General features: G+C 38.9%; 4 protein-coding genes across 5 annotated transcripts; 1 reads left to right on the top strand and 3 right to left on the bottom strand.

Annotated features, from left to right (window-relative positions):
• Positions 1-11,422: 11,422 nt before the first annotated feature.
• LOC105045878 (probable methyltransferase PMT23) lies at positions 11,423-29,045 on the bottom strand. The gene is made up of 8 exons (XM_010924305.4): positions 28,395-29,045; positions 17,620-17,769; positions 15,781-16,051; positions 15,559-15,669; positions 14,854-15,025; positions 14,501-14,761; positions 12,518-12,712; positions 11,423-12,429 (listed from the first exon to the last, which is right to left on the bottom strand). The coding sequence occupies exons 1-8, from the start codon at positions 28,884-28,886 to the stop codon at positions 12,225-12,227; spliced, it is 1,857 nt and encodes a 618-aa protein (XP_010922607.1). The 5' UTR covers positions 28,887-29,045; the 3' UTR covers positions 11,423-12,224.
• A 420-nt stretch (positions 29,046-29,465) lies between these two features.
• Positions 29,466-35,071, bottom strand: LOC105045879 (gamma-interferon-responsive lysosomal thiol protein). The gene is made up of 6 exons (XM_019850389.3): positions 34,690-35,071; positions 34,174-34,239; positions 33,410-33,550; positions 31,911-32,003; positions 30,630-30,746; positions 29,466-30,472 (listed from the first exon to the last, which is right to left on the bottom strand). The coding sequence occupies exons 1-6, from the start codon at positions 34,936-34,938 to the stop codon at positions 30,311-30,313; spliced, it is 828 nt and encodes a 275-aa protein (XP_019705948.2). The 5' UTR covers positions 34,939-35,071; the 3' UTR covers positions 29,466-30,310.
• A 5,636-nt stretch (positions 35,072-40,707) lies between these two features.
• On the top strand, positions 40,708-60,461 carry LOC105045882 (protein TIC 56, chloroplastic). 2 transcript variants are annotated; one of them, XM_010924310.4, is made up of 6 exons: positions 40,708-41,526; positions 55,523-55,729; positions 55,969-56,251; positions 58,482-58,644; positions 59,286-59,506; positions 60,023-60,461. In XM_010924310.4, the coding sequence occupies exons 1-5, from the start codon at positions 40,833-40,835 to the stop codon at positions 59,490-59,492; spliced, it is 1,554 nt and encodes a 517-aa protein (XP_010922612.1). In that variant the 5' UTR covers positions 40,708-40,832; the 3' UTR covers positions 59,493-59,506; positions 60,023-60,461. The 2 variants fall into 2 exon arrangements, with proteins under 2 accessions (XP_010922612.1, XP_010922611.1); XM_010924309.4 differs by having other exon boundaries at positions 40,710-41,526; positions 59,286-59,494.
• A 1,671-nt stretch (positions 60,462-62,132) lies between these two features.
• Positions 62,133-66,358, bottom strand: LOC105045880 (phenylacetaldehyde reductase). Its single transcript, XM_010924308.3, has 6 exons — positions 66,025-66,358; positions 65,737-65,909; positions 65,454-65,639; positions 65,209-65,371; positions 62,666-62,852; positions 62,133-62,502 (listed from the first exon to the last, which is right to left on the bottom strand). The coding sequence occupies exons 1-6, from the start codon at positions 66,341-66,343 to the stop codon at positions 62,325-62,327; spliced, it is 1,206 nt and encodes a 401-aa protein (XP_010922610.2). The 5' UTR covers positions 66,344-66,358; the 3' UTR covers positions 62,133-62,324.
• Positions 66,359-71,874: the final 5,516 nt, after the last annotated feature.

Here is a 71,874-nt window from a genome sequence, read left to right as displayed (position 1 = left end):
GCTTAATTTAGAAAACGTTAAGATGGATTAATTGGTGCGCTTTTTTAGGTGTCCAGTGCACAAAAATTTAAGGAATAAATGGTGGGGTCATGCTACGAGCATGTTAACTTTCTTCAGATGATGGGATGCCATGTTAATGTATACGGATGCTTTGTCTCAACTCAAGAAAGTTTATTAAAGTGTTAAGTTTTCTTCCTTGTCAGGAATTATATATTTAATTTATCATGGAAGGTTACTGATCCTAAGTGGATGCCCGTTATATTAAACATGCATGTTGAAGTAGGTAAAAGTCATTAGATTATATTAAGGTAGGAGCATCCGAAGTGAGCATTAAAAAAATCCAATTTAAGATGCCCTTTTCTAGAATATTGTGCACAGAAACATCTAACTATTGCTAATGCAATTCGTGTTCCTAATGTGATGACTAGAGAAATTAATTAATTCGAGGATCTATTAAGGGAACTAGAGATTTACTTAAAATGAGTACAACTGGCTTGGATCGGAAGAGAGACGGAAACTAATAGATAGATATTTGAGGTGATGATATGAGGAAAGGAATGTATTACTGAAATAGGCTCTGGCCAATTCAATCCCTTGCCTTTAAAAAATATCAACTACCATCGCTGAAGTATATATAACATCTCCAATATCATTTCACTAGTTCATCACGTATATGGTGTTATGGGTCATGCTTTATTTCAGTTGTCTCACAATGGCTGCTGCAAACAAAGCCTATTTGGAGCTCATTATAGGTACCACCGGAAGGTATAGATATGACTTACTCCATGACAAGGCCAGAGGAAGGCAGAATTACAGCTGAAATAATGATTGTGCATGATATACGGATTGCTAATTTTATGGAGTAGCTTCATTTCTTTAAAAAATTATTCAAGGATTTCTTTTCTCAGGAAAAATCAAGGAATTCACAGCTTACTAGCGCGCACAATGTTATAAATGATTAGTGGTGATCCAGCCATTTTCCGGTAAAGTTTGGGTTTAACCGAGAATTAAATATTTATTTGGCTCATGAAAAGAATTTTTTTTTAGAAAGTAATTTCATAAAAAAAAATTTTTTTGAAAAATTACTTCTTAAAAAGATGATTTTGGTATATTTGATTGATCATACAAATGTGGTCTATTATAGAATGATTTATGTTTGATTGAGTATCTATTTTTTTAAAAAAATTATATAAACTATCTATTATACTCTTAATAGATATAAGATCATATCTTGTTACTCTCAAATTTTATATAAATAATAATATTATATTTATATTAATATAAATATAATATTATATTAATATCTATATTAATATATTAATATAAATAATATATTAATATCACTATTCAGTATTTCATTCTAACCATCTATAGATATTTTATAAAATTTCAGTCACAGATTTTAAAAAGATATTTTTGGAAAAAAAAAAGAATCATCACTTTGACCCATAAAAAATCACAAAATCATCTTCTCTATGGATTTTTACTTCCCATGAAATATGAGAAGTATTTTCTCATAGAAAGAAATTTTTTATTTTTTTTAAAAAAATTTCAATCAAACAAAAGGACTCCTCTCCTCTTTCTAAGAATTGTCTCTTTCCCTCTCTATTTTTCATGAACTAAACAAGTTCTAATCCCGTGTTTGGTTGAAGTCATGAGAGGGTGGATGGATGGGATTGAAATGATGGATGGTCTCCATCTACCATTGCTTCAAAAAATTATAAAAAAGATGGATGAAAAAGAAAGGGATTGTCCATCTATCCTGATCCACCAATTTATATCTTTCCAAATTGAGAGAATGAATAAAGGACAGATGGAACAGTGAAAGATAAACTTTTGTATTGGCAAAATTATCCTTCATTAATTTTTTTAAAAAAATTATAATATTTTTTTACTTTTTCATTCATATTATTTATATATATTTTTATATATACTATTAATTATATACTATAAAATTTTATTAATATTATTTTAATTTTAATATATAATTTTCATAATTATAATTAAATAATTAGATTATCTTCTATTTCTCTATTTATATTTATTTTTTAATACTATTTATATAATATTAATTAACTATTTAAACTAAATTATAAATTAATTAGTTATTTATATAATTAATTTATTAGTAATTAATTTATAAAATTATATATTAAATTAAATATTTATATAATTTTTTATGTAATTATAGATTATAAAGATTATATGTTTATATATTATTTATTTTTTTAGTATTAATAAGTATTATAAATTAATAATTATAATATTTTTATTAAAAAATAATTTAATAAAAATATTATAAAAATATCATCTATTCTTTCTCTTATTTTTTTTATATCAAATAGAAAGTAAATATTTGAAGTCTTAGAAAACCAGCACAAGATGGCTTCATCTTAATATTTTGGCGATAGAAGCAACTTTATCTTAATGAGCAGGATCGTATTTTCTCATGGTGTATATTAGAAAGGAGGCTTGGGAACAGAAAGGCTGGGCAACAGGTTAACTTTGGGGGTCTTATCAATTCTTAAGCATTCGTAAAGATATAAGATAAAATGGAAAAGTCTTACCCCAAAAACAAGGAAGAATACTATTTTCATAACAATTTTACATTTTTTTTCCAAAAAATTATGATCTCGGATGGCTATTTTAGCTTGGTCTCCAAGAGGAATGTCCCCATGTCTATTAATAGGTATTGTACATGTGGTCTAAAACATCAACATGTTGCATCTGATAAATGGCAGTAAAGATCCACCTGACGAACTAGATAATTGTAAGAACCCAGTGGATATGGTATTAGCATTGAACATTTCCCAAGAAAGTCTTTTTGAAAGGCTTTCTTCTCAACAAGAAAAGGTAGGGCATTTCTCAAGACCTTTTGAGAGCCATGTACAACCAACAGCTGTAATGCAAACTACAAGGAACTATCAAAAGCTTGGCCTGCAAAAACTGCAACAGTAATTCTTACCCCAAAAAAAAAAAATGCAACAGTAATGAAGAAAAACATTTTTTTTTCAAGAAGAAGAACGAGAGGAAGAAGTCAAATGCAAAAGGATTTCAGTGATAGTATTCTATCACTGGTGTACAACAAAATCTCCTTTTGCAAGAATAGCATGTGATGTGCTCTCGCCCTCCTTTCAAAATTAGGAAGAGAGCAAGCAAGAAATTAATAGTAGTACAAAGGCACACTGCAACATGCTCTCCATAGGTAAGTTTCTTAACTTTCACCTAAAAAGAAAGTTTCATAACGTATGTTTTGTCGTGATCACTCTTTTCCAGGTGACGACACTTGGCCCAGAGTTCCCTTTTTTTTCTAAAGAGCCTGACACATGTTAACTTGAGCAACTGTGTGATAGACGTTGGAATTTTTACGTACATGATACCAACAAGGCCTAATTATTTTCCTTAAAAAATTGTAAAACATTTTGAAAGTTAACTTCCAGCGGTAATACCTTTTTTTTTTTTTTTGTTGATGAACCCTTGGTAACACATTACTCCTGAAAAAAAAGGAAAAACATATGGTCAAACAGTTTTTTTGAGAAATAATTTAGATTTCAGAGATATTTTGAAAATAGCACTTTGTCTTTTCTAGAACTTTCTGTCTCTTAAAATTCTTTTGTCATCTTTTCTCAAAACAAGAAAACAGAAAAGAAAAAAAAAATCAAAGCATGAGATGATGTCTCATGACTAAATGTGGCCAAGTAATGGTAGATTGATATTTTGGTGGAACTAATTGTATGGTATGTTGACAATTTTGGAGTTTCTAATTTTACCATATGAGTATCGGAGTGGGATGAAAAATATTTTGAAAATTCAGTCGAATTAATTAGAAAAAATTGATATTGCCCCCCTTAACATGAAAGAATAGTGATACCTGTATAACTGTTGATAAGCAAAAGTTGTTAGGATTTTGAAGGAAAGGAAACACAAAACGTTGCTGGAAAAGTGATAAATATAGGAGAGAATTCCTATGTACTTGGAAATAGATGAAGGTGATGTGAAAATGATCTAGGAAAAAAAGAATTGCTTTCTGTTAAATATTTTGAAAATGAATTAGAAAGCTTAATTTGTTACAGATAGAAGATATTTAGTGTGGAATTGAAGGTTGTCATTTTTAGAGGACAGCTTGATAGTGTTAATTTTTCCTGTTGAAGTGAACAATCTCTCTCTCTCCCTCTCCGTGTGTGTGTGTGTTTCTCTCACGGAAGGGGTAAGACGGTTGTAAAGAAAAGCAATCATTTCATTTGTGTTGAAAGAATTTGCAAAAGTAAAAAAAGGAACACAAGTAGCAATTGATGATCTAACCTTATCTTGTGAAGTGGTTGGAGAAATTTTTGTCTCAAGAAAAAATTGAATAATTGAATGAGAATTATACAGGCAACACTAGTAATTTGCCACAAACCCTCACAAGGAATCCTACTTGCATTAGTAAAAATCAAGAAATTCAAATAACAACTTCTTGACTAATGTTTCTGTCATGCTCCAAATTACACCAGTATATATATTTATTTTGGTACTAAATGATTTTGATTTCTCATGACTGATATTTGTTTTGTGATTGTTGGTATAACTATTTATATTTTTCATATCATATATTTATATTAAATATCAATAGTTTTTCAGATAGTTTGGTTTTTGATACTGACTATTAAAAATTTTGAAAAAAAGACATATGATATGGTATTTTTTTCATATGATTGAATTTAATAAATTGATGATCAAGAAAAGAATGTTTGGACTAACCACATTAAATTACAAATAGCGTTATCATGGGCATGAACGTAGCACTGCGAATAGCCCACTATGGATAAGAATATGATATTATGAATAGCCCTCCATAGATAGAAACGTGACACTATAGATAGCCCACTATGAACAGGAACATAGCACTAAGAATAGCCTGTCGGAGACAGAAATATAGTACTAAAAATAGCCCTACCATGGATAGGAACATGGTCCTTAAGTTTGTCAGTCACGAACAAAGATCATGATTAATTCAAGATCCTAAAGATAACTATTGATTAATCCGAATCATTTTAGTGAAATATGGATGATAAGATATGAAATTGTAATTAAGTAATAGAAGTTTTTTCTGATGATATATGTGGTATGTTACTCTGAAATAAAATGGATATTTGATGGAAAATGATGCATATTTTTGCATATATCAGAAATGAGTAGTATTAGATATTTGACATGAGATTTCATGATTTATGTTTTTCTTTTTGATATTATTTATCTATTATTTTCAAATATATTTTTATATTGATGTATGTGGGGATTCGTACTGTGTTGTAAAGCTTATTATTTGAATGTCTTTTTCTTTTCAAAATTGCAAGATACTCATGTTTGATTATGGTTTGGGTTTACGGGTGCAAGAACGAATAGATAGAGTGCCATTGATATTCAGTTAGATGATTGAAGAATGATTAAATTTGTAATCATATATTTTTTGCTAATTGATATGAATTGAGTTCGTTATTATTTATAAGAATTAAGATTGTAACAGATTTTAAGGCCTTATATATTCTTCAAGATCTTACCTTAGGAAGTGCGCAGTCATGTTGTGTGGCCGACTCAAGTGCTAGATTTGGGATGTGATAGTTTTCGGATGAAATCTAGAGTTGTTATAAATGGTATCAGATGCTAGGCCTATAGTTTACATAGACTAAGGGACGTTGCAACAAGGATCTATTAGAACTTATCACATATTGATTATAGAGTTTGTGAATGATTTGATTAAATTTAAATCTTTAGTTTGGAAAGGATGCCAAGGCTTAAATGAGAAGATTATACAGGGATCTATGAGAAATATATACTTAGTCCCTTATCGGATATGTACTGAGTATATGTCAGATACTTATATAAGGTCAAAAAAAAATCAAATAATACCTTCTTGACTAGTCTATTCGGGTGAAATCCTAGATTGTTATAGTAACACATTATGAAAATTTTCTTTTCTTTACTGGATAAAGCTATGTCATCTATCCAAGCCTTTAAGTTGATTCAAATTATTGGGGTCATTAACAAGCATGGTGTTATTTATGATGACAACAGCCCCCCAACCCCAAAAGAAAAACCTCCTAGTGTGAAGTTGCTTTCTTTATTACAGGTGGAGATGGAGATAGGAGAAAGCGGTCCACAAAAAATCTGTTCACACCTTTCTTAAGCTCCTGAAGCATTGTGACTGAACATAAACAAACCACTTTATTTGCAACATAACGTTGCTTTAAAGATAAAAAGCTCCTGAAGCATTGTGACTGAACATAAGCAAACAACTTTATTTGGTTGTCTTTCCTGATAGCACATTTTGAGACGAAGAGGATGGAACTAGCTAGGTGCATGTGACTATAATTATGAGTCAGGTTGCTCTATATTTTCATGAGGGCCCAGAAGGAAAGAAATTTTAGCAGTAGTTCAACTTCATCTAAAGAAATGTTTGGAAAGTGGTAGTCTAGTGGTGGCTATATGATGAGTAACTTTGATACCACATATTACTGAAAACATCAGGAAGAATAATTGTATGCCTCAAGAATTTCAAATCGTTATGGCAACATGAATTTGGAATCCTCATGGAGCTCACTTTTTTTCTTCACTTAACTATTAAGGGAATCTACTTGATCTACTAGTCTTTATTTTTTTTAAAAAAAAAAATTCTTATGGCAAATAATTCTGACACCATATCCTACCACTCCATCCCTCCACTCGGACCGAAACCAAGGTCCCTAAACCAAGCCATTGCTAAGGGAACCATGAAATTAGTCCGGGGTTAAAAAAAAGAGAAGCTATGGCTACCCATAATGAAAACTCCACCTTTTACTTAGGCAGTACCATCTGAACTAAGTTATGTATTAATTTTTAGTTGAAGCAAAAGAAAAGGGAAAGCCAGTGAAGATAGTCGTAGGCATCCCTAGAATTACTATGAACTAGGATGTAATGATGAATGTCCATCGATTAAGAAGCGACAATATATACCAACTAAAATTGTTGTATATTCACTTTAGTGTATAACTTGCTGTTTATGAAAAAGATATTAGTTTTAAAAAAAAATGGAAATGAAAAAAAATTAGTAGATTACTAGAACCAACGAAAAAAAAGAAGATTGTCTTTTTCTAAAACTGAGGAAAAAAACAAAAAATAAATAGTGAACTACCTATAAATTAATTATACATTGTATTTAATATATAGATGAATGTTATCAATCATAGAAGGCTAGAATGTTCCATTAATCTGATACATTGATACTTCCACTTCACGATCACTTTGCTCATAAGAACAGTACCTAGTTGAGTAATGCGAGCATAATGTTGATATGCCACTCAAAAAATTCTCAACCTGTTGGGACTTTCTTAGAGAAGTGATCTTGTGTTCAACTCAAATTGATGATATTATCATCAATATTTGTATTTTTCAAAAGAAAATATAGATTTAAAAAAAAAAAAAAAACATAGATATATCCCACAAAAAATAATAAAAATAATAATATCCAAACTCTTTTTGCTAACTGCCATGACCCCGGCTACTGCAATATCGCTACTTATTCTTTCCAGGGAGTTTCTCCTACAAAGAAATGTTTGGTTAGAGGAGAAGTATGATTATTTGAAAGACTCATTTTGAAAAGTCCACTCTTTCCTTTTGCTTCCTGTGCCACCATAAAATCAATGAAATTAGAAGATATATTATCACTACAAATCGAATATCATTTGGATGCTCTACAAAGCAACAAAATTTCTAACCCTCATTTTTGTTCTTTGTTTTTGTGTTGAACATTATTTTTTTAATTTTTTTTAAAAATCTTTACAATTTTTTGAAGTAAAATTCAACAAAAAGAAAAACAGCATCTTTGAGCAAATGTTATATTCAACAGCAATCTTTATGTGATAATTCACTAATATATATAGAAATAAAAATTTGAAAACCAAAACAATGCCAATATGCTTCATTTCAGGGCCCACCTGTTGTAAACGATGAACTTTGAGGGGAAGAGGGAAGAAAAAAAAAAAAAAAAAAAGAAGGCTGCTTCAGGGTGGGAATTTCATTGCAGCTAACCATAACTCTGAACAGATTTAGCAGGTGGTCGGTTGGAATTTGGAAAGGTCCCTGGATGGCCGTACAGAGACCTGCTTCACCCTGCCTAACCAACCTTTCACCGCGGCCCTTCGTACAAATTTGGCTCCATGACAGCGACGTGCCGAGTGCCGACGTCCTTGGAGCAGCACGAAGCGTAGATTTAGGAAAAGTCGGAGGGCACTTCCCGTCATTTGATCGTACGGCTGGGAGGGATCAACAGTGGAAAGGCGGGGGGAAATCGTAGGGTTGGGTTGGGATTACGAGGGGTGAGGTCAGGCGGGCCCCGATTCCTTTGACTCGGTGCCGACTCGGTCACCGACAGAGACATCTATTTTGACATCTTCTCCCACTTTGGAACGCGGACGCACTCTCGTACCCGGCAGTAACGCGGAGTACCAACCCCACCCACCACCAAATGGGCCCTGTGCCGGAAGCCTATGCCATATAGGAGACGCTATGATTCCCAAAAAGTTTGGGACCCAACCCTCGCAAAGCCTTTTTTGTTTTTTCCTCCCCTCTCTCTTTTTCTCTTTTATAAATTAAATTTATTAAATTAGTTTAGAATAAATATATCCATGGGAATTAAAAAATAAAATAACTGATAATTTAAAAAATAATATCTATTACAGCCATCCATAAAATAGACCCAATATGATTGACTATATATGCTGTATTATTAGTTTTTTTGAAAATATATATTACTTCATAAAATTGTGAAGTAATCCTCACCTTCATAAAATAATTTAGAAAATATAAAAATAAATAAAAAATCATTATGACATATCATGTGGATATTGGTGTCTGGCAATTAGAGCATCGATGTGTAGTGAATTACGCTATTGTTGCATTCCATCCAAGAAAAACTGCAAAAAAAAAGAAGGAAAAAAAAAAGGCACCACTCTATTCCGCGCTCAAATGTTGCATCACTTTTTTTTTTTTTTTTTCACTACTCTCATGTATTATACTAAAACTTAACTGCTTTGTATCATCCAATACCTGGAAATGCGACTCATTTGCGGCTGTATGTTGCAGCAATTGAAACTGTCACACAAGACAATAAATTGAGAAGAAATCTAACTTTACTCATGACAACACAAAGATTGCTGATAGCCACCTAAATGGCCAAAATAATTGATACTTTCCTAAGCAAAAGAAAAAAATGATACTTAATACTATGGCTCCTCGCATGCGGAGAAAGAGAGTCGGTACTTTACACCATATCATATATTCCAGTTATGATTCATAGTATCAACATAAATTGCACCAACCCTTCCATACTATGTAATTGAGAGTTGTGACGAGGAAATATTTGACACCAAGGTTGGCCCTCTAGGGTTACCCTACACTAAATATCCCAGTACTTTAGATGACAGACATACAGAAAAAGAGTGATCGTTTCTTTTTTAAAATGTGTTTGATACTATCAGAAAAGGATATATTCACCTTTTAATTATTTATTTGATATCATTTCCCTACTTTTCCTGATTGGGTACAAATTTTTCATGCTAGGCAAAATACCTGCCAAATTTCATGCTAACTCACCAACCCACAAAGTCAGTCTAGGTTACACAGTTCTAAATGAAATATACACAATTAAAAATAATTAATTTTAGAATAAAGTGAGCATAAGAGAAACACTCGCATGGATTATGGGCCTTTCTGTTTTCTTGACACTCCACTTGTTTATTGTGCACGGACAAATAGCATGAGTTGGTTATTCTATAAACTTATTATTGATGAAATTCATAATATATTTCTACATAATAATATTTTATATAAATTCTATCTAAAACTTGCATAAAAACAAAAAAGGGTATATGTTGCTAAGAGGGTCCATTTTGCTACTAGATTAAGAGTTTAGCATTTCTGACAATGTTTCACTAAAATTTTGCAACTTAGGAGACATAAAGAAAACAGTATCTACCGGATGGTCGTGATGCTATCAATAATTAAAAAATCTAGAACCAAAACAAGATGCGCATTTTTGGTTAACGTAGTTCTCTTTTTTCTATTCTTCAGTAAGTATAGCAACTCTTCCTGTGGCACCAGGATAAAGAAAAGAGAAAAACGGTACTAAATCTAGCGCAAAAGAAAATTGCTCAAAAATTTTCAACAAAAAAAAAAAATTTCAAAAATCCCGCACGGGCACATAAATACATATATATGACTCGGAATGCAACCAGGACGATTTGTTAATTATAGGTATTCCCCACTTGATTTATTGGTAACAGTTTCACACTTAAGAGCCTGTACTTCGAGCAATGCTGAATCATTAGAATCGTTGTACAAGCCTGCGTATCTACCCACACACAAAAAGCCATGGCATCAAACTGTTGCCCGCTTAAGCCAGTTCTCTTGCTGGAATTGCAGAACAGAGAATTAGTCCTCACGCCAAGTCATGGTACGTTATCATTGATTTCTTGCATCACCGTAATCATAATTAATTATCTTGGGCAGTAGGAATCCAATGCTATTATGTCTTAGATCACCCCAATATCGTACATAAACTATGATGACCAACTCTTGAGGTTTGGCTACAAAGAACACCAAGAAGAGCTTTTAAAAGTAACAAAGCGCTCTAAAAGAAGTCATGGTATCCAAGATACACAGGATAAAAGTAGCAGAGTGATTTAAAAGAAATCATGGCATCCAAGATACACAGGATCCTTACGGTTTTTTTCGTAAATTTCGTCAACAAGATAGTGGCTAGCCAAACCCTTTATTTCTTGTTTTCCTTTTTAAAATAAAATTTTAAAATAAAATAAATTTAATGTACAATTATTTTAAAATTATTATTAATATATTAAAATATTAATTTTATATTTTAAAAATAAAAATTTATTTTTTTAATCACTATCATCAACACTACCATCCCATCCACGCTTACCAACATTACTACCACTGACATTACCACAACACCTTACATTATTGGTACCCCACCATCGAAACTATTATCGCAACACTGCCACCTCCACCATCTCCAACACTCCACTGTCAGCATTACCACCATTTCCATCGTACCATTGCCAATACTATCGCTACCTCCGCTACCTCCAATGCGACTATCACCGACATATCTATTTTTTAAAAAATAAATCACATAAAAAATATTTATATTTTATATTTAAAAATAGAAATAAATTCTTTCTCTGTTTCTAAAAATATAAAAAATAAAGGTCATCCAATATAGGGTTACAAAGCTCATCCAATATAGGGTAAAGTTTTGATAGCATATAGTAGAGAACCACCAGCTGTCAACTCAAATGATTTAGATGGAAAGCTAAATTCTTAATTTCATATATAACTTTTCCTGGCAGGACAATCTTAGAACTAAAATTCAAAGCACAAAGACAAATACCATCCAAAAAAGATAAATGTACCAAAACAATAAGAGAATAAAATACCCAAACTCCTGTCTAACCTTGAAATTTACAGACAAAAGAGCCAAACCATCAGCGGCATTGCGTCTGTGCAAGTACTTCACATTCAAAAGATAAGACAAAAAAAAAAAAAAAAAAAGAACTTACCAGCTTATCGTCACAACTAAATGGTTGATCAATCTTCTATAAATTGTTGTTGGAATACAAGAACAGCCATTGAGAATAAGAATGACCAGAACTTCTGTTCCCATGAGACAACGAAATTAACCATTCAGCAACCAGCAAGCTTTCCCATTTTAACCATTCAGCAACCAGCAAGCTTTCACATTTATTTGGGACCAGCTGATTTCACCGATGCAGCCTACTCGCAATTCGCAATGATAAATGGAATGGAAATCACTGCTTTTTCTATGATGAATTTCAACACCTCCTCATCAGGAATGGTGGGTAAACTAGTGATAGAACAATGATCTTGTGAAATATGCCTTGCTTTAACAAAAAATTGATAAGGTGTAAGGCAACACCTAAGATCACGATGCGAATTCTTTATTATCAGAACCCCAAAAATCCTTTTTACCAACAAGAAACAATGATCTTGTGAAATATGCCTTGCTTTGACCAAACATTGGTAAAGTGTAAGGCAACACCTAAGATCATGATGTGGATTCTTTATTATCAGGACCCCAAAAATCCTTTTTACCAACAAGAAACAATGATCTTGTGAAATATGCCTTTGCTTTGACCAAAAATTGATGAAGTGTCAGGCAACACCTAAGATCATGATGTGGATTCTTTATGATCAGGACGCCAAAAATCCTTTTTACCAACAAGAAACCACCGCTTGTAGAGGGTGGTCTCATAGTGGAGCGATTGTAAAATGGGATGCATCTTCCTTATCATTTCTATGGAGTCTTGGATCAAAATCCATTTACCAGGTCTCAATATTCGGTCCATTTCTGCCACCACTTCTATGATGTTACACCTGGAGGAGTGGCAGAGAACAATCTCACAATGCAGAAACTTCTAAGAATAAGCACAAAGTAGAAGAATCAAAATAAAAGCACTTTTACCTTTGCGTAAGAGTCCCGAAAAGAAAAGTGGAATGGAGTAGATCGTATGTTCGGGGATATGTATTAAAAGCTTCACACCAGTCATGATATATGCCAATCAGCCCTCTATTAAAGATAATGGGTAAAGTATCAGGTCCATGGACAGGTACTACATTCATAACCCAGAGAGGCTGATTGATAAGTGCTGCTGCAAACCTGGTCAGATGATTAGACCAATATCAAAATTCCAACAGTAATGAAGTATTGGTTGATGAGAATCAAACTCAAACTCCAGCACAACGTGCACATCATGTTCTGTAACCAAAGTGACTGATCACACACACGAGTGTTCATAATTCTAAATGTTTTAAGTTAATACAAATTTAATGAAATAATATCAACTTAAACGTCGAAAATCACAATAAAAAAAATTGGAGCTAGTAATGGGTGGGACATGTGCTTAAAAAGTGAACACGTTACAAGCTACTCTAAGCAACTGATGTGAAAGCAATAGTATTATAAGCAGACTATATTTGCATGTATTCCCCCGTGTTTTCTTCCAAAATCAGATCCCCAACAACCAGAGAATATGCAAAATGGCTTGACATGGATGCATATCAAATGTACTTGAAAATGACTGGTGATGGTTTCTCATTGCATTGTGTTTTCTTTGGTTAAATAGTGAAAAGTTTTACATCATTTCCCATTCCCACATTATGAAATAATATGAGACCAAGACATTCTTTGGTTTCACAGATCAGTTCATCCGGTCGTTTGAGCAACTGGCAACATGCAATATAGACAACCTGCATGATTGGTTAACTCAAATACAAGTACATTAAATTATCAGGAATCTGGTCTCTGCCATCTCCATTTAAACTCAAGGTTGATCATATACCCAGAGCTTCAGACAGGTGCTAAAATCATGAAACTGGTAAGACTTCATAAAACAAATCCACAAGCTGCTTAATGAAAAAAATATTAGGAAGTGATGAGAGATTCGAAAAGGTAATGATGGCTGCTAAAGTTTTATGACTTTATTAGTTCTGTAACTTCTTTCATTGAATAATTATTCTCTCCAAGTCAGTAAATGTAATGGTGGCAGACGAAATGGCACTGGTCTCAATAAGTTTCATTCACTAACAAAATGAATAATGACATGATCATGACATGTATTAGGCAAGATATGATTGTATAGACAACTTGTTTACAGACTACCAGTACTAGATGAAATATTAGAGTGCAAAATCATCATCAAATGTTGCACATAAAGTTCTGCTGGATTCTCAGATGAACTAGAATTGAAGGCAGGGGTAATTAATTGAAGGTGAATTTCAGTAGAATAACTACACTAGAGAAGAGGCAATCTCTTGAATTAAAAAAATAGAACTGGTGCTTTAAAAAGTACAGAATTCATGGTCAAAAACTCTCTATGGAGTTGGTGTTACAAGCTGCAGAATAGAGGATCCTGAATCAGGTATAAGGATCAAGTTTGATCTTGTAGAGGGCATGAAGATGATTGAAAGGATGTTGAAGACCTGTGTAAGCTTGCATACTGATCTACTGAAAGGTCATGATGAAGAATAGCACTCTTTGTAATTATCACTAGGGGGCAGTCATAAACAACCAAACATTTCACCACATCAGGTGTTTCATCATGGTCAAGGGCCTCAAGGCCATGATCTAAAGTGCACAGCAACTATGCAATCCTGGTAACATTCAATGAAACAATAAGGCTGACCTAGATTTTAACTATGGACAAGCGCATCTTCTCCATATTATTAGAGGGGAAAAAAGAGGGGAAAGAAAACTTTCACAAAAAATTTGACACCGGTAGTGGTAAAGATCTATCATCATGAACATATACTCTTAGCAAAATTTATAAGATATATTACACTCAAAAAATAAAAGTGACCCTGAACATAGAGACATATCTTTCTATTATAGAAATTCACAACAACATGAACTTAAAATAAATATACTGTCAAGACAAAAATGCCTTACCCTCCAAAACCAGCATTCATATCCATTACATTACGAATACTGGACCAGCTGATCCCAAGATCATGCAAGTATGCTTCTGATACAAGTGTTTCCCAGTGCTTCATGTCATCATCATATTTTTCTTCAGCATACATCCCATTCAGTTCCTGAGGCACACTTGAAATTCGAGTTTTAAGTCTCTCAGGCCAGGAAATAGGCCAATTGTATTCTTTGCCAGACCTATTTGGGAGTGGAGAAAGACAACTGTCAAGGGGAGCATACCTGCAATCAGAAACAATTTTAATAATATGATTATGAGAAATAACTAACTTTAGAATACTTGTAATGATATAAAATTAGAACATGGATAATACCATGAAATGTTAGGTCCATCCTTCTGCAAACACAAAGATGGATTGTTTATTTTTCTCTGCTCATAGCAGGAATTTGAAACAGGCTTCTGATATATTACAACTCCAATTCCAGTAGCATCCATAGATTTCACCACCATCTTCCAGCAAATGGAGTCTGTCAAAAGTACCATAGCTGCAGGAAGAATCAAAATATGAAAAATCCAGTAAGATGGAAATGACTGCCAACATACCGCTCTTTTGCCCACTTTTAGTCCAATCCCTACTATTCATTCAAAGTGAATGCAGCACCAGAGAAGATATTTGAATTCATAAACATACACCTAAACTAATGCAGATAAATATGCCTAGAAGGAAGCATGAAAAAAGAAAAATATTTATTGCTTTCTATTTTTGGTTCTTGTATGGGAAAATTGACATACATAGATAAATAGATAATACATTTTATCTGAAATCCAAATAATTAATACAATTATTTATGAAGCTTAAAGGGAGACAATGAAAACAAAAGTGTATTATCATGTATTTTGCCCTAAACATGGTAAGATTTATGGCCTGATATTAGCTGCCAATGATGCCCACCTTTTCCACCATTCCTATCAGATTTCTACTCTAAAAACATCTAGCAGCTTCAAACATAACAAGAAAGTTAGGCTGAAATTATCAACGAGATGTTCATATTATGAATTTAGACAAACTTAACCTCACCATTCCAGATGGTTTGATCTCTTGTATTATCACGATAAACCGGTGTTGCAGACCATACAAAAAACCCTCCAGGCCTCAGAATCCTATTAAGATCCAACAAAGGCTTTCCACCTACAATTGATGAAGGAAATCTAAAGAACAATAAATGTGCTACAGTTGACTAGATAAAGAGGAATGTGTAAAAAGTAACCCAAAAAATCATGATTTGGCAATATAACGTACCATTTGCATCCCAGTGGACCCTGCACCTTGCACAGTGAATTAAATCAAATACATTATCAGGAAAAGTAAGCTTTTGGGTTCCAATTACAGAAAGAAAGGCTGGAATTCCACGCTCCAAAGCAAATTGTATTTGAGCTTCATGCTCATCCTTTGGGGCAAACGACATGGTTATGACATTTTTGTCCAGCAAGCATCCACCAAAGCTTGCAACACCACAACCAACATCCAGGATAACTCTTGTGCGCCTCCCCCATTCAATAGTTGGCAGAATCTGGTGAAATCCAAAAACAGAAAGAGGCCTAGTTGAGATAGACCCTAATGCTAAACATGAAACTGAGAGTTTTGAATGATCCAGTTATTTAAACCACAAATGACATACAAAAGGTTCCAGAAAAGTCCATATCCTTCTAAAGAATCCTCATATACTTGCTATTAGTAAACATTAATTGACACTTACATCCAACTCTTGGAAGGTACTTTGAGGCAATAACAACAAAAGAAAAGACAAGAAAAATAAGATGAGAAGGATTTGCTTTTTTTACTTTTTTTTAAGGGCCTGTTTGGATGTTGGTCGATCTTATTGGGAAGATAAGATCCTCCCAATAGTGTACTTAGTATTGAAACTACAGTGGAAGGATGGATGTGGCGGTGGGTCAAAGAGATCGTGGAAGGCATGGTGATAAATAATCCTTAATTTACATGGATAAGATAAAATCACCTCTATAAAGAGACTAGTTATCTCTAAAAATTTAGCTTAGCTGTCTCTGCTGCTATTAGATCTCTTTGAAACACTGTCACCCAAACGAAAGTTTTTGGCCAGAAGATCTTATCAGAGAGAGAGACAATCTTTGAGCTGTCCAAACATGCCCTAAGAAACTTTGCTATCCAGCAATATAATTGATATAAACCTATATTACATCGGCTCAAGTGTAGGCATCAAATATCATGGTCTATCTAGGAGATTACAATCATCTTGTTCCCAAAACTGGAAATAAAAAGACTTGGTTAAGAAGTCATTGATGCTAGAGTATATATGCAATATATGTGCTATTTGATATCCTTCTGGTGGCATTCTCACCATGGTAGTGATTACATCCTCTTGTGCATATGAGAGCTCTTCTCTTCTCTGACATCTAACATCATATCAAAGCTAGGTTGCAGGAGCGTACATTTAGTCTTCAAGTCAATTATTCATCTAATTGACACATTTATCATCTTAAAATTGTTTCATCTTGATCCATTCTCAGTTGTCATCTAGAGCCATTTCGTCTTGACATATTCCAGATTATCACCTTAGGTCGTTCCTTTCATAACTCCCTTATTCCGTCATGTGCTTAGCTCAGATGAGACAAGATAAAGGATGATAAGGACTAATATGCATTATTGGCCCATTTCCTACTCATTTCTTAATTTGACTTATTTTCTGGAACATGTTGTGAAACCAAATAAACAGATAAGCTTGTCCATTGTTAATTAACATGGATATAGATACACATAATTTCATGAATCAGAGAAAAACTAGGTGAAGATTAAATAAGATAAAGAAGCAGAAGCTAGCTAGGGACCATCCATGTCTAGGTAATGTTGATATACAAACAAAAGCAGTAGCTAAACCAGAAAAGATGTATGCCAGATTTTTCATAAGTTTAGTAAGGATGTTAATATCAAGGAAAAAAAAAAGATTATACATCAACTACCAAGCCTAAGGATACGAAAAGGCAACCAAGCAGTGAGTGGGAAGAGACAGGGGATATCCAGAGATTATGTGCTTGATATGGAATGCTTTCTCTTTGATGTAAATGAAAAATATAACATCAATGATATAGAGTTTACACATACCTGCTCAATGAACTGAATGTAGCTTGTTACTCCCTGTTTAAATTGAGTTCCGCCTCCAGGGAAAACAAGATAGTCACCAGATCTCTGCACCCAATTTTGGTCTTTCTTATACTCAACCAATTTAGGGTGAGGAACATTGTTATACCAAATCTGTACATCAAACAAGAAATCTGGTCAACCTAGTTTCCTCAATCCATGAAATGATGGTAAAAATATATGATTGACAAATATCTTTGATGATGAATTGATTATCCATTTTTAAATTCACAAATTCGAATGGAAAAGTCTCAAACTAATACTTTTGACCATATAATTAAAGAATGAGCATGTTTTATGAGGAATAAAAATTCTATCATTTGATTCAAAGCTAATGGACATGGACATCAGTTACCTGTATCAAGTATAGCACTGCTGAAAATAGGAGCATTTTCAGAAACTCAAGAAACAAAAAAAATATGCATTTCAATGGAGCATAATCAGCTATCAAGTTTTGTTTACAGCTCACTGACACCCTCAGGTAAAATTTTTCAACTATATGATGTTGCTAGATAGAATTAGCAAAGAGTGCATCTCAGTACACAATGGAAGTCTAGATGATGAAGATTTACAAATTTAACCAACCGAAACCAAGAACACTGAGTGCAATTTTTATGGGATTGAAACATGTATATAGCAATACAGAATTTTTTTAAAAGAAAGAAGAAAGCATTGTCCAAACTGGAAATTTACAAGTGAATCCTTTGGATGTCTGGCTCACCAAACTTCGATGAGATGCCAAGAGGAGTATACACTTGCACCCACCTAGTTTCAGTTTCTTTTGAGCTCTGACTAAAACATATAATAATGTTTTTTCACTAAAATGTGCTTCATAGAAATGTTTGAATTGCGAGTGGATAACCACACTTAGATTCTTTTCAAAATATCATATCATTTAATATTTTGCAGATTTTCTTGGTTAAAGAATATATATGCATTTTTTTAACATCATTATTACTCAAGGAAATACTGGCCATCTTAAATTACAGTATTAATGTAACTATAACATGAAACACTTAGCACACTTTATACTAAAATTGACAAAAAGTTATAATATTGTTTTATTAACTTTTCATACGTGTCATGTTACTAAAGGTTAGAATTATTTTTCCCTCATCTTATTCACTGCAAATGCTCATTAATTTAAAGATGCAAAAGAAACTTTGGAAAAAAAAAATCAGCACATATGGCTGGGAGCATGTAACGGCCCAGTTACTTGGGCCTGTAAACCTTTGGCAGCCCAACAACAAAAAAAAAAAAAAAAAAAAAAATTTACAAAAGAAGGAAGACTCCTAATTGGAGTCTTCTTCCTTCCCGTTTCCGGCGAAATCGGACTCGAAGAGTCCAGCTAGGGTAGGAAACCTTCCCTATAAAGACTTCCATTCCTCCCTTAGGATTTTTCAACAAAAATTTCGAAGAAATTTGAGGGATTTGTGAAATTTTCTCAAAGGAGGCACCGTGAGCGTTGATTGGAAGAGAAGGGCCGCCGGAGCTGTTTTTGGCCGTCGGAACAAGGTACGTTCCTTCTCCCTTTCTTTCGAATCGATCCTCCGGCCATCGGATGCTTGGAAGCCAACGAGATGCCGGTTCGGGCTCAAACAGGGACACCCCTGTTTACGCTGTTTTCTCCTTCCGCCGCCGGCAGCAAAGAGGGGTGGGGCTGCCACTGAAACGGTAGCCTCGCCGTCGTCGAGACGTTGCCGGGGAAGGTGGCCGGAGGTGGCTCACCTGGCCGGATGAGGGGGAGGCGCTCGGAAAGAGCTCGGGTCCCCTGTTTTTGATCGTGGGGAAGAGAAGAAGCCTCTTCTCTCTTCTCTAAATAAAAAAAAAAATTTAAATATATATATATACATACATATATATATATAATAAATAAATAAAAATTAAATTATATATATATATATAATAAACAAAAAAAAGGGGGGGAACATAGGTAAGAGTTCCGATAAACCTCAATATACAATTTTTAAAAAAAATTTAATTTGATTAAATTAATTTATTTTGTTTGATAGGAGAACAGTCTAACGACCAGGGGGACAACGAGTAGGGTTTTGATTTTCAGACTATAAGGCTGTGAATTTGATTTCTCATTGATCGAGGTAAGAATCCTGTACATGATCATCGCTAAATATATGTTATTTATTTGTTAGTCTTATACGTTGAATTTGCAATATCGAATTTATAATCGATGAGTTTTCTATGCTCGAGACATTGATATATGGCTTATATGAATTTTTTTTAAATATGAGTATGTTATAAAAAGATTTTTACGATTGATGGTATGAGTCTTATGGATATGACTTATCAATTTCATCATTCTGTAATTTGAAATAATTCGATAAAATCAAGAATTAAATGAAAAAGATATATTTTGGACTAGCCTCGACATATGAATCAGCTGGTCAGGAGCTCATGCCTGGGACAGCCCGTCAGGAGCTTATGCCTGGGACAGCCTCTCACGGGCTTTCGTACGTGGGACATCCGGCCAGGAGCTCATCCTGGGACAGCCTTGCAAGGCTTATATGAAAGAATAATTGGATTGGGAAGAGATTGAGATATGGTCTGGGTTAGTCCAAAGCCAAAAAGGGATAAAAGATTGACAAACCGAAAATGTGAGAAGATACAACATATAATATGTAATTCAACAATGAATGAAGACTTCACTTAATGATATATGATGATCCATATTATTAAATACATATTTATGACAATATTTCAGTTATTATATACATATGAGTCTTCATCAAATTGATTTCAAAAATATTACTTTTATCTACTGGCTTGATGTACATGTGCAGTGATTCTTACTGAGCTGGAGAAGCTCATATTTTCCTTCTTATTTTTTTTTTTTAGACTCACAGGATGCTTAGTTGGATGGTTTAGGCGAGAGCAAATGAGAACTGAAGCTTTTAGTAATTCAGTTAGCTTAAATTCTCTGATACCAATGAACATTTGAATAATTGTATTAAACAAGTTTACATTCGATTTGAAGTTGTGACTCGGTTGATTGATTTGGTATTTACTTGGTTATTTAAAATTTTGAAGTGTTAAATTATTAGGCCTTACATGATCCTCAGGGCATTGCTCTAGGGTTGTGTGGCCGTGTCTCGTGCCCAACTCAGGTGCTGGGTTTGGGGCGTGACAGAGTGGTATCAGAGCCTAGGTTTAGGAATCCTAAGGTTCATTTCAGAGGAAGAGTATATGGATAGACTTTTAGATGGAAATTGACTAATATGAGATATTTTTCTTAAGTTCCTGACTAAAGTGAAACTGTGTAGGTTGTCATGGCACGAGGGACTGAGCGTGGGCGAAATCGGAGACCTACTCGATTTGCGGATGGCTCTAATGCTTGAGAGCCAGCTATGCAACAAGAAAATGATCCACCCTCACCGGATGATGATGCACCACAACAAGAACATCCTACTGAGCCTGCAGAGGTCACTCCCGGGGAAGAAACTCCAGGAGAACCTGAAATTTAATTTGGGGAACAAGTTACTGTAGCTCAGTTAATGCAAGTATTGGTACAACAACAAGTGGCTGCAAGAGAAGATATGAGGAAAATGTTAGAGGTGCAGCAAGGACAACAACAGCAGATCATACAACAAATATTTCAGGAGCGACAACCCCAGCAGCAACAAGGAGCTGAAAATCAGTATGAACGTCAAGTCAATTTATTAGATTTCAAAAAATATGCACCACCGGCATTCTCAGGGACCTCAGATCCTATGGAAGCTGAAAGCTGGCTAAAAGCAATAGAGAAAGTTTTCCATGCTTTGAGATGTCCTGCTGAAGATAAGGTCACTTTTGCCACTTTTATGTTACAAGGTGAGGCAGCCGATTGTTGGAAGATGGAAATTGAAAAGATGGAGCCAAATGATGTACCTTTTATATGAAAAGAATTTAGAAAGATCTTCTATGAGAAGTATTTTTCCCAGAGTATCCGACTCCAGAAATTTTGAGTGTTCGATCGACTGGTACAGGGCCACATGACAGTTGCTCAATATGCAGCCAAATTTGAAGAATTGTCGAGATATGCCCCTGCATTGATAGCTGAGAAAAATGTTCGAGCCAGAAAATTTGAGAATGGATTAAGGAATAGAATCCAACAATTAGTGACTGTATTTAAGCTGCCCACTTATAAAGAAGTTGTTAACAAATGCTTAATAATAGAAAAAGGATTTAATGATGCTCAAAAAGCAAGAGAGAAAAGTATGAAGAAAAGGGGTTGAGCAATTGATTCTCAAGGTCAAAGTATCAGAGCCTTCAAACCAAAGACCCCAAAACCAAGCCAGACTGCCACTGAAGGTAAAGTACAACCTCAAGGGAGCCTTATATGTTATAGGTGTGGAGGACCTCATTTTAGACGAGATTGCACATGGTCCGGGGGACAAAGTTACAAATATGGACGAGATGGTCATAAAGCAATTGTATGCCACCGTGGAGGAGGATTACAGAGTTAGCAGATGCCTCAAAATTATCAGAATACCCCTACAAATTGGGCACCCCAAGATGTACAAAGACAAGATGGGGGACAACAAAAGATAAGAACCCAAGGACGAGTCTATGCACTTACACAACAGGATGCTAATGCTTCTAACTCAATGGTGACAGGTACTGAATCGACCCCCCTATTTCTTTTAGTATACATGTCAGGAAATATTATATGCTTACATATATATGAAAATATAGCCTTGAATGATAAATGAATATTATGTAAATATCTGACAGGTATGATTAAAATAGCATCCAACGATGTCTATGCTCTATTTGATCCTGGAGCTACCCACTCTTTTATAGCAACTAGTTTTATTAAGAAGACCAATGAGATGTCTCCTACACCTTTAGAAAATGATCTCTGTGTCTGCACACCAAGTGGAGAGGTGATCTTGGTTAATTCAATTTGCAAAGATTGTATACTGAGTATTGAAGATAGGGAGATGAAAGCAGACTTATTAGTCTTAGAGATGAAGGACTTTGATCTAATCTTGAGGATGGATTGGTTAGCAGCATATCATGCTACAGTTGATTGCTTCAAAAAAATAATAATGTTTCAAATTCCAGATCAATCAGAGTTTAGTTTTAAGAGTACTAAACCCTTCTTTCACCAGAAGTTCATCTCAGCTATCCGTGCCCAGAAATTTCTTAGAAAAGGATGTGAAGGATTTCTAGCCACTGTATTAGACACTCAAGATAATAAGCTCAGGTTACAGGATATTCCTATTGTGAAGGAATTTTCTGATGTCTTTCCAGATGACCTGCCTGGACTACCTCCTGATCAAGAGATTGAGTTTTCTATTGACTTGATCTCTGGTACGAGTCCAGTTTCTAAACCCCCTTATCGAATGGCTCCAGCAGAATTGAAGGAATTACAAAAGCAATTACAAGAGTTGTTGGACAAAGGATTCATTAGACCTAGTGTGTCACCTTGGGGAGCTCCGGTATTTTTTGTGAAGAAGAAAGATGGTAGTCTTCGTCTTTGCATAAACTATCGAGAATTAAACAAGGTAACAGTGCGAAACAAATATCCTTTACCACGAATCGATGATTTGTTTGATCAGTTACAAGGGGCACAGGTCTTCTCAAAAATTGAACTTCGTTCTGGCTACCATCAGTTGAAGATACAGCCTGGAGATATATCAAAAACAGCTTTTCGGACTAGATATGGGCATTATGAGTTTTTAGTCATGCCCTTTGGTTTGACCAATGCACCGGCAGCCTTCATGGATCTTATGAATCGGGTGTTTGCATCATACTTGGATCGATTTGTAGTTGTATTTATTGATGATATTTTGATTTACTCGAAAAGCTCACTCAAGCATGAAGAACATTTGAGGATTGTATTACAAACTCTGAGGAAAAAGAAGCTGTATGCAAAGCTACAAAAATGTGAATTTTGGATGAACAGTGTTACTTTCCTCGGGCATGTCTCTCCAAAAATGGTATTTCAGTTGACCCAAGGAAAGTGGAGGTAGTAGTCGACTGGAGCCGACCTACTAATGTATCGGAGGTACGTAGCTTTTTGGGATTGGCTGGTTACTATCGAAGGTTTGTGGAAGGTTTCTCTTGTATTGCTATGCCTCTATCTCGTCTAACACAGAAATAAGTAAAGTTTGAATGGACAGATGAATGCGAGCAAAGCTTTCAAGAGTTAAAAAGACGATTAGTGACTGCTCCAATCTTAACCATTCTATCTGGAACAGAAGGTTTCACTATCTATAGCGATGCTTCTCGTAAAGGCCTCGGTTGTGTTCTGATGTAAAAGAAAAAGGTGATAGCTTATGCCTCTCGACAATTGAAGTCATATGAGCGAAATTATCCTACTCATGACTTAGAATTAGCAGCTGTGGTTTTTGCTTTAAAAATATGGAGGCATTATTTATATGGAGAGCATTGCGAGATTTTTACAGATCATAAAAGTTTAAAGTATATTTTTACTCAGAAAGAGTTAAATTTGAGACAAAGAAGGTGGTTGGAGCTATTGAAGGACTATGATTTGACAATAAATTATCATCTCGGGAAGGCGAATGTTGTAGCCGATGCTCTAAGTAGAAAATTTTCTGATGAATTGGCTGCTCTAATTACCTCACAAAAGCCTATATTGCTAGATTTGGAGAAATCAGGAATTGAAATACGACTACATGATTCTCAAGTTCAACTTGCAAATCTTGTACTACAGCCTACTTTGATTGAAAAGATTAAAGCAGCTCAAAAGGAGGATTCAGAGTTACAAAAGGTCATAGAAGCAGTGGAATCTGGTATACAGACAAAATTTTGGACACATGAGGATGGGTCATTAAGGTTTGATAACAGACTATGTGTTCTTAAGATTCCAGGATTAAGGGACGAGATCTTGGAGGCTCACTGTTCAGCTTACACCATGCATCCTGGAAGCACAAAAATGTATCAAGATTTGAAAAGAAATTTTTGGTGGTCTGGTATGAAAAGGGATATTGCACAATTTGTAGCCCAATATTTGGTATATCAATAAGTAAAAGCCGAACATCAAAGACAAGCAGGACCATTACAGTCTCTTCTTATTCCTCAGTGGAAATGAGAGCATATTACTATGGATTTTGTGACTGGGTTACCTAAAACACTTCGGAATAATAATGCTGTATGGGTAATTGTTGACCGATTGACGAAATTAGCGCATTTCTTACCCTTTCGAATTGGTCTTTCCTTAAAAAGATTGGCAGGCTTGTATATAGAACAGATAGTACGACTGCATGGAGTACCAGTTACTATTGTGTCAGATCGAGATAGTAGATTTGTTTCTCAGTTTTGGAAGAGTCTTCATAAAGCCCTTGGTACCAAGTTAAATTTCAGTACAGCTTTTCATCCTCAAACTGACGGACAATCAGAACAAACCATACAGATCCTAGAGGATATGTTAAAGGCTTGTGTTATGGACTTAGGTGGAGCATGAGATAATCACTTATCATTAGTTGAGTTCGCTTATAATAATAGTTATCAAGCAAGCATTCAGATGACTCCTTTCGAGGCATTATATGGAAGGAAGTGTAGATTGCGCATTTGTTGGGATGAGGTGGGAGAAAGAAAACTGTTGGGACCAGAAATAGTGCAACAAACAGTGGAAAAAATACACATGATCCAGGAACGGCTTCGTACAGCTCAAAGCAGGCAAAAGAGTTACGCTGATAATAGAAGAAGGGAGCTGGAATTTCAGGTAGGCGATCATGTTTTTCTGAGAGTTTCTCCCACTAAAGGTGTAATGAGATTTGGAGTTCGTGGTAAGTTGAGTCCAAGGTCTATTGGCCCTTTTGAAATTTTAGACAGGATTGGAGAGATTGCATATCGGTTAGCATTACCGCCGGCTTTATCTGGTGTACATAATGTGTTTCATGTATCAATGTTGAGAAGGTATATTCCAGATGCAAGTCATGTGGTGAGTTATGAACCTTTGCATCTTCAGAAAGATCTGACTTATGAAGAATATCCAGTACGGATTGTTGACAAGAAGGATCAGGTGTTACGGCATCGAAGTATTCCTTATGTGAAGATCCAATGGAGCAATCATAGCGAGAGAGAGGCTACATGGGAACTCGAGACAGAAATGAAGATCAAGTATCCACAACTATTCGAAAACTCAGGTATGAAAATTTCGAGGACGAAATTATTTTAAGGAGGGGAGATTGTAATGGCCCAGTTACTTGGGCCTGTAAACCTTTGGCAGCCCAACAACAAAAAAAAAAAAAAAATTTTTACAAAAGAAGGAAGACTCCTGATCGGAGTCTTCTTCCTTCCTGTTTCCGACGAAATCGGACTCGAAGAGTCTGGCTAGGGTAGGAAACCTTCCCTATAAAGACTTTCCTTCCTCCCTTAGGATTTTTCAACAAAAATTTCAAAGAAATTTGAGGGATTTGTGAAATTTTCTCAAAGGAGGCACCGTGAGCGTTGATCGGAAGAGAAGGGCCGCCGGAGCTGTTTTTGGCCGTCGGAACAAGGTACGTTCCTTCTTCCTTTCTTTCGAATCGATCCTCCGGCTATCGGGTGCTTGGAAGCCGATGAGATGCCGGTTCGGGCTCAAACAGGGACACCTCTATTTACGCTGTTTTCTCCTTCCGCCGCCTGCAGCAAAGAGGGGTGGGGCTGCCACTGAGACGGTAGCCTCGCCGTCGTCGAGACGTTGCCGGGGAGGGTGGCCGGAGGTGGCTCACCTGGCCGGATGAGGGGGAGGCGCTCGGAAAGAGCTCGGGTCCCCTGTTTTTGATCGTGGGGAAGAGAAGAAGCCTCTTCTCTCTTCTCTAAAAAAAAAAAAAATTAAATATATATATATACATACATATATATATAATAAATAAATAAAAATTAAATTATATATATATAATAAACAAAAAAAAAGGGGGGGAACATAGATAAGAGTTCTGATAAACCTCAATATACAATTTTTTTAAAAAAAATTAATTTGGTTAAATTAATTTGTTTTGTTTGATAGGAGAACAGTCCAACGACCAAGGAGACAACGAGTAGGGTTTTGATTTTCAGACTATAAGGCTGTGAATTTGATTTCTCATTGATCGAGGTAAGAATCCTGTACATGATCATCGCTAAATATATGTTATTTATTTGTTAGTCTTATATGTTGAATTTGCAATATTGAATTTATAATCGATGAGTTTTCTATGCTCGAGACATTGATATATGGCTTATATGAATTTTTTTTAAATATGAGTATATTATGAAAAGATTTTTACGATTGATGGTATGAGTCTTATGGATATGACTTATCAATTTCATCATTCTGTAATTTGAAATAATTCGATAAAATTAAGAATTAAATGAAAAAGATATGTTTTGGACTAGTCTCGACATATAAATCAGCCGGCCAAGAGCTCATGCCTGGGACAGTCCGTCAGGAGCTTATGCCTGGGACAGCCTCTCACGGACTTTCGTACGTGGGACAGCCGGCCAGGAGCTCATCCTGAGAAAGCCTTGAAAGGCTTATATGAAAGAATAATTGGATTGGGAAGAGATTGAGGTATAGTCTGGGTTAGTCCAAAGCCAAAAAGGGATAAAAGATTGACAAACCGAAAATGTGAGAAGATACAACATATAATATGTAATTCAACAATGAATGAAGACTTCACTTGATGATATATGATGATCCATATTATTAAATGCATATTTATGATAGTATTTCAATTATTATATACATATGAGTCTTCATCAAATTGATTTCAGAAATATTACTTTTATCTACTGGCTTGATGTACATGTGCAGTGATTCTTACTGAGCTGGAGAAGCTCATTTTTTTTTTTTATATATTTTTAGACTCACAGGATGCTTAGTTGGATGGTTTGGATGAGAGCAAATGAGAACTGAAGCTTTTAGTAATTCAGTTAGCTTAAATTCTCTGATACCAATGAACATTTGAATAATTGTATTGAACAAGTTTACATTCGATTTGAAGTTGTGACTCGGTTGATTGATTTGGTATTTACTTGGTTATTTAAAATTTTAAAGTGTTAAATTATTAGGCCTTACATGATCCTCAGGGCATTGCTCTAGAGTTGTGTGGCCGTGTCTCGTACCCAACTCAGGTGCTGGGTTTGGGACGTGACAGAGCACAAGTGCTCTGAAGTCTGAAACAAAAATTAAAAGCTATTTTTAGAAATTGTAGATGATATAACCCTTGTTCTTTTGTGGTATATTATCCTGTAATTATAGAATAATGAGTGTTAACTACAACTGGACAGAATGATTCTAAGCTCGACCATGTAGTCCAAATTTTTAGCCATGAAGACAGATCATCGGTGTAAAGATCAGCACAGCAGAGATTGGGTTACGAAGGTGGGTACAACGCGAATTGACCTACAATTTCAACGCCATCACAGAGTCAGAGTAAAAGTGGGAAAATTCAGAAACAAATCAGAATCAAAATTCAACATTTTTTTTTTTACAGGGCATAGATCACACTTATTGGAAAAAGTACAGTAAATCCAAGAACTTCTTAGCAGACCAAAATACATTTTGACAGCGGAAAGAAAGCAAATCACAAGAAAAGAAAAAAAAAGGACAATAAAGAAACCTAATCAGACAAGCCAATCACAAAACAAAAGGAGATCTTTAACAATAGACCATCCTTTGTATCATGTTTCAAGAATTCTTGAACTTCTAACTCGGGTCATATGAAACACATCAATAACAAAGAATCCAGAAGAAAAAGAAACTCGAAGGCGAAACAAAAACGGCTGGCTTACCGAACTATCAATCTCACCATGTCTCTGCTCTTGGGCCACGGCACCGGCACCTTGTAACCCGGGGGCAGGGGGACGAGGCAACTCGGGCTCGGCTTGGGGCAACGCCGCTCTCGATGCTCCATGTGCCGCCTCGACTTGAGCTCCTTGATCGCCCTGATGTTATCAAGACAAGGTATGTAATCCACCACATCGAACCCCTTCCCTCGTTGACAGATCTCCCATCGGAACTCAAACACTTCGTCGCTTCCAACGTCCTCGACAGATTCGATAGGATTAGGGTTTGCATTGGGGAGGGGGTCAGGGCTTGGGATGGGAGAGGGGCGGGAGGGAGGAGGTGGGAGGGGGTGGGTGGAGGCTTGGAGTTCTCCAAGGGAGGGGAAGTAGGAGGAGAAGAGGCTATTGGTGGGGTTCGAGAAGAGGAAGAGAAGAAGGATGGATAGGAGAAAGAAGGCAAGGGCTAGGAGGAAAGGGTATTTTCTCTCGGTCAGTAGGTTTCGTATCGACGGCATTTTCTTTTCCCTTTCTCGGAGAAGATGGCGATGGAGGTGGGCTTGGCGGTAACTTCTTGCGCGATACACGGAGAGATAGTGAAGGGTTAAAAAGATGAGGGGATACGATAGAGGAGAGAGGCGCTGGGGTTCTGCACGGTTGGCGAGGCGTGCACACGGTTGGAGTGGCGGAGTGCATGGCACCTTTATTTATTCTTTGGACTACCCTTGTCCAAGATGACCTCCAACTCCAAGTGCGCGAATGCGGTGCTTGGTGATTGATCCAACCTTTGTTTTGGTACGCATAGCCTTTAAAGGATTGGACCGATCCTTTCTTGCCACGTTAGATGATTAATGGACTTTTATTGGAGTATAATCCTTTTGGCTGCAGTTGGTTCAGATATAAGGCAGGCAATAATCCTCTTGGCTTGTTCTAACCAACAATTTCTCGCAGGGAAGAGATCTGAAATAATTTTTCTATCTCCCAAACAGCAGTTTAGAAAGAAAGCATAACTTAGAACTGCAGTCAAACTTGTCTAAGATGGTCATGAAGATTCCAAATTAGCTCTACTAGAATATTTCTTAGTATTAAAGCATCTTTTATACTTACTGTTTACTTTTATGGTAAAAATTATTAACCAAAAATTATTTAAAAAAATAAAATTGAACAAAAATTTTCAAACTCATGATACAGCTATCCATGTGAGCTTCATTTTACTGTTTTTGATATCCTATTCTGAAACCAAGTGCAGCCTTTGGTGTGTGATCATTTAAATGCAGGATTTAAAGTGCTGAATCGCTGATGTGGTTATATACAACTACAGGAGAAGAGAAACAAATGTTTTGCTTGAATGCAGTACAAAAGAGAAAAGCCTCTTAAATGCAGGTACATTCACCAGATGTAGAGTTTCTTGATCCTTATCAGAACTATGAATAAAAGATTAACTTTACAAAACCAACTATGGTAATCAGAGTAATTTCCGGTGGCAGTCGGTAGCCTTACATCATTGTCCCTAGCAATTTGTCCTAGGAGGTCTTGCCTATGAAAAGAGTATTTGGAAAACATGATACAGGCAGACCACAAAAGACACATAAAACGAAAACAAAGAATGCAATACGAGGATGTAAGAGTAAGAATAATATGGTTAAAAGTGTAAAATGATAACCATAGCCACTAGAAGGCAAACACATAACAACATTTGTAAGAGGTAAACAAGGTTTTGAAACAAATAACATAATATCTTCACCAAAAAAAAAAACAAATAACATAATATAACAAAAAAAAAAATCAATGCTCATGCTCTTTGGAATGCTGCTGCATGAAGGTGGAAAGCTCTTTTCTTCATTTTTGAATAAACATACAAGGTGCCCTAATAGCATTGCTAAAGGACACAAAGGTGGAAAGTTATTGTTACATTTTTTGTCCCTCTTTTTAAATAAACATTTTATAGTTGGTGGTTTAACCATACAGAGCTGCTACTTCCTATATAGAGGACCTCATTTTTCATAAGAAAAAAGAAAAAAATAGGAATGATGTTTTTACCAATAACAATATTGTCGTGTCTGCAAGATGCTTGACTAGATACCTTAGCATGGCTTGCCAGTCCCTAGAAGACAAATAGCTCTTATTTATTAGATTTGTTGTTGCCACCAGAAGAAGACATGGTAGTGGAAAAACATGTCAATCAAAGTCTATGATTTTTTCTTCATTTCATGCTTCTTTCTAGTTGCAGACGAGCTGGTCATATCATTAACGTGGCACACCTGATCTCCTTGGTTGGCGTTAGTCTCCTGGGAAATTGTAAGAGCTTGTCCTTCACAAGCCTTTGGAGGCTCACCATCATAAGCTTGACAGATGTATTTTTCAAAGTTCCGATAATCCTGAAATGCAAAGAGTGTCAGTTCTTTGTTAGTGGAAAGAATGATTGGCAATTCATCGCATATGATAATCATCCTAAGAAACAGGAAATTCATTTCCAATAAAACTGACACCAGACACATAAATCTCTTCACAAAAAGGTATGCTTTCTTTCAGAATCAAATAGGTAAGTAAGAGTTTCTTTTTTAAAAAAAATTATATAAGAGTGTAAACTTGAAAAAAAGAAAAAAAAAAAACAAAGAATGCCACTGTTTTATATCATATGAACTTACATCCATGCCCTGAAAATTAAGATATTAATCAACATTTCTGATGCAGATGTTGTACTTAAAAATAGAATGCTATATATGAATTGGAGTCAGTCGACCAAGCAATAAGAAGGTCCTTATGGTATTACTGCCAATTATAAAATTAAAATGTGCTATTTAATTATTTCTTTAAAAAAATACTCTGCTATTTAATTAAGCTCATCAATATTGGAGTGAAAAAATCAGAATCATTTTCTCATGCAAAAGAGGATCGAAAAGAAAAAAAAGATCAGAATCCTTAAGAGTTAATTTTCCCGGATTTAGGTTAAAGTAATGTAGGTTATGATGAAACTATATTAGCCGTGTGCATAGATTTATTTTGATAGGTTTAGTACGGATATATGGGAATAAGGATGCTCTAGAAGATAAATGAGAAAATAAGTAGAAGGAACAAGAAGATAAATCACTACTTGGGGATTGAAACACAAGGGCTTCCAATTACAAGGGTTCTCCTGCATGAGTTTGGGAAAAATCATTCAATATCAAGACCTTTAAGATGAGCCATAAAAGCATCAGCTGATTTCCAACTAAGAAACTCATATGCAATCGAAGACTCTGTCATGCTTAAAGCAATGAACCTGTATGTCCAACATTCTGAATTTGAATTGGAAAGAAAATATTTACTTGTAAATTATAACCGATGCAGTGCTTTGTACAGATATATAGTGGAAGACGGACTACTTTCGCTCTCCAGACAGTTGAGGCATGGTTTCTATGTGAATGCTCAACAAATCTAATGCAATTACTGAAATCTCTACAAGGAAATGACAATATAAACACAGCTCAGAGGTATTGAAAGGGGAAAAAAGACATAGGTATTGAAATGTTAAGAGTATCAAGTTCTGGCAGAGAACTGACATCATAAAGTGGCTTTGCATCAACTACCACCCAAGGGACATATGTATGAGAGGGCTGAAGAGCATCTGTCTGTGCTGCATACTGTAGTTCAAGCTGCAAAAGCATTCCACATAAACAATCAGGCTAAGTTAATGTGCGGCATTTACCTTCCTCAAAAAGACAAAAAGGCATTGCACATCCGCATACTTGAGCACAGGCTAAACCTTTATTTCTTTCGGGTCATATGCATATTGTGACACTAAAATTAAGAAGCATATCATTCATCATCTTCTAAAACAATTAAAGATAACAAAAATGTGAACCTCAGACATATTAGATGTGCTATAGCAACAAGTTGTCATGTTAGTCAATGTGAATATTTGTGACACATACATTGGACCCAATCCACTTCATGTATTAGAATGTAAAATAGAGATATGAGCACAGCATGTTTGGCAATTAACATAATTAAATGGAAAAATTACAATTGTAATTATAGCCATAATTTTGTCAAAATATGGAGAAGTGCGAAGAACCAGAAGAATAATATGGATGTGGCAAATAAAACAAATTGTAGATATGAGGAAATAGAGGAACTTGATTTGCCAATCTAAATCCACATCACCTTGGATGAGTAGATTTAATCTACGAGGAGCCTTGTTCCATCTTTTTGCAGCAAGTGCATCATAAGAACCAAAATGGATGAAGTACAAGAACACTAAAACAATGATGTGAGCTTCATATAAACTTTATTTACTAATTGAAAAGGTATGCATCTCAGGACCACAAAGTTGCAAGCAACCCAGTCTGCCACATAAGATTTGGATCAACCAAGAAAAGCATGTTATACTTAAGCAACAAGCAGATCAATACAATTTTGAATGGACTCTCCTCCATTCATTCACATAAAAAGGAAATGGTAATAATTATCATCTGATGGGTGGTGTTTTGAACTCTGAACAACCTGGTTAAATGCAAATAAGATAAGTTCATCACCCAGTAGAAACAGACTTTGGACATATTTTGGTCACAAGAACCCTTCATTCTCCAACCCTTTTTCCTTCCCCCCCCCCCTTTTTTCTAAAGTTAAAAAGAACATGATTGGAGTGCCCATCAGTCTTCATTCATTGAGAAATTGAAGAAAAGGAAGACTGTTAGACCATTTTTGATTCTATTTTTTTCAAGCTGAAACTCATAGATTCTGTCAATTGAACTATATGATCCAACAGAGGAAAGCTGATAGAGTTTCTTCTGTGATTATCACCTCATTTTCAGAAGAGCTCTAGGAATGGCCATTATATTGAAAAATTCCTTCCAACAATTTGATAAATAAGAAAATGTCTTTATCAATTTTTATAGTTGTTTAGCACCGAGTATGTAAATAAAGTCATTTTGATAGTTTCTTGACTGATATAAGATATAACTAGTCCGTATTGAATGATAAACTATCCCAATTTTACCACTCATTAGTATGGAAAAACAAATGATCTATTTAAAAATATATGCAGTATGTAACCAACCTTTTCCCCGTATCCACTATTGTAGCAGTCCAAGACAGATGTTGAATCCAAACCAGTTTGTTGGGAACAAGATTTCCACTCGTCGTATCTAAGCTCCATGACCAGATGCTCAATACAGTGGATGAAATTGAAATGTTCTTGCTGCATTACATACAGAAGAAGTTCATACGAAACATTGATGTAACTAAAAGACAGTTTTTCATTTTATGCAAGATGTTTGTCATAATTCACCATTGTGAAAGAAGATATATTTTTGCAGCAAATCAAGATATATTAACGTGTCCAACAATTAACACTCTAGAAAACATAGTTTCTGTAAAGTTTTAAGTAGAATATGACTAACAGATAAACTGCAACTCTGCCACTTAAGTGACTAGGGACACCTGAATAGTTGATGAAAGCACAAATTTGCAGAATGAATTGTTTAAATTCGATGGCTGCTCCACCGAAATGACTGCATTTACCCAACATAGAAATTTCTCTCTTCATACATTGCCATCTTGAAAATATCCACAAATAATCATTTTTTTTCAAATATCATGGATTATAGACAGAATGAATGAAAAAATAGCATCTGTGATAGAAAATAAAGGAAATCTGAAGTCAACATAGCAGATATGACATTTAGAGTTTACATCGTCACAATCTGCACAAGTTGTATGCTTCCACTTTTATACAAGACAAGACCACAATTAAATTTTTGGGATATATTCACAAATCCAAATCTAGAAGGCATCAAAGTAAAGACAGGTATACTTGCTTACCACATCAGGCCATGCACTGATAGCACATGCTTCAATATTATTCAGTTGGCATTCGTTCGGGCCATGCTGCAAAATTAAACAAGAAGGGCTAAGTATATACAGAAAGAAGGAAAAATGCACCAAACAACATCATTCTCTTGATCAGTAGCAATCATTTAGATTTTCAGCCATCATCAACTAAAGGTACGCTATTACAAATTGTTGGCAAGCAATGCTGCTTGAAGACATCCAAGCATTGTTGGTCCTTGTGGCTGTAACTAATTTCACACTGGATGGAGATATAAATGCCCCTGTGACCATAATTGTCTCCAAACTATTAAATTTCCATATCCTCCCCTATCTTTTGATATAGTAGTCGGTGTTTCATATGGGAGATGGACAGCATTCACAAAAAGACTCGTCCAGTAATTTACCAACAACGATCTGGAGAACATGATATCAATAACATCTCGAAACGCATTATATTTTAAGGATTTGTACCTCTTAAGCCAATAAGAGGAGGAAAATGGAGGCAACCTGGCATATGATGGAGTTGTTGGATCCAAGCCTGGCATTGCCGTAGGGGACGAGATCGAGATCGACGATGGAGATCAGCCCGTTGTCGAAGATCTTCACGAGGTTGTTGGTGATGAAATCGGAGCAGTAAGGGCACAGAGTCTCGTAATAGAGTGCCAGCGAGACCTTTCGAGACGAAACAGGGGAGAAAGCGAAGCAGAGAAAGGAGAGAAGGAAGAAGAAGACAACCACAACACGACCAGAATCCATGGAAACAGGGGAGAGAGAGAGAGAGAGAACGTTTTCCTTTGAAACTTTTAGAGAGAGAGAGTTCCTTTGAACTTTTTTAGGGATTTCTGGTTCCAATGTTGCCTCCTCTTCACGCCATTGGTGCTCTCGCCACGGTTGGAGTGCGGGAAGGGGAGAGGAAGCGGAGTTTGCTCCTTGAGACTGGGAAAAGTATCTCTTTCGTACGTTAAACCGCGGAATAGAATATCAAACGGCCGTGTTTCACAGATCCGATCTGGACCGTTGAAACAAAAAAGGCAACAGGCTGAAGGACGGTCCAGATTCATTTTATGCTATCTTGGTGGGCGGCTACTGTTTAGATTAAAAAGTAGCTGGGGAGAAGCGTATGGCTTTACGTTGCCCTTTTTAATTCCCCCCTTCCCTTCTTCGCTTCTTTTGACCCTTTCTCGGCATTTGACCTTGGGTTCAAAGGGCTGCAGAGGCTTCATCGCTGTCCCTCCAAGCACATGCATTCAACCAAGAAAAAGGATCGATTTACTCGACAACTGGTCATTGACCCACGCCATTTGCGTACCACCGGACACTGGCCGTGTCCAGCCACGTCGAGGTGCAGATTCCTTTGGTTGGATATTTGATATGAATGATGCATCCAAAATTAAAAATAATATAAATAAAAATGATTATATCATCATCATCATGATGATCTAACATGATAGAAATTTTAAATCACTCCTCAATTCATTGATGAAATATTCATCCTCGAGATCCAAAATCTGAGATCACCTCCAAACAATAATATTAAACTAAAACATTACAACAAAAATGCTACTCAATCTAATAAAAAAAATAGTATATCAATATATCATTAATATATTATGCCAATTATATATATAATATCATATTATATTTAATATTATATATATATATATAATATGATAATATATCATTTATCATATTATTGACATATTATGATTTAATGATAATCTTAAATTAGAATAAAAATATCTTATTATACTTTATATTTATATAATAAATATTTAATATATTACTTTAATTTATCTTATTTTTTTAATTAAAATAAATATTTGATTAATAAATAATATATTATAAGTATAAATAAAAATATTAAGTTTATAATAATAATTAATATATTTTTGTATGATAATAATTTATAGAATTAATAGATATATTTTTATAGAATATATTATCAATAGTTTTGATATTATATAATTAGTGATTTTGGATTCTCATAAAATATGAAATAGATTACTCATAAATATTCGAGAATCTTTAATCACTAGACCATGGCTTGCCAAATGTCATGATCTTAGATCGTAAGATTTAGATCATTGATGATTTTAGCCATGATGATCTCATTTGAATCATCTAACGTCACCTATATGTGTCTTAGATTGCTTGAGGGTTTCAAATTTATCTACTTATAGGGGCATCCATCGCACTGCCATTTGAGGGTGGAAGAAGCACGACACAATCCACACAATTCAAAAGATAAATTGGATGCGAGAAGCAACTTATCAAAAAGATGTCGTGGCAGGCATGGTATGGAGGCACAGAATTGATTGCATGGTTTGTTAATTTGGACCCATCGGCTAGGCCCCTTTTTCTGACCTAAAAGACTTATCTATCATTTTTCATTTTTAAAATAACCTTCTAGAATCATGTCTTCAACTATACGCATGCATGAATTCTTTATGACCTTTAGTGAAGCTAATGATCAAATCATTGATCTGACCATAAGTAAGATCGTCCTTATCTATTGCACAGTGTCAACCAATGATATAGCATGGTCGGAGAGGAAGCAGTTTAGTTAATCTTAACATATTAATCTAGTCCACTTCATTTGTGATTGAGCTCATTTGGTCCATGGCTTACCCTCATTGGGTACTTGGACTGAAGTCACAGAGATAATAAATGGTGATGAGTGCTTGCTAAACCATATTCACATTAGCTTTTTCACGCAAAAAGAAAGAATATAAGAATCTTAACAAAGTAGTTAAAAATTAGTATGCAAATGCTGAATCAAGCAAATCGTTTCAGTACAATTTTTGTATGTTTGAACGAACATTTGATGTGAATGCCAAAACGTTTATATTGGCAACATTATATTGTAATGTTAGCTTGCATTTATCCGATTGAAATCTAATGTCTTCTTGCATCTTGTATGCTAAAACTAATGTTGTCTGTTTTGTGCTTCTCTAAGTTCATGACCTTAATACCATATCACATATTTAAAGTCATCATATGATTATGGAATTGCTTGTACATCGTGTGGTTTATTTTTTCCAAAAAGAATTCATGGTTGTGATGCTCCTAACATGATCAACATTACACAAGCACATTGAATGCCAGCTACTCTTGCTCATCTAATATCAATGGAAATTTTGCTCAAAATGGGTCTTGGTATCTCTTATATAAGCATGTGGCTCATTATTCCTAGGAGGTATTTAGGATTACTATGGAACTTAGTAACTTCCCTATAATCTTTCTTGTCTACTCCAATCAATCAAAATTTTGCGCGTAAAAGGGTTTGCTATGTGAGTCCCAGTCCAACTGGATCGGAGTCTAGATTGGTCCGCTTAGTCTAACTAAGCCAAGCACGTGCTTTGCGCATGTTAGATCGGTAACAAACTCCCGATGAGAGCCTCATTCTTTTCCATCTTCGTCTTCATCTCCATCTTTTCTTTCTTTCTTTTCTTTTTTTTTTTTTCTCTCTTCTTCCAACAAGACCTTGCCAATGTTGTTGTCATAGTTTTGCTAGATTGGAGGTATAGCCCTTGCCTCTCTTTGTTTTTCTCTTTCTCGCATTCCCATGAGAGAGATCCTTCGTCGGTTAAGAGTTCCAACAGAAGTGGTTGAAAAATTTTTCAAATTCGATTCTCTATTTTCGCCCTTACTCATCTTCTTTTGCCTCCACTTGGCTGTTGTCACAGCTATCACATATTTCTGAAACCTTTGGATTGATACTCCACGATAACATATCAAAGATCGATTATCGGGGAGTGGCTTGGAGCCTAAATTGACGTTGAGTCATGGAAGCCCCTATTTTTATCTTGACCATTTTTTTTAATTTTTTCTAGTCGGTTGTCAATTGCTGATAGTTGCTCACCATTGCTTATACTTATCGCGGGTCATTCAGCCACCACCATGGTTAGACCAATCCTCCCCATACTTTTTCTATTTTGAGAGGAAACCCTTTTTTGCTCTTTTTCCTCCATCTTTCTCTCTAATATATTTTCTCCTCTCTTCCTTTATCTCTCTTTCTCTTTCTACATGTTTGAGTGGAATGGTGGAGGGTCCCAAACTCCTATATAGACCTGGGTTGGTTCTAACAGGGATCTTAGATCGACATTGTTAGGATCATTTATCATGTCCATCTCTACTCCCAATTCTTGTCAAGTACCCTTGGACCCTATCCTTGACGATCCTTGTCGTATCACTTTTGAGCTGATCAAGCTCTTTCTTCATGATCCATTGATTTAGTTATTCAAAGCTAATCCATGCAGCCAGTCAAACACCATTATATGACCACCCATGTCCTCTTATATCTCTTCTAAGATTTTCCACCATCGACCAAGGTCACTTTAAGATTTTTTATGATGGTTGGTCTTAATTTTGTAAGGAATGAATTGTTGGGACAGGAGGATGCTGAGCAGGAAGAGGCGTATTTCCTAAATTGAGGTGTGAGTTGGTAGATACTATATTTGAGCTGTCACCATGGAGAGAAGAACCCTTTAACACAACTATCAAATTGTGGATAATTTTGCACATGTATATGCTATATACTAATAATTAAGATAGATAATTTGATCTCTATGTATTATCATCTATGTGATTGTGGATATTTTATTATATTGGTACATGTATCAGTAATTTGATGCTGTTTGAATTACGATGATACTTATTCTAACTCTATATGGAATATATCAATTAATGCTTAATTTTAGTAGTCATATAGATTATAAGTAATTTGAGAAGATCATGATTTTGACGTGATTATATGATGGGGAATGGATGGCATATGAACTAATCTACTGTGCAGCAAACATGGTGTATGATTGTGTCAGCCTTTGAAGGAGATATAGTATAGTGTTTGGCCTATCATGGGCTAGAGCACAATTATGACTACCCTAATGCCTAAAAGTTAATTTAAGATAATGAGTTATACTTATTTATAGTTATGAAATAATTATATATAATTATAAAGTGGAAAAGGAGGGCATTTGGGCTCGACGGTCATATGTGAAATATGGTATATATAGTGTGTCAACTATATATTGAGATGAGATATTATCGTTATCGATCTGGGCTAGGAGCATGACATATGTTTGGGCTTGCCATAAGATCAAAGCATCGTCATAGCTAGTCCAATAATGGAAAGATAACATTATCAGACCAATCTTTACCAACAAAATAATGATAAATAATCATGCTAATATTACTATTGAATGTAGCTATTTATGGCGATATGTATAACAAAATAATGGTGATATATGATATGCTTATGGAAAGTACTATTACGGTGATATCATGCATGCATTTGAGTTGCTCTTCGGTAGAACCTGATGTGTTTGCCGATTTTTCTTATATGATTATATACATATATGACACATACGCTATATCCGTTCAATAATTATTTAGTCAATTACTAAATAATCGATATGTGATTTTATTATTCCAGCATTACATATTTGCTAAGAGATGTTATTTAAATCATGCTGGTGCATTTGCATGGAGAATTTTTATTAAGTTGTAAAACTCATAGTACTCCACTTTTTCTTTTAGAGTTGTAGGATGCTTGCTTCTTGGCCATGATTTGGGATCCTAGTAAGAGGATAAGCAGTTAGAAGTTAAATAACTAAAATATATAATTAGAGAAGTCTTATTAGTACATCTAAATATTTTAAAAATTATATATTTTGGAGACACCTACATTATGCATTAAGTGATCAAAAAATAAACAATCTAAATAAAATTAAATTTTATCTATTTTTTGATTACTCCAAATGTAAGCTATTTCTAAATTATATAATTTTTTATATATAAGCAGTTTAGATATCATAGACCATATTAAACAACTCAGATCATTGGAACTTATATTATCTAATGTAGACTTGATTGGATTTGAGCAGAGATTCACTCAAGTATATCTAAGTGTAGCTCTCTCTCTCTATCTTTATCACTCTCTCTCTCTCTCTTATACACACACAAATATGAATATATGTTCCTATATATATATATATATATATATATATATATATATATATATATATATATATATATATATGTATGTATATATGTATGTATATATATTGTTAATGATGTTTCTTATATCTTCTTTTGCAATAACTAGTTAGTGCGTTTTTCTTATCGTATTCTCTTTTGAGAGAACGATGGTGCGTTGTATTTTATTTCTTAACTAATAATTCTTTTGTGTTTTTTTGAAAGAGAATGAGAGAAATCTATTCATATTATCATTATCTGGATCCTAATACTTGAAATTGCAACAATCAAAATCCAAACCCAAGATTTTCTCTCTTTTTTCCTTCTGGGTGGACATAGGTATGGTTACACGGACAGGCCCTAGTTCTTAGCATGGATACTGCATTATATTGATTTCTAAAGCAAAACAAATCCACTTTTATCGCTGTCCACGGAGAGAGCCAGCGATGCAACGGCCGAGATGTCGAAACGGCTTACCACGTCCGCGCGATGGAAATTAACAAGGAGCACCAAATATGAAATAACGGACTCGGTACCAGACGCCGATACGCAGTCTCTTGCTCCGCTCCGTCCCGCGGTCCTATCCATTATATTTCCCTATCCTTCGGATGTCCTCCTCCCTTCCCAATCTCCGTTGCCCTCCGCCTCCAAACAAACCCTAGCCTCTTCCATCCATGGCGGCCATCAATCTCGGCTGGCTTGGCGACTGGTTTCCCCAACCCCCAAAACCCTCCAAACACCCCAACTTCGCCTTCATCGGCGGCCGAAATCTCTTCTTCAAGAAGCCCAAGAACCCCCAAAACTCTAGCTCCTCCGCCTCCTCCTCCTCCTCCTCCTCCTCCTCCGCTGCCTCCGAGGAGCCTCCGGGGAAGTACACCCAGATGCTGGCGCAGTTCTTCTGGGAGTGCGAGCACCGCCCCGACTACCGCCACACACCGGAGGTCGAGCAGATTCTTGACGATGACCCCTTCTTCGAGAAGAAGGAGAACCCAACGCCCGAGGAGATCGAGGAGAACGAGAGATGGTGGGACGGGTTCAACAAGAGCCCTGTGGTCCAGTTCCTGAGGCGCGCCGAGCTCATCGCTGACAAGATTAATGAGATGGAGCTCAAGGAGAACGAGCACCCCTACCAGCGGGAGGACCGCGAGCTCTGGAAGAAGCTCCCCCATGTGCCGGGGCTTGATGGCCGGCCAATGCCGAGGAAGGCGATCAAGACGAGAATGGAGTCTGACAACAAGTTCTGGGACTTTGCGAGGCAGTTCTTTTTTGGGCTTTGGGGGTTCAGGCAGCGGCCTTACCCTCCCGGCCGGCCGATTGATGTGGCCCAGGCAATTGGGTATAAGAGGCTGGAGAAGCGTTATTATGACTGTAAGTCAAAATTTACTGCTTTGAATACCATTGCAATCACAATGTTTTTGTTTTTTCATTTACAGTTTGAATTTTAATTCCCTTCTTTGATTAATGGCTAAAGACGTAGTTAAAAAACTCTTGCATTTGAAGATTAACAAGAAAAAGTGAAAGTTATTATACTAGTTACTGCAGTCTGCTAGCAGTGTCCTAGGTAGCAATTATTTTTGGGAATGTTGTTTCAGTGGGATGTGTCTGGAGGGAGTGAGACTATAATTTGACTGCTGAAAGTAGTTAGTTTCAGAGTTTGGTTCTGTTGGTTTAGAAGGTTTGGTGGATTTGAAATGGGAGCGACAATATTTGGTGGGCTTTGAACTCTGTTTGAATAAAATTGTCCTATCTGGAAATGAGAAATGCTAGACATCTGTTCCTTACTATTTTTCCTTATGTTCATTTGATGTAATTGGGGTGAAAGTGGATCAGAAGACCCATCAGTATTGCTGGCTTGATGTGTGCTAAGTATATAATGCAAGTTTTAACATAAATTCTTTATCTTCATTATGTTAGTGATTGTTTGATGAGCCTTTTCCTAGATTTCTGCAGTGCTGGATTTTGGTTGCAGTGGAGATTGTTATCAACTTGAATATAAGAGTGGCACATATCGTTAGAGTTTCTATTTGGTTTTTTGAAGATAGTATGTTTCTTTACATTTATTTTATTCTCAATTCAGTTTGGAAATTTCTTTAGCAAAGAACCTTTGAAAATAGCTAATTTAAACTGGTTTTGGGACTTGGATTTTGCAAGGTATTGGCAATGCTGCATGGGCACAAACAAGAGAATCAAGTCAAACACATGTCTAACTGTCTGACTTGTCAAGAGGGGGCAAAAGGAGATTTACATAGACAAATTAATTTTAAATAAAATTATATATGCAAATATTGCGTAAAAGAAAATATTAGAAAAATATTATTTGTTAAGGCCTTGCAATATGCATCGTTCTCACTCCAATGTTTTAGTATGCACAAACTTTTAGAAAAATGATATTTCATAAAATTATTTTGGTATATATACATTTTTGACCAATCTCTAAAGCTAATAGATGCTTACTTCTGATGCTATTGTAGTGGATGAACTTGGAAGAGTTCAAATGTCAACTCATTTTATACGTTGCAGTTAGAAAAAATGACAAATATCCATGTGTCCGATGTGTATCCGACTAAGACACATATTTGGCACAGATTCTAGCAGCTGGACATATCTGTCTAAATACCACAAATTATCAATCACCAGCTGTTTTAAAATACAATGAAATTTGAGAAGCAATGCTTGTTCTAGGCCATCGTTATCAATTCGAAAATCTTGCACTATGCAAATGCGATTTTGTTATGCAACATATTTATTACTTTCCATTGGTTAATGATTCAAAAGTAGAAGTTGTACATGTAGATAACTACCCCATCAATCTCAATCTTTGACCATGATTTGGTGGACAAACTTTTCCATGTTATGGTATTCAAGGCATTTGTGATATGTGCATTTTGATGAATATTTTGGACTTTTTATGATGGGGAGATGATTTTTTATCTGAAAAGAAACATGCTACCTTGAAATGCAGCAGTTGAAGAGTCATGATTGGGGTTTGAAGTGATATTAACAAATAAGCTGGTAAAAAATTTCTTTTAGGATGATCATGTTGAGATCATGTGCTACTACTTACGAGTGCTTTCATTTGTCAAACAATTAATTGTGAAGTTATGAACTTCCATTTTGCTTGATCATTATTCCCAAGTGTTGGTGCAAAAATCCATCGGCGTCGGAGAAGCTGGAGTCGAGGGAGTCGCGGTTGCCGCCGAGACCTGCAAAGAAAGTCTAAACCGGAGTTGGGGGTGCTCCGGCAAGATCCTCCGATGCTCAAGTCAGTTCTCTGCTTCAACAAGAATGGAGTGCTCGAACGAAAATTTTAGTAGAGTTTCAAGATAGAAATTAGAGCCTAGAGAATAACGTATCTGGAGTCCTCTTTTTATAGGCGGAGGGTGCGACAGACTGACAGCGACGTTTGTAACCGTCTGGTAGTGGGCCGCTCGGGGCCACGAGGAGTTTATTATGAAGAGTAGTGGAGTGGAGTCGTGGCTATCACCGTGGCCTGCCACGTGGAGCCTGTTGTGGGGAGTGGATCAGTGTCCGTTGTCGCGACTTGCCAGAGAGTGGTGGAGCTGCGCGGAATCCGTTGCAGGAGGTGGAGCAGAGTCGTGGTCATTACTGTGGCCGCAGGAAGTGGAGCAGAGTCGTGGCCATTACTGTGGCCCGCCAAGGAGTCCAGGCTTGTCGGCCGAAGCTCGGTTGAGGTATCTGACGGAGAGAGACAGCTATCCATCTGAGAGGAGCTCGGATGTTGCTGGCGAGCCTTCTACCGTTGGGTGCTTTGGGCGTTAGTACTGCAGGCGAGGGCCATTTGCTGTAGGAGCTCGGTCAGAGACTTTCCGTAGACGAAGTTCGGTTTCACGCAGAATTCGGCAGAGGGTCGATCGACAGTGGGTGTCGGATGACGCTGGAGTGGTTCATACGCTGGAGGGGTCCGGCTGCTGGAGTCCATGTGTCGTAAGAGTTCGTCCGGAATCTGTCCGCTACGGAAGTTCGATCGGAGTCCGATCTCCGTAGAAGCCCGAATGGGGATCATTTGTCGAGGAAGCTCAGTCGAGGCCTGTAGTAGAAGCTCGGAGTAGATCGCTTGCAGTAGAAGCTCGGAGTCCGGCCCTTGTAGGAGTTCGGATGAGGTCTGCCTGCGACAGGAGTTCAGGGCGGAGGTCCGGCTCCCGTAGGAGCTCGGAGATGTTTACCTGCAACAGGAGTTCATGGCGGAAGTCCGGCTCCCGTAGGAGCTCGGATCAAGTCTACCTGCAGTTGGAGAAGAAGTCCGGCTCCCGTAGGAGCTCGGATGATGTTTACCTGCAACAGGAGTTCAGGACGGAAGTCCGGCTCCCGTAGGAGCTCGGATCAAGTCTACCTGCAGTTGGAGAAGAAGTCCGGCTCCCGTAGGAGCTCGGATGTAATTTAGAAGGTGGTCGACCACCGCAGAAACTTGGATGGAGTCCGTCCGTCGTGGAGAATCCGGTCGACACTGATGGGGGTTTATCCGTCGGCAGAACTCGGGAACGTTGCGGAGGCTCGGCCGCCGGAGAGGTTCGGAAAGATGTCGCCGAAGGTCGGACGTCGATAAAATCCCGGAGGGTCACTCCTGACATGAACTTCGGCTGGGGGGTATTTTATACCCAACACCAGTCTCCCTACTTTCGAGTTCGAGTTTCGAATGAAGGAAGTACAGAGAAGTTTTTACAGCTGAAGTTGCCTCCTTAAATCCTGTGCACGATCGTCCTCGAAAATCCAGGCATTTAATGCGCGCGTGCTGGAGTCTTTTCAAATTGGAGCGATCCGAAAAGACCTTTCGGAATTCTCGCTAGAGCGTTATCCCAGGTACGGCGCAGTAATGGCTTTGTCAGCTGTCAGCCGTTTTTAGCCGCCTGCTGTGGCGAGTGGGACACGTGGCGAACACGGGTCGGCCTGGAGAGATATGCGATCATCATAGCGCCGGATCTCAGGGTCTATTTAAACCCGCCTTTCCGCCTTCAGGAGTTTCATTCTGCCTGAAAGTCCTGTTGGTGCCTGTCTTCTCTCCGAGAGCCCTGACCTCCCTTGGTGTCCGCTTTGGCCCTAGGTGTTCTTCGAGTCATCCCTGCCCCTGCGCCTCTGCATCCTTCGGAGCGATTTAGGTTAGTCCCGGAACTTTCGTTCCTTCTCTTGCCATCTAGGTGCCCCTTCTCCTCCATTTTCCTTCTGCTGCATTCTTCTTGTTAGGTCTCCCACGAACCTTTCGGCTCTGATTTCGCCTGATCTCTTCGAGATTTTTAGGGTTCTTGCTTGAAATGTCTTCTGGCACCTCCGCCTCTAGCGGTTCCAAGAGCTCGTCTGCCTCAGTCTTCTAGAACCCTCATGCTGTAGACGAACCCACATCTAGGGCTGGGTCTCGTCCGATTTTTGCGTCGAACGTCATTCCTTGTTCTCTGACTCCGGATGAACTTTTACTGATAAAGGTTCAGTATGGAGTTCCTCCGGAGTACGATCTGGAGCTTCCCGGTCCCACCGACCGGGCCAGCACCCCCCAACCTGGCCGTTTCTGCCTGTACCAGGAGGCCTTCCGCGCTGGGCTCCGGCTTTCGCTTCCGTCCTTCGTTGTCGCTCTTTTCCGTTTTCTAGATATTTCTTTAGCTTCAGTCGCGTCGAATTCCGTTAGGTTTTTGATAGGATTCCTCTCCCTTTGCCACGTAATTGAAGTTCAGCCATCTCTTTCTTTGTTCAGGTATTTTTACACCTTCAAGCGCCACCCCTCGGCAAAGGACTGGTGGTACTTCTCCCCTCAGTTCGGCAAGAAGGGGTTACTGAAAGGTGCCCCCTCTTCTATCCATGACTGGAAGGGGAAGTACCTCTACATCCAATGTCCGACTTTAAAGTTGGGATTACCCCCTTGGGGCTCCCTGAGGGACTCTGTCCGCCGGGCTCCTAGCCTGGGGGAGGACGACCTTCAGGCCGCCCGGAAGCTTCTTAGTTATCCAACTCCTTCCCTTCCCAACCTTCTGAAGGAGCAGTTTCTGTTCAACATCGGCTTGAGTCCCCTGGATCCTGCGAGTATTCCATCTTTCCTTTCTTCTTCTTTTCTCTTTCTCCTCTCCCCTTTCTCCCCCTCTTTTCTTTTCTTTTTTCTTTTTTTTTGACTGCGTGTCACCTCTTCCTTTTTCACCCCATTGCTGATCTCGGCCACGCCTGCCCGGACGGCTTTCACAATCGACGTTCCTTCAGACGTCGAGCCCCCGGCTCCCCGGGCCTCTTCAAGGAGTTCTCCCGTTGAGGTCCCCGCTTCGGGGGCCCGCCGCGAGGAGGTGCCAGGGGCTGAGAGGGGGAGGAGAAAGAAGACGGTGGCCCGCCAGGTGAGTGGCCACCGAGCCGCCATCGAAGAGTCTCACGATTCCGAAGAAGAGCCGATGGAGAATTCCTTTAACGACAGGGACCTGATAAAGCAACTGGTCGACGGCTGCGTCCTGCCCGAAGTCGTCCAGAGGATCGTTCGCACCGATCCCGAGCAGCGGGTTTGGGACTCTCTAGGGTCCTTTCTCGAGGTAAACAGATTTACTTTCCTCCTTCTCCTTGCTCCTTCATTTAATTACCTTCTCAACTTTTGGTCTAACCTCCTGGCCGCCCTTGCAGATCGGGCGCCAGCTCTTTGCCAACATCGAGGCGACGAATCGGGCGAGGAGGGATGCCATCCAGGTAGAGGAGGGTCGCCGGGCTGAAGCCGCCCGCCTCAAGAAAAAGGCTGCCGAGATAGCCAACCTCCAAGAGGTCCTTGAGAAAGAAAAGCAGGCCTCGGAGGAGATGGTGAGGAAGGCGGAGGCTGAGGTCGCAAATTTGACGGAGCAGATTTTGGTTCTGATCCCGGAGGCCAGGGTTCAAGCGGTGGAGGAGTTCAAGGCCTCTGCGGAGATGAGAGACCTGAATGTCAAGTTCGGCCAAGATGCATTCATCAAAGGGTTTGAGCTCTGCCAAGAGAAGATGGTCAAGAAATTTTTCGAGCTCGACCTCAGCTTCTTGGACGAGGCGTCCGAAGACGAAGTCGGGCCCTCTCCTACCGCTGCTGCCACCGCAGCCTCCTTCCCAAGAACACCGAGCTCCCCAACTCCTACCTCGGAGGTCTGAGACCTCTGACTTTGTATTTTTCTTTTACTGTGATTTTTCTTTTCCCTTTTGTCTTTAAGAAACATTCAATCAATAAAATTGGGTTTCTCCTTATGGGGGGGCCTCTTTACTCTTTTCTTTTTTCTTTCTGCAATGAGCCGCGCCTTGACGCTTTTGTCCCCCGATGGCAGCGCCCTGCCGAGGCGCTTTCCTTGCCACAGGGAGTTCCGCTGAAGTCCACAATCCAACATCTGAGGAAGAAAGTTCGTCATTTAACAAAAAAGTCGAAGGAGATGGAGGACGAGCTTCGCAGGTTGAGGAAGAGCCACTCTGAGGCCACTGCGGAGGCCACCTACTTTCGAAACCTCCACGTGAAGGGGATCATGGAGTACAGTCGGAGGAAAGCGAACTTCGAGAAGGAGCTCAAGGAACATAAGAAGCGCGCCAGCGATCGATCTTGGGCTCAAGCTTCCAAGATCAGCTCTCTCAGAGCGGAGCTGTCGGCTGCACAGGAGAAGGTCAGCTAGTTGGAAGGAAGCTCGTCCTGGTTTTCGACTCGGGTCGACCGCGACCAAGAATGGTCGAAGATGTTCTCCGACCTTCAGCAGCAGCTCCAGGATGCCGAGGCGAACTATAATGCGTACCGGGCCGGCTGGTGCAAGCAGGTGGACGACTACAGGGGGAAGCTTAGGATGGCGACCGACGAGGTTGCCCGCCTTCAAAGGCAGTTATCTGAAGGAGCTCAGTTTGCTCCTATTCGGGATCCCAACGAACTCCAATCCCTGAGAGGAACCATAGAAGAGCTATCTGTCGCCCTTGGGGAGGGGAAGGCCGAGTTGCAGCAGTTGAAGATCCAGCTGGTATACGAGCAGCAGGCAGTCAAGGACGCGGAGGTGGAATCTGAGGTCTTGAGAAGGAGGCTCCGAGAGGCGGAGAACGAAAGCCAACAGTTTCATCGGAGGTATATGGAGATGCTAATGAGGGAGAAAGAATGGGAAGAAAAAGTCGAGAGCTTGAGGCACTCCCTGATGAGGATCGAAGTCGAAAGTTCGAAGTCGGAAGAAGTCGGGCCTCCTTAGGGCTCTTTTTGCCTTTCGTCCTTCTATGTGTCTTCTTTTGCCGTTTGTTTTTTTTTTTGTTTTTATTTTTTATTTTGGGCCTTCTGGGCTCTGTAACGCATACTTTGCTAACGGAATGAAAAGAAGATCTTTGTTATCTTGCCCGCGCATCGTGTTGAAATATCGTCCGCCGGACTTCTTTCATTTTTTATCCCGTTCGATGCCGATGTTGTCTGGAGGTTCCTGGTTGTCGCCACATTGACTTGCTTTTCTTGCCATCTTTCTTCTTCAGCCTCAAGGGCTCTGTAATGCATACTTAGTTGATGACATGAGAAGAGAATTTTTCATTACCTCTTTTACTCGGGTGTTGAATTGTTGTTTGCCGAGCTTCTTTCGGCTTTTGCCTTGCTTGTTATCGATGCCGTTCGGAGGTACCTGATCGCCGTCGCATTGACCCGTCCTCCTGTTTATGGCCGAAGATTTGTCCGGGACCATTCGAGTTTGACGCCTCCTTTCAGAGTTCGAGCTCGGAGGTCTGAGCTTTTCGTCGTCCCGAGGAAGCCGCCTTATCCTTGTCCCGTGTTGAGAGCTCTCTTGGAGACCGAAGATTTTGATAAGAACCCCAATCTTCGCTGAGGCGAGGCTCCTTGTGTCTTTGATGTAATTTATTTTTCATTTGTCGCTGATGCAGTTCGTCGCTTTCCTTTTTAACCCCCCTCCCCTTTTTCTTTTTCTTTTCTCGAGCGAGGGTTTTCCCTCTGCTCTCAGTGGGATCGCAGGAGCGCGGAGGGGCCGCTGAGGAGGTTCCCTTTTTCTTATCTGATCTTGAATGATCAGACCTTAATTGGTGTCAGGACGAGGTCCTTCCCCTATCTCTGATGTAATCGACTTCAGCTCAGGTTAGGACGTGGTTCTTCTCCTGTTCCTAACAGGACTGTGGGGGCACATATGGGCGTTGCAGGGCCTCTCCCCCCATCCGATCTAAGAGTAACCGGGCCTTCGACTTTGTTTATGTTAGGACGAGGTTCTCCTCCTGTCCCCAACAGGGCTGTGGGGGCGCATATGGGCGCTGCAGGGCCTCTCCCCCATCCGGTCTAAAAATAACCGGGCCTTCGACCTTGCTCATGTTAGGGCAAGGTTCTCCTCCTGTCCCTAACATGGCTGTGGGGGCGCATATGGGCGCTGCAGGGCCTCTCCCCCCATCCGGTCTAAAAATAATCGGGCCTTCGACCTTGCTCATGTTAGGGCGAGGTTCTCCTCCTGTCTCTAACATGGCTGTGGGGGTACATAAGGGCGTTGTAGGGCCTCTCTCCCCATCCGGTCTAAAAATAATCGGGCCTTCGCCTTGCTCATGTTAGGACGAGGTTCTCCTCCTGTCCCTAACATGGCTGTGGGGGTACATAAGGGCGTTGTAGGGCCTCTCCCCCCATCCGGTCTAAAAATAACCGGACCTTCGATCTTGCTCATGTTAGGACGAGGTTCTCCTCCTGTCCCTAACATGGCTGTGGGGGTACATAAGGGCGTTGTAGGCCTTCTCCCCCCATCCGGTCTAAAAATAACCGGGCCTTCGACCTTGCTCATGTTAGGGCGAGGTTCTCCTCCTGTCCCTAACATGGCTGTGGGGGTACATAAGGGCGTTGTAGGGCCTCTCCCCCCATCCGGTCTAAAAATAATCGGGCTTTTGATTTTGCCCATATTAAGTGTCATTTTCGTTGTCTGAAGGGGTTATCCCCTGTCATTACGAGTCCATGGCAAAAGAGAAAGATGTGCAAATCTGAAAGGAATCTTGATTTAAAGCGAAGTCATTCGTAATACATTTACAGGTTTTTCAAATCTAAGGGCTGTAGAAGGTCTGCTCCCCGTCAAGGTCCTTCAGAGACGGAGTTGATGATCCCAATTGGAGGCCGATCTCCGGGCTACTCTTCCCTCCTCGGCGGCTCAGGTTGCGGCAGGGCCCTTGGCCGATCTTCTCTACCCTCAGGCCGGCGTCGAATGAACCTGTCGAGTTGGCCTCGTCTGATGAGCTCCTCGATCTCGTCTCGAAGTTGAATGCACTCCTCTGTGTCGTGGCCGCGATCACGATGGTAGAGACAGAACTTGTTAGGATTGCGTTTCCCGGGATGCGTGCGCATCCTTTCTGGCCTTGAGAGCTGCTCTCTGACTTCCATCAGCACCTGGATTTTCGATGCATTGAGGGGGGCGTAGCTGCGGAATCTTCCTGGGGGAGAGCCCCGCCGAACCCTGCACTCCGGACTTCTCTGCCTGCCTGCTCGGGGAGGAGTCTGGGCGCGCTTGTACCTGGGAGGAGTTCGAGAACGTGGCCGAGCTTCTCTCGGCCTTTTTTCGACTGCGGGCTTACTCGAGTCACCCGTCTGCCGTTCTCTCGCGGTCTCCTCATCCTTCATCTTGAAGGCTTCTTCTGCTTGGGCGTACCCTTCGGCCCGAGCCAGCAAATCAGCAAAATCCCTGGGGTACTTCTTTTCCAAGGAGAATAGAAGGTCGTTCTTTTGAAGGCCGCCTTTCAGAGCGGCCATCGCGATCGATTGGTCCAAGTTTCGGACCTCCAACGCAGCGACATTGAAGCGGTTGACGTAAGCCCGAATGGACTCCCCCTCCCTTTGCTTGATGTTGATGAGGGACTCCGAACCTCTCCGGGGACGCCGGCTGCTAACAAAATGAGCTGCGAACTGATGGCTCATCTGATCAAAGGAAAAGATGGTACCCGGCTTCAGCGTCGAGTACCAGTTTCTCGCTACTCCCTTCAAGGTGGATGGAAAAGCTCGGCACAGGATGTCGTCTGGCGCGCCATGGAGTAGCATCATTGTCCGGAAGGCCTCCAGGTGGTCAACGGGGTCCGAAGTCCCGTCGTAGCTTTCAAATTGAGGGAGCTTGAAGTTTGGCGGGATCGGTTCCTGCATAATCATTTGAGAGAAGGGAGGGTCAGTACAAATGTCCTCACCATAAGCGGGGGGAGCGTGGCGGAGTTCTTCGATCCGCCGGTTCATCTCCTGGAGCTTTCGATCCAGAAAATCCTCTCGACTGCGAGTCTCAGGGGTCTTCTGGCAGAATGGAGGTAGAGATCTTCCAGGAGTAGAATCGTGATCTGACTGAGGGCTCTCCACCCTCGGATTCGTCTTTCAGGGAAAGACGGGGCGACTGACCCAAGTGGCCCATCCTACCACCGGATTTTGGAGTTCCGGTGACGTTCTCTCCAGTCGTACTGACGCATGCGGCTGTTGCTGCTGCTGCATGGCCTGCACCGCTTCAGTGAGGTCTCTGACCTGCTGAACCAGTAAGTCGAATTGCTCCGCGCCAACCGTCGTTGCCGGAGGAGGAGGAGGAACCTGAGAAACTGGAGGTGAGGCCGGAGCCTGAGATCTGGCCGCAGAGGCCGTGGATCGCCGAGTGGATGCTTTGCGGGGAGGCATCGGGCGAAGATCTAGTAAAGGAGGGAGAAGAGGATGTCGGAGAAGATGACCGGAGGCGGTTCCGTTGAGCGCTCCTTTAAGAACAAGGATACTGCGAAGACACAGCCCCCTTCTTCTAGCGCCAATCCTGTTGGTGCAAAAATCCGCCGGCGTTGGAGAAGCTGGAGTCGAGGGAGTCGTGGTCGCCGCCGGGACCTGCAAAGAAAGTCTAAACCGGAGTTGGGGGTGCTCCGGCAAGACCCTCCGACGCTCAAGTCAGTTCTCTGCTTCAACAAGAATGGAGTGCTCGAACGAAAATTTTAGCAGAGTTTCAAGATAGAAATTAGAGCCTAGAGAATAACGTATCTGGAGTCCCCTTTTTATAGGCGGAGGGTGCGACAGACTGACAGCGACGTTTGTAACCGCCTGGTAGTGGGCCGCTCGGGGCCACGAGGAGTTTATTATGAAGAGTAGTGGAGTGGAGTCGTGGCTATCACCGTGGCCTGCCACGTGGAGCCTGTTGCGGGGAGTGGATCAGTGTCCGTTGTCGTGACTTGCCAGAAAGTGGTGGAGCTGCGCGGAATCCGTTGCAGGAGGTGGAGCAGAGTCATGGCCATTACTGTGGCCGCAGGAAGTGGAGCAGAGTCGTGGCCATTACTGTGGCCCGCCAAGGAGTCCAGGCCTGTCGGCCGAAGTTCGGTTGAGGTATCTGGTGGAGAGAGGCAGCTATCCATCTAAGAGGAGCTCGGATGTTGCTGGCGAGCCTTCTACCATTGGGTGCTTTGAGCGTTAATACTGCAGGCGAGGGCCATTTGCTGTAGGAGCTCGGTCAGAGGCTTTCCGTAGACGAAGTTCGGTTTCACGCATAATTCGGCAGAGGGTCGACCGACAGTGGGTGTCGGATGACGCTGGAGTGGTTCATACGCTGGAGGGGTCCAGCTGCTGGAGTCCATGTGTCGTAGGAGTTCGTCCGAAATCTGTCCGCTACGGAAGTTCGGTCGGAGTCCGATCTCCGTAGAAGCCCGGATGGGGATCATTTGTCAAGGAAGCTCAGTCGAGGCCTGTAGTAGAAGCTCGGAGTAGATCGTTTGCAGTAGAAGCTCGGAGTCCGGCCCTTGTAGGAGTTCGGATGAGGTCTGCCTGCGACAGGAGTTCAGGGCGGAGGTCCGGCTCCCGTAGGAGCTCGGATGATGTTTACCTGCAACAGGAGTTCAGGACGGAAGTCCGGCTCCCGTAGGAGCTCGGATCAAGTCTACCTGCAGTTGGAGAAGAAGTCTGGCTCCCGTAGGAGCTCGGATGATGTTTACTTGCAACAGGAGTTCAGGGCGGAAGTCCGGCTCCCGTAGGAGCTCGGATCAAGTCTACCTGCAGTTGGAGAAGAAGTCCGGCTCCCGTAGGGGCTCGGATGTAGTTTAGAAGGTGGTCGACCACCGCAGAAACTTGGATGGAGTTCGTCCGTCGTGGAGAATCCGGTCGACACTGATGGGGGTTTATCCGTCGGCAGAACTCGGGAACGTTGCGGAGGCTCGGCCGCCGGAGAGGTTCGGAAGATGTTGCCGAAGGTCGGACGCCGGTAAAATTCCCGGAGGGTCACTCCTGATATGAACTTCGGCTGGGGGTATTTTATACCCAACACCAAGCATGATACGAAGATACGGTTTGAGCTTCATAATTACTCCATATTTCAACTACAACTAGAACAACATACATGATTACTAGATGTGCATGTATATTGATATGTATACTGATGTAGGACACCCTAATGGGTTGACTATATGCTGTCCTAGGATGAAGCTACTGCGAACAAGAATGAAAACAAGTTTCAAATTTGGAATCCTGCACTAATTACTGTAAAGGAAGCAAGATAATGGGAATTGGATGATTGTACTGCGAGACGCATTCTAAAATAATGAACAAGAAAGTGATGGTGCATTAGACTCCAGCTTGTCTGCTCAACCAATCCTAGCATGCAACAAGTATGCAATAAGCTGGAAATAGTTAGAAGGTTAAACTAACGACTTCATCTGTAAACTGTGCAGGTTCAAAGTAAATGCACAGTAGTTCCAGGAAGTTTTCCTAGCAGGGAGATACCCACTTCTTTTGAGGCTCTTCCAGGTTCTTTGAACATTCATGTCGTTCCTCTAGATGCAAAAAGCTAAGCAACAAGCTCTATGCTGATGTTCCTTTTGCAGTGGAAATGCTAGTCACATTGGAAGGGTCTGGGTGGGTGTTATATGTGTTTGCAGCACAACAATGTACAGCAATATAAACTGAAGTAAGGTGTTTATTTGATTTTTGCTGTGGGTTTGGTTGTGGAAATATTAAAGCCGGGGAGTAATAACAAAGCAACATCTTCTTTTAGCAGTGTTTGGGCTATGCAATTGGAGAGATAAAAGGATCAACAAGTTTACTCAACATCTATGATTGCTTGCTGCTGCTGTCAGGGACAGAGGAGTAAAAATCAAAAGGTGGTTAACTTGGCTCGGGGAAAGGTTAGTGGGACCTGATGCTGGATTGGCTTGCTATTAGGGCTGAAACCGGATCGGATACCAATATATCCATATCCATATTTGTTTTGTCTAATGAATACAAATATGGATATGGATATTTTTCGGATGCAAAAATTTATATCTATATTTGTGTTAAATGGATATGGATATAATTTGGATACTAGAAGTATGAATATAATTATGGATATAAGTTGGATAATTAAATTTTATGACTATAAAATCAAAGATATTACTAAATAGATGATAAATCAAGTTAATAGCATGTTTATGTAATATGGTTGTATATCTTCCTTAAGTACTCTATAAAATTATATAAGATTACAAGTAGAGTTCGGATATTCGGATCCGGATCGGATAGTTGTCTATTCATATCCACATCAATTTTTTTTTGATGGATATGGATACGGATATGGATATTAGTTGGATTCTCAAATTTTTATCCATTTTCAGATTGATTCGGATACGAAAATAGATCCGGACAGAAATTATCCATATCACTTTCATCCCTACTCGCCATATATGGGAAACACACAAGAGGCTCAATATCAGAGCCTTTATGTCTGGGGAGTTGTACTGGCAAAAAAGTTGGGGGTCTAATCATTTAAAGTAGTAAAAGCAAGTTTTTGCTGTCTTGGTGCTGGGCCTCATATTCATGCCAGCCTATTATTGTATTGATATGGGGTCGGTTCTGCATACCGAGTGTCAATGCATCCTGTATCACCTATTGGTATCGAATCGATATGGTGTGTTACGACAAATCTTGAGTAAAAGAAAAATGAATGGTCACTGAACTGTAAACTATTGAAGTTTGTAGGATTCAGTGGCTGATGTTTTTCTTGTTGTAGCGGTTGCATCTACTGCTTCACAGAACCTATGATTAAGAAAATAGACTTGGAATGCACTTTGCCCTTTTTTTCAGAAGTCGTATATTAGCAGTTCATCTATAGAATTAGTTCGCACATATTCTTTTATCATAGAACTTTTTTCCTTTGTTCATTTCTGAATTTTACTATTTGAATGGGTGGACTATCCTGTTGGTTGAGAACTGATGGCCGTTCATTTATCCATTGTTATCTTGATATCACATTTGCTAGTATGAGCTATATCTTTTTTGATTCTCTATAATGGGCGGACAGACTCCTACAAGAGTCCCTGTGTTAAGTTTCTTGATTATGTTGTAATTACAATTCTATGGGCATGACCTATTATAGTTGTTTTGCTCCTTTAAAAATTACTGCATAACTAGGACATATGCTTCTCTTTGAAATATGTTCTATTCATTTTCTTCTAATAATCCTGCCTTAAATGAATTGTTTAGTTATCATGAGAAGTGGACCAAGTGGTGGCTGGTACTACAAGGATCGCCTAGGACGTACAAGAGGACCGTGTCAGCTAATAACTCTTAAAACTGCCTGGGCTGGTGGGATAATTGATACACATACATTCATTTGGGGAGATGACATGGATGAGTGGGCACCCATTGGAATGATCTATGGCATGGAAAAAGCAATTGCCACTTGGGAAGGTTTGTTATGATCATGAATCTTATTATTTGCCATATTTTTTACAGTAAGCATTAATTGCTTCTTGGCAGGCTCTGCATCTGTTTAATTGTCGATATATTTTTATATCTCCTTACATGAAGAGCTTGTTTTAAAATGTATTCAAATTTTAAATTCCTATAACAACAAATAGAGACCTTTACCTGGAGATAATATTCTCTCTTATTGTCTATTTACTTATGCACTTTAATTTGTTGTTCAGTCAGACTAGGAGCTGCTGCAACAGCTTTTCTACACAAATTACAGAAAGGCATTCCTCCCTGGACTCCTCTCAAGGGATTTGAGAAGAAGACCTATAAGCAATTACAAGAAGAAGCTATTGAGAGCAAGAGACGTGACATGGCTGTACTTGAAGCCAATGATGGCATATGGCCTGGTGTGAGAATTCCCAGTCATGCACTATTTCTCTGGGCGAGTGGCTCTGAACTCACTACAATTTTAGAAAGAGATCACATGCCAAACAAATACGTCCCCAAAGAACTAAGGTCTCACCTGCCACTTTACTTTTCTTTGTTTTGTTCCAGTTACTTAAGATGCGAAACTAGTTCTTGGTATATTAATGTATTAAGGGAATGGAGTCTTGTTGATCAAATAGGTAGTATGTAAAATTGTGCATCATGCTTTTTTTTATATATTTTTCAATTTCTTTTATGTGTTGGGCTTTGTTTGAGAAACAAGTTTTGCAGTTTCTCTTAATGTGTTTTAAAAATTGATACTTATAGACTGGTACTTTTTGTTTTCCTTAAATGAGCATGACAGTCCCAAAAGAAACAAAATCTTTGTTTCCATCCTCTTACTTATATAGGTAAGGTCTTTTACCTGCCATTGCATTGTTCTTTGTTGTTCAGTTTCTTCACATGCCACGTTAATTATTTGTCAGTGTATTACTGTATTATGGGAATGAAGTCTTGTTAATCAAATAGGTACTACGCTTCAGCTAGTCCTCATGTTTTTTCAAAATTATGTTTTTTAATTTTTTTTTTCATACATTATGATATATTTAAGCCTATCTAGGGATAAGTATCTTTCTCTAAATGTGTTTTTTCTGCGAAAAGATGCTTAGAGGCTGTTTGGTGTTTGTGGATATATTTTATTGATATTGATGGACAAGTCACCAAGAAAAAAAAATGAGCACTTAAACAAAAGACACTTCTTCCATCCTCATCTTATTTTCATTTTTTTTCAGTTCAAAACTTATTGGAGTATTTAAACCTATCAATTTAGTTTGCAGGGTGCTAGGTTCATAGTGCTTATTTGGAATCATGGATAACAAATTAACACTATTACCACAAACATTGAAGAAACAGTTATGGGAAAAGCAAAGGGCTTTATATTGGGTGCTGTTGTGTGGCTCCCTAGAAGCCTTTTGGCTCCATAAACATACGAATAGGATAAAGAAATGGAAGGTTTATCCATATAGAGGAGAGTAATTAGAGACAAACTAATCAGCCCTCTTATGTGGTAGATTAGGGAAGCGAGGAGAAATGAGGAGAGAGAAGGAAATCAGAAAGAAGAAAACAGAGGGATAATCAATATTTTACCAAACAATAAATTCTCCAACCACCAAAGTTTAGAGCTCTAAAGAAATCTATATTTAAGTAAAAAAAGTGACATCGAGGCTTCCAGCCAAAGTATAGCCAGAAATGCTCCATAGGTTCATCCAGATGAAATCTCCTGTAGAATGCAAACTTTAAAGAACATTTGTACCAGCTAAATTACAGCCCATATCTTATGGACTGAGCCTATATGCAACATCTATAAAACAGTAAGATCTGTGACATAAATATTTATTTAGATGTCGAATTAGTGACCATCTTTAAATTACTCAGGGATGATCATTGACAGCATTGATTGATTCAGCTGACTAGTCATTGTTCACTTTTGCTACCTGAATGAGATGATCATGCATCAAAGATCTCTATTTTGTTATCCATCTGGCTAGTTGTTGTTCACTTTCTCTCTCTCGATGAGGATATTATGAATTCAGCTTTTCTGCTGCATTCCTATGCTTAATGATTTTGGTGCCTTATCTGGGAATTTTTTGGTTGCACGGTATCATGGCCTTGACCATGATGAGTACCATTTATAGCTGCTTCGCCTGTACTTGTTTGCCTCTAGGTAAGTTTTGATTGCACTGTGAACCTCCTGCTCTCTTAAACTATTGGAAAAGTGGAAGCTCTAAGCTCTATGCATACTACTTTTGTAAGGTTCAGGATGCTTCCTGCTTAAATCTTAAAATTTGGTTATTTCTTTTTTTTTTTGCTGTATGCATTCTTCATTACCTCTAAGAGGAACTTCAGTGGTTGGTCTCACATGATTCTGAAATATGTCTATATATTTTCTATATGACATTGACTTCGTATCTTTCTCCTTTGCTACAGTAATGCTTTTGCTGAAATTACCATTAGAAAGGTTTTCATGTGATGTGAATTTACAGCCTGCCATGCTGAACTAATGTCTTGATGGAAATTGGTATTGCTTTTGTTAACCGTACATTTGTTGTTTACTAAAATCTTCTGTTTGGGAGGAAGGATGAACTTTTAGCATGGATGACTTTGATGTACTTGGAGGATTTGTATTCTTTTGGGTTCAATGTGTATAATTAATGTTCAACAATTTGCATAATTTTGATAGTGTTGTATTTCATGAGACTACAATGACACAAGATTGCATTTATGTCATTTAAGATTACCGCAAAATCCCTTCATTTGGCAGGCACCGTCTTGCAGAAGTTATCCCTGGTTTAAGGCCTTGGGAGGTTCTAAGCATAGAACAAGCCATGGATCAAATAACATATGGCGGGGAATGGTACCGTGAACCTCTTGGTTCTTATACAACAGGTCCTCCATATATCAGGCATTGGAATTATGAGGTCAAGGTACTTCATGATTTCTAGAACTTACCTGGATACTTTGCCTTTTATAAGCTATTCAATAAGCTTTCTTGTTGACTCTGTTCTGTTCTGTAATTTTGCAACTAATCCTTTTTATTTACTCCTACCATGAAGCACAAGCCTAGTTCAAATCAGTATAATTTTATTTTCACAAAACAATAGTAGCATGAGATTTTAGAACCATGACAATGACAATCATGAGAAGGTAATCTGATAAGGGAAATATGCAGGAAATCAAGATCCTTAGGGCCTTGACTTCAAAAGAACTCCACATTTTTGTCATATCTTATGAACCGTTAATATTTGTACAAACCTGGCAGCTTTGCAAAGTAATCTAGGCTATGAGCCCTGAAGATGTTAGACCTGAGATACGAAAATCATGTAGGTAAATTTTAAGGGTAGTATGCAGGTAATCCAGTTCCATAAAGCTCTGACTTGAAAAGAATGGTTTGTTGAATCATATTTATGCAAAAGCAGTAATTTATACGAACTTTAATGAGTTATGGCTGCTTGGCATTCTAAAATTGCTATCTGCCGCAAGGTGTGAATCTTTCTCAAAAGAATTTGTCTTCATGTTTTTTTATTGGTGAATTCTGTTATGATTATATATTTTTTTTCATATGCAGAGGATGTGTAGAATCTTTTCCAAGCTGAGCTACAGAGTATACAACAAGTTAGTGCAGGCCATCCCTGGATTTGATAAAGTGGCGGAGAAAGCGCTGGCTGATTTATATGCAAGACAAGCACGGCGCCAGGAAAAACGGGCTGCACAGATAAGGGCTGAGGCTGAGGATGCCATCTATGGCCGGCGTGTGCCATCTGATCCGCACTAAAGGTACATATGCTGGTATTACTCTCTCCTATCAATTCCTGCGGACAGTCCTGGGTAATTGGTTATAACTGAAGACTTGTCTAGAGTTTTAGTGATTACATTCTAATCCTAGTATCAACGTTATACAGGAATTCACAAGCAAATTTTCTTCATCAGATATGGATTTATTTATTTTGTTCATGTTGAAAAATAACATATTTATTGCTGACTTTTAAAATTTCATTAGGCATGCTTTAATGTTACATGTGTTTGGCCGAACAACATTTTCGATGCGTGGCTCTCTCAAAAACTTTTTCCATTAGTGGCAATCTCTTGTAGTTGTTTTCTGTGGGTGGCTATTGTTATACGGTGTATTTAAATCCCTCCCAATCTATTTGAGGGTTTTTTTTCGCATCTTTTCTGATGCTTCCTTGTCCAAGATTTCATTGTCATGGCCATTTTGGTTGCATAATGTGGCAGATGAGTAGATCTGATTCACACTGTCTAGATTCTTGGCTCCCCTGAATCTTGATTACCCCTGGACTTATGCAGGTGGTCGCAGGAGGTATCTCCATATTTATATATGGTCCATGGAAGCTGAGAAGAGAGGAGAGAAATGAAAAGCATTCAAGCACTAGCTTGCTTTGACTTCACCAAATGAAATTGATAATAAATTTAAGTTTGAAGTGTGCACATGGCAAAGAAACATCTGTTGTTTCTTCCCAAAAAGATCATTTTGCCACTTGGAGTGTAAATCAATTCATCACCAAGTGCTTGGTAGCTAACCTTAAGTAGCTGCCTTAGAATTTGAAATGTCAGATTCATATTTAACGTTGGTGCTGCATGCTGTGAGAGACACAGACTACAGGTATGATTACTTAGTTTTGAATTGAGATCATCAAGGTTTTGACTCTGTTCTTATATGGATGTAATCTTGGTTGGGAACACTAGTGGCAGAGGTATTAATGAAACCCCCTTTTTGGTGGAGTAAGATTGTCTGCATCCATGCTATAAGAAAGCTCACAGAAAATATTAATTTTAAGCATTCATGTAGACTGGTTGATCTTTATTCATCGTTTGATAGGTCTTTGGCTTTTCAAGGCCAATTCCTGCAGAAGCATCTGTTAAGAAAGTTACAGGGATTGCTGGGATTATTTCCATGTGAACATAATGTCTTGGTAATTACTTAGAGAGCTATGTGGCTTTTGCTGTTGCATTTATTTTAGATTGTTTTGGTTTGTTTCAAGGAAGACCATGTATTGTCCTATTCTCACCATAGTAGTGACCACATTCCTTGTATGTTCATATTTTATCTTGAGCCATATCTTGATGAATATTGCACATTTCCACATACTTTCTCTTCTTCCGCTAGTTGAATCAATCATGCTATCAGAGCCATATTTCTTGTCTGTGCAATCTTCTTCAACATTGGCATTGTCATCCTTGTGCCACAAATCATCACTATTGGTAACTTTGTTAAAAAACTCATTGGTACTGTTCTATTTAAAACTGTGCCTATAAGAACATCCAACCACTAATCCTTTAAGAAAAGTTCTTGTATCATTTGCTTCAAATATATGGATGATCCGCGAAAAAAGAAGATACTAAAGCAAAACCCAGATTGTTAAGAGTGCGTTTGGTTACATTTTTTGATTTTTAATTTTTAATTTTAAAAAATATTTTTTATATTTTTTGATTTTTGCTATCGAGTAAAAATAAAAAAAAATAAAAAATATGTTTGGTAATTACATTGCTATAAAGTAAAAAGTAATATTTGAAGATGGTAGGTGAAGAGTTTGATGAGAGAGAAAGATTCGAAAAAAGAGGAAGAAGAGTTCGGAGAGGTAAAGAGCTCGACGAAGAGGAAAGATTCAAACTCTTTTTGATTTGACGTTTTAGATATCGAAAAATAAAAAAAAAAATTAAAAAGTAAAAAATTTTTGTTTTGCATATAAAGTAATTATTTTGATTTTTTTTATTTTTTTTCATGGTGTTATCAAATATTATTTTTTAATTTTTATTTTTTAAAAAATAAAAATAAAAATAATATTTTTTTAATGGTTAATCAAATGTATTTTAAATTAATAAAAAAATAATTATAGTAGACTATTGGTGCCGAGAATCGTGGATGGGGCAGATTATTTTGGGTGAAGCAAGGAGGAAGACACCAATGGTGCCCTGGACTGCAGCAAGGATGGAGATGTAGTCAGGGCGATCCATCTGGAAGAGGTGGAGCGGCAGCGAGGTTCCATTGAGGCCTTGCAAGTGCTTGGTCTCGCCGTTATCATCTCAATGTGAGAAAAGAAATGTGGTAGATGAGAGACAGGGAGAGGGAGTACGGTACTGCGATCTTTGACGGTACAAAAACGGTGTAGCCTCGTCAAGGAGGAAGTGGATCACCCATGATCCAACAAACCCACCGCCAAAAATGATGTAGCCTCGTTCAAGGGAAAAGTGGATCACCCATGATCCAATAAACCCACTGCCATCTGTTACACGAAAACTAGCTTCGTTCAACAACTCCAGCATCTCTTGTTCCTGCTCCCTTGTGATGCCGTACGGGTTTACTATAGCCCATCTATAGATCTGTGGAGTATCGGAATTAGGAAGTATAGTAACTCTGGAGCAATAGATGGTATCCATACAAACAAGATTCATAGGGTAAAGAACAAAGAAACCAGGTATCTCAGGGAAAGAATAGGATAAAAGGTAGCACATCAAAGTCGCACACGCATTAGTGTTGCACACCGAGCTAAAGCTAGCAACATAGTGCTGCATGAACTGTTGCACAGACCATATTCTCTTCACTAAGAAAATGTACAACGGTATAGATAACAGTCATGTGCCGTGGGATCTAACAACATGGCTTTCCCCCAGTCCTCTCAGAAGAAACAATATAACCCTTGCTCTTAAGACTCTCCACTGCATCCTTGATAATTTGCTCCATGGAGCGGAATTCCATACCCAATTCAATCAGCTTCTTCGATGGATTTTGGGTTCTCAGCAGCCCTGGTTGCGTATCCTTTGGAAATCTAGAAAGCAGCAACAAAAAAAAAAACAAGTGCATCAGAAAAGTTCATATGCCATAATTCTCAATTCTTATCAACATGTTGAACAAAGAACCATTTTGCTCTCGCCTAGTCATCTAGTTTTGCCTATTACAGCTTCTCCTTTCTGAGAGAATCAGGATCATACCTGGGCACTTTGTATTCTGGGTAAATTTCTGCAACTTTGGATGCAAAGTCGCTCCAATGTGCAATGGACTCAACACATAAGTGCCTTCCAGATGCTGATGGATTTTCATAAACAAGGATATGAGCCAGTGCAACATCTTGGACATGGACTGATCCCATGTAAAAATTTGCGTACTCTTCAGAGCAGCCTGTTACCACACCAGCAACCAGTGTCAAGTCTCATAGTATAATTTCATAAACTTTAGGTGTTCAAAGATACTATAGCATAACCAGTCAGCCAACATTTTACCTGAAATGGACTAGCTCTACAAGTTTAGAATTCAGGAAATGAAAATAATAGCTAGAAGCAGGAACTAAAGTTAAAATAGAAAGCAAAAAACTTTTGAACATTATTCACATATCTAAAAATCTGGGATTGAGTCAAAATGGCATCTGAATTTGCATATCTCATGCCCATAGAAATTTCATGTCTTTTGGTATGAGCAGTCAGCATACCAACTACACTTGTGCGGAACCGCCACAATTATCTATACATGTATATGACCAAGCAACCTAACTGGTTAAATGCAGATTTCTGCAGAAATCATACCTTCAAAGTTACTAATCTCGTCCAACACTCATCTTTTGATATTTCTAAATGTCAACTCATCCATAATAGGACAAGTGGAGCTATCTTAACTTGGACGAAGTTCAAGCCAAACATATTTCCAGTAGTTTGTTCAGCCACAAAAAGGGCCCATATCTTTACACTTCCTCTGCTAAACAAATCTGAGACAGAACAGCAGCCAATGCAGTAATAGATTGCTGTTTGTGTGCTTACAATCCATGAAAATGTTGGTTATGATACCTATCATAAAGGTACACAAGCTTTCTTGACCACTCAATCATCAAGAGTGGCTTCAGTACAATTGAATGAAACAACAAAGTATACCACAAATAAGAGGTCATGGGTTTGAATTTGAGTCGTATTGGCTCTTGGTATTTTCAGCCCCTTATTTGCCCAGATAAAAACACCAGGTTTTGCAAGCATGGACTTGATCTGTCTGGGAGCCTAATTTAGGTGGGGTGGGGTTGGGCAAGGTGACAGGGGCTGCCCCTATATCTGCCCCCTTCCCTCCCCACCAAAATAAATAAATAAAAAAAAAATTAAATAGATAACAAAGAAGAGAAAAGCATACTACAACTAATAAAACATAGAACTGAATGAGAGGAAGGTATAAGTGAGTGATAGATTGATGGATGCTCATGTTGATAATGATAGTTACAACAAGCTGATGTGGAGGTCAAACATGGTCAATCATCACAGTTCATTCAAGGATTGAGATACACCTGAAAATAACCTGATTTATTAGAGCTCTTTGAACAACCTTTTTTTTCCCTTTTTGGGAGATTAGAAGGGGCTATTCCACCTTTTCTACCATATACCCACCTCACCCTTGGAGGCTGGCTCCAATTGGAATCGTACCCCTGCCCCTTTGCCCAAGTAGCAAGGGGCGATACTACCTGAGCAAAGCTTGGTGGCTCAAACAATCAAGATTTGAAATCAATGCTTAATTAATCGAAAAGCTGGATAACAGAGTCATAGCATGGTGTCACACTTGACAAGTTTACATCTCTGGGACCACATAATAAGGACAACTACTTTGCTCAATATATCTTTTTTAACTCTTTGGTTATTAATTAGATCTTACCATTTAGTAACTATCAAACATGAAAATTTACTTCAATTGTTTTATGATCTGATAAATTTTGATAATTTCCAATTACCAGAGTAGATTTGGGTTCTCTCTCCAGGTCTGTATGTGCTCAAATGGCAAATTTACCCAACAACCCTAGTATGCTCTCAGACCTAATGGCAAATAAATCAAGTTTACAACCTATTCTACCTAATAGTACAACATAAGTCAGTAAAAGAGTCAGCTTGGATGTTGCTGACGATGCATGGAATCTCCTTTCAAACTCTTGAACCTTTACCCTTGAACAGAACTTGGAGGTTTTGCATGATCTGGTAAATCCAAAAATAAATGCAGATATTCTCGAACATGAAGGCTTTGTTTACTCAAGCAGAAAAAATGGGAAGGAATAAATAGCTGATGTTCAGAAATAAATAGAAAAAAAAAAATAGAAACAAGAATTTTCACTTGGCCGATATTTAAGATAGTGTTTACAAGGTACCAGATTAACATAATATGCATGACTTCTATTATTTACCCTCCTAATCACAACCAAAAAATGATTGCTTTTTCTTCTGCCTCTAGATTTTTCTTTCATTCCCAAACATTGGGAAAGGTGGATTCTCCATAAACAATTTTTTTTTTCTCTCACTTTCTCTGCAGCCAAACGGAACCTAAAACTTCCACAAATCCACTAGGATCCTTTGCTAAAATCATTTTATACAAAACAAAGTAGTCTATATACGCACGGCCTTAAAGGAATTAAAAAAAGTAATTCCGTGGCACATAAGTAATGATAAATCAACAAATCAGTAATTCGGTAACATTATATACCATCATCACCAGTTTAACAAGAAATAATTGCGAGTACCTTCAAGAAGTTGGACCAGCATGGCCATACTGGCGTTGATGCTCGGTGGAATGACCGGACCCATCACCGTGCCGGGATTGACCACCACTACATCCAATCCATTCTCCTTGGCAAATTCCCATGCCACCTTCTCTGCCAAAGTCTTCGAAGCTGGATACCAAATCTGAATAACCAAATCGTTAGCCAAAAAAAAAAAAAAATCCCAATCAATCTTTTTTGAGGGATTCTTTTAATCGAGGATTCACCTCGTTCTGCTTGCAGTGGTCGACGTCGGTCCAGCAATTCTCGTCCTTGACGACATCGGCGGGCCAGCTAGGGCTGGGGATAATGGCCGAGATCGATGACGTCACCACCACTCGCTTCACTCCGCTCTCCTTCGCCGCGCCGAGCACGTTCGCCGTCCCTTTCACCGCCGGGTCCAGTAACTCTCTCTGTTCCCCCAAAATCAAACAAGGAAAAAAATCGTCAGACGAGTTTGAAATCGGCGATCGGCAACGGTTTATCATGGGATCCGGCAAGGAGGTAGACCTCGGGATCGTGAACGCGGTCAACGATGCAGGGAGAGGCGAGGTGGAAGACGCCGACGGTGCCTCGGATCGCGGCGAGGATGGAGGCCGGGTCGAGGAGGTCGATCTGGAAGAGACGGAGCCGCGACGCCGCGCCCTCCAGCGCTTGCAGGTGCTTCGTCTCGCCTTCATCCTCTGCCCACAGAACAGCTCGATGACCAAACTCCCTCTCAAGCTCCAGAAAAGAAGTATACAATTACTCGGTTACAAATGCATATATATATTTTCGAAGACATGGTGAACAACCTACCGAGATTTTTGACCGTGGCGTGGACCGTGTAGCCGCGGTCGAGGAGGAGGCGGACGAGCCAAGATCCGATGAACCCGCTGCCGCCGGTGACACAGACGCTCTCCTTCTCCGACATCTCTCCGGCCGCCTTCTCCGCCCCTCTATCCTCCGGCTTCTCGATTGCTTGCGTTCTTATGTTCTTGGGGAAACGAGGCGGGGCCCAGAAAGTGCTGGAGCATATGCACGGCGGATAGCGCGCAATATACAAGGGGTAGCGTGGCGTGTTATCGACCGTGAGATTTGAGGTGGTCCAATTACACCTGGTGCATGCAATACACATATACGGAGCGCCACTTACCTACGGCAACGGGTGGATTATGGGCAGCCATTACAAGCCCATTACCGTCCACATTTTCGTCGAAACAGAACGGGATGACCAGTAGGGTCTCCAAGTGGATAAAGTTAAACATAATGGATTGAGCGGGTCGGGTCGGACAAAATTATTATTATAATATATATATATATATATTATTGGATATAAAATAATCTCAATCGAAGTTTGTAAGAGGTCAATTCTCTCATAACTCTTCCGACTTTTGACCTTGTGCGGTGTCTTTCTGAACTTCTCCGACCGTCCGAGCTTCCACGGTACCGTCCGAACTCCTCCAACAGTCGATCTTCTACAGTGTCCTCCAGATTCCTCCAACGGACGAACTCCTATCGTGCCATCCGGACTTCTCCAATAATGAACTCCTTCATTCGTCTATCGAACTGCTCCAAATGCTTTCTGGGCTTCACTATCAGCCGATTTTCTACAGTGATCGACTACTCTCCGAATCTCTTCCAGACTTCCTCCTGTCATGATCGATTTCACTCTGAGCTTCTTCCGGACTTCGTCAATATCCGAGCTTCTCCAGCAGCAGGACTTCTACAGTAACCAGACTCCATCCAAGTTTCTACGGTGGTCGACCGTCTTTCGAATTTCATCCGAGCTCCTACAAGAATCGGCCTCCGTCCGAACTTCTGCAGCGGATGGATTCCAGACAAACTTCTACAACGGATGGGCTCCAGCAGCCGGATTTCTACTCCGAACTTCTATTGCAAGCAGACTTCATCCGAGTTTCTATAGTAAGCGGTCTCCATCCGGGCTTCCACGGCAATCGGTCTCCATCCGGACTTCCACGGCAACCGGTCTCCATCCGAGCTTCTATAGTAAGCGGCCTCCTTTCGGACTCCTACAAGAGTCGGACTCCGTCCGAACTTCTACAGCAGATGGATTTCAGACGAACTTCTACAACGGACGGACTCCAGCAGCCGGATTTCTACAGTGACCGACCGTATCTGGTGTCTTCCGTATCTCTTCAGCCATCAACCTTCAACAGCGCCAATCGGACTTCAACAATACCAACCAGACCCCTCCAACGGACAAATTTCCTTCGGACCCTTCCAGCGGTCGAGGCCAACCCTCTCAGAACTCTTTCGACTTCCGACCTTGTGCGGCGTCTTTCTGAACTTCTCCGACCGTCCGAGCTTCCAAGTACCGTCCGAACTCCTCCAACAGTCGATCTTCCACAGTGTCCTCCAGATTCCTCCAACGGACGAACTCCTATCGTGCCATCCGGACTTCTCCAATAATGAGCTCCTTCATTCATCTATCGGACTGCTCCAAATGCTCTCTGGGCTTCACTATCAGCCGATTTTCTATAGTGATCGACTACTCTCCGAATCTCTTCCAGACTTCCTCCTGTCACGATCGACTTCACTCCGAGCTTCTTCCGGACTTCGTCAATGTCCGAGCTTCTCCAGCAGCAGGACTTCTATAGTAACCAGACTCCATCCAAGTTTCTACGATGGTCGACTGCCTTTCGAATTTCATTCGAGCTCCTACAAGAATCGGACTCCGTCCGAACTTCTGCAGCGGATGGATTCCAGACAAACTTCTACAACGGATGGGCTCTAGCAGCCAGATTTCTACTCCGAACTTCTATTGCAAGCAGACTTCATCCGAGCTTCTACAGTAAGCGATCTCCATCCGGGCTTCCACGGCAATCGGTCTCCATCCGAACTTCCACGGCAACCGGTCTCCATCCGAGCTTCTACAGTAAGCGGCCTCCTTCCGGACTCCTACAAGAGTCGGACTCCGTCCGAACTTCTACAGCGGATGGATTCCAGACGAACTTCTACAACGGACGGACTCCAGTAGCCGGATTTCTACAGTGACCGACCGTATCTGGTATCTTCCATACCTCTCCAGCCATCAACCTTCAACAGCGCCAATCGGACTTCAACAGTGCCAACCAGACCCCTCCAACGAATAAATTCCCTCCGGACCCCTCCAGCGGTCGACCTTCCACAGTATCCTCCAAACTCCTCCAGCGGACGAACTTCCACAATGCCTTTCGAATTTCGCTATCGATCGACCTTCTGTCGGATTCCTCATGCAACCGGACATCTCCAGTGGACAGTCTTCAGACAAGCTTCTACATCAGACAAATTTCAGACGGACTTCTCTAGCAATCAGATTCCAGTCGGATTTCTCCAACAGAAAATTTTTGTCCGGGCTTCTACAGCAGATGACTTCCGTCTGTAGCATCAACGCCTAAGGCACCCAACAACAGTTAACCCGTCAGCAACCTCAAAAATATCCGAGCTTCTCTTAAATTGTTAAGACAGAGAGCTATTCTGCTCCACCAGACATCCCAACCGAGCTTCAGCTGTCCGGTCCAAACTCTTCGGTAAGTCACGACAACGGACACCACTCTACTCTCTATAACAAACTCCACGTGATCCTACCACTCTCTGGCAAGTCGCGACAACGGACACCACTCCACTCTCTGTAACAAACTCCATGTGGCCCTGAACGGCCCACTACCAGGCAGTTACGGACATCGCTGTCAATCGGTTACGCTCTCCCGTCTATAAAAGAGACCCCCCAGATACGTTCTCCTCTAAGCTCTAGACTCTATCTCTAAACTCTGCTAAAATCCCATTCGAGTACTCCATTTCTGTTGAAGCAGAGTATTGACTTGAGCGTCGGAGGATCTTGCCGGAGCACCCCCAACTCCGGTTTAGACTTTCTTTGCAGGTCCCGACGGTGGCTCGATCATCGACGGAATTCTGCACCAACATATATATATATATAATTAGATTAGAATCAAATTGATCGGATTTGAACTTAAATTCGATTGAATCAAAACTCCATAATAAAGATTATAAGTCAATGATCTAAATCATGAAATACAATATATTACTTCAAAATTATTTGTATATAAAAAAATCATATGATTTGAAAATTCTTAGTCTATGCATCAAGTAGTTAAAAATTAAATATTTTAAATAAAATTAAATTAGATATATTTTTTGATCATGTAATATATAGACTAAAAATTTTTAAATTATATAATTTTTTATATATAAATAGTTTTGAAATAATAGATCACATCTAATAGTTTGGATCATCGATATATGATCTTCAATATCTATTTTTGATCTGATCAGATCTAATCTCAAATTCGATCAACTTTACCTAATTCTGTCTCTCTCTTCTTATATATATATATATATATATATAGAAGGAAAAAGGCCTCTGGGACTCCCTTCCAAAAAGGATCTAAATACAACAGCACGTCAGTATGTTATTTAAAGTATCGCACTTCCCGTTACGAATTTTTCTAGCCTAGCATTTATAGGACAAGCCATTTTGTTTAAGCATGCTCCAGTAAAGTACAATTTTTAATCCTTTTATCGAGAACCCAACACCTTGCAAATAAGTAACAAATCAAACTTTAGCATCAACTGCAGCATTAGTTTCCCAGGCTCCAGCTCAGATCTTAGATGGGAACCCAAGATACATATTGGTAGATTTTTTTTTGATAAAGATACATATTGGTAGATTGGGCAAACATAATGAGAGTAAGAAGGAGAAAGACCAAAAAAAGCAATGGAATTCTTGTTTGGCATTGTGCTCATGCTGTTTAGTGGCAAGGCAAAGTTCTTTATATAGCAATTCTAGGAAGGGAGATGTAGATTTAGTGAGATATATGGTGGAATTTATTATTCTTCCATCTCTACATGTAGTCTAAGATACAATACAGGAATGCAAATCCATCACATTCTTAAAGATATAGATTTGGTTAGATTTGCTTTTCCTTAATTTCTTGATTTAGTCCGGTAGTTCAAAAATAGTCACAAAACACCCTTTCAATGGAAAATTAGTCCCAAATTTAGAAAAAAACAGCTGATTAACTGCTAGCATTAACTGGTGATTACGTGGTTGATTACCGCTAAGTGGACATATATATTAACAACATCACTATTAATATATACGGTCATCATTAAAATTTATTTTGAATATGAAACAAATATTAGTGACACTGGTATTATATGTGCTCAACTATTATTAAAGTTCATAGGTAATAAATATTTAGCTATTGAAGCCTTATGCTGATTATAATTTGTTATATTGTCAAACTGTATTTCAAAAATTGTTAGAAAAATGATATGTGTCAAAGCTAAATTGTGGCATCTATCTTAATAGTTAATATAAGCCACTTATTATTGTTAAATCATAATTTTGAGAAAAGATCCAGCTCCAACCAAATTACTAATTTTATCCTTCAATTATTTTTCATAATCTTTAGCAGCATTCCAATAGCAAAAGATTTTGAAGATCAACGCAATAGAACCACTACTACCCATCCTTTCCGGTTGAAAAAATACCTGTGGCACCCCTTCTTCTTCTCCATCCCATCAAAAGGGGTGAAAGAAAGCAGCAACATTAGCGAAGGACTAGCATACTAACTCACACAAAGTTTCGACAATAGAAAGCTAGTGTCTGTTCTATTGAACTAAAAAATGTAACAACTAATGCTGTAGCATGACTTTCTCATCAACATGGCCTCAATAGAAGTCCCCTTTCCCCCTGTTTAAAAAAATACTTCAAGGATGCCATCAGGTTCAAATCTAGGACTTCTTATTTATGGAGAGTCCGAGAAGATTATATTTTAAATATTAAAAACAATCAAAAGAAAAATAAATTCAACAATGCATCGCATATTAAATGAACATTTGTTTTTCTATTCTTTTCTTTTTCCAGAGAAATGATTCATTTATTTTGCACTGCATATGTTGCAGAGGATATCAAAGCAGGCAAAGCAGAAAATATGAAGCTTATGAAGACTCCAAAAGCATGAAGCAAAAGGCCTGCCAAGCTTCCTTCCAAATCATCCTGTAAGACAGCAGCAAGCCATTTGGTTGTTGTAAGGAGTGCATATCCCAGAAATCTTGAACTTTTGTTCGCATTGTGCAGTACAAGCCGCCTTGTTTGTGCATTGTCCGATAAAAGTGCAGTCACTCCCGTTATCCTGAACTGAGTACCCTACAGACAAATAACAAGTCAAACTTTAGTGTTAACTACGGCATTAGTTTTCCGAGCCTAAGCTCAGACTTAGAGAGCCAAAACAAAGGTTTCAACAAGAAACACTTCGATGGGTGCCCATGATACGTACTGGTACATCGGGCAGACACAATGAGAGTAAGTAGGAGAAAGACCAGAATAACGATGGAATCAGGGACGGCTCAACGTATTTGAAGGTCTAAAATCAAAAATTAAAATATAATTATTTAATTAAAATTTATATAAATTTTTTATTAAAATTTTATTTTTTTAATTTTTTGAGATGTAAAATTTTTAATTAAATTTTTATAACCAAGTTCTCCTAATATTTTTTTTTTTCAATTGATAATATAGCCAATCCATTTAATCTTTCTTGAGACATTGTTGATCTTAAATAAGATTTTATTAATTTTAATTTTGAAAAACTTCTTTCTACCGAAGCAACACTTACTGAAATTGTTAACATTATTCTAAAA

Source organism: Elaeis guineensis, chromosome 5 (assembly GCF_000442705.2).
Source record: "Elaeis guineensis isolate ETL-2024a chromosome 5, EG11, whole genome shotgun sequence".
Lineage (NCBI taxonomy): Eukaryota > Viridiplantae > Streptophyta > Magnoliopsida > Arecales > Arecaceae > Elaeis > Elaeis guineensis.
Note: the sequence above shows the minus strand (reverse complement) of the source record. Positions and strands in the feature narration are given on the sequence as shown.

Bases quoted from the DNA above. Each gene is read 5' to 3' on its own strand.
- LOC105045878 (XM_010924305.4), bottom strand. From the start codon at position 28,886: ATGCCGTCGATACGAAACCTACTGACCGAGAGAAAATACCCTTTCCTC. The intron at 15,670-15,780 runs GTACGTTATATT...CATCAATTGTAG, and splicing joins GGTCCACTGGGATGCAAATG to GTGGAAAGCCTTTGTTGGAT. The intron at 15,026-15,558 runs GTGAGGTTAAGT...TTCTTCCTGCAG, and splicing joins AGATCAAACCATCTGGAATG to CTATGGTACTTTTGACAGAC.
- LOC105045882 (XM_010924310.4), top strand. From the start codon at position 40,833: ATGGCGGCCATCAATCTCGGCTGGCTTGGCGACTGGTTTCCCCAACCC. The intron at 41,527-55,522 runs GTAAGTCAAAAT...TGAATTGTTTAG, and splicing joins GGAGAAGCGTTATTATGACT to TTATCATGAGAAGTGGACCA. The intron at 56,252-58,481 runs GTCTCACCTGCC...TTCATTTGGCAG, and splicing joins TACGTCCCCAAAGAACTAAG to GCACCGTCTTGCAGAAGTTA.
- LOC105045879 (XM_019850389.3), bottom strand. From the start codon at position 34,938: ATGGATTCTGGTCGTGTTGTGGTTGTCTTCTTCTTCCTTCTCTCCTTT. The intron at 34,240-34,689 runs GTTGCCTCCATT...TTAATTTTGCAG, and splicing joins ACAACTCCATCATATGCCAG to CATGGCCCGAACGAATGCCA. The intron at 32,004-33,409 runs GTTGGTTACATA...ATGCTTTTGCAG, and splicing joins ATAGTGGATACGGGGAAAAG to CTTGAACTACAGTATGCAGC.
- LOC105045880 (XM_010924308.3), bottom strand. From the start codon at position 66,343: ATGTGTATTGCATGCACCAGGTGTAATTGGACCACCTCAAATCTCACG. The intron at 65,640-65,736 runs GTCTACCTCCTT...TTGGGGGAACAG, and splicing joins ACCGCGTTCACGATCCCGAG to AGAGAGTTACTGGACCCGGC. The intron at 62,503-62,665 runs GTATGATCCTGA...GCTGCTTTCTAG, and splicing joins CCAGAATACAAAGTGCCCAG to ATTTCCAAAGGATACGCAAC.